The following is a 72,089-nucleotide window of genomic DNA, read 5'->3' on the forward strand; positions in this document are numbered from 1 at the left end:
TTTTCAGTATATCACACTATAGAGTGAGATTCGAGCAAAGAAACAATGGTGTACAAAACTTCAGGTCAGCATATCTTCAAACACACACAACCATTTGCCACGATTCCAGTTGTAATAACACTAGCATACCATGTTCTATCCTAAACCTAGCATGATTTGGTGAAAGGAAAGGGTCAATTACTTACTTGATTTTGAAGTCAAGTGAGATGCAGTGCTGGTTTTGATGTTGCAGCCCGATACAGATGTCCACAATGCCTTGCAATGATGGAAGCTTGAGGTCTTTTGGCTCAATGGTGCATGGAAAACCTCACAGCTCTAACTGCCATTTGAGATGCTTTGGAAAACAGGAAATGATGAAGGCTGGACAGATGATATTTGATGGTTCAAGAGAGCTCACCAAGGTGTTTTTGTGGGGAAACAATGAAGGGGATTCCAGGGTTTTGAGTGTTTTAGCAGGATTTTGCTATTTGGTGAAAAATCAAATGAAAGCAAAAGGAGGAATTTGGTCGTGTGGCCGCTGAGTCTGCTTGCTAGGGTTCTGCAAATGGGCAGAAAATTGGCTTTATATCACTTGTTTAACATCACTTAATCAAATGGTAAGTTGGTTTTGTGTGTAATGATGCATTTTGCAAATTGCTAAGTGTGAGCAAATGGAAGTGGAGGTGTGTTTGTCTGCACAAATTTGGGCCTGAGCATGCTGCAAATGGCCAGCACAAATGCTGTCTTTGGTCTGCTAAAGGAATGCTGTACTTGCTTTTGCTCTTTTCCAACCAATTGCTAAAATTGCCAAGATTGTACTATGGTTCAAAATGGTGGTAAAATGGTGATGTGATGATGGTTTTGGACTTTGAGCAAATTACAAATAATATATGAAACATTTCCCAATTGGCAAAAATGAGAAAAAAGTCCTAAATCAAAAAGTCAACTATGAGTCAAACCTTGATTTTTAAATGAAAAGGTCCAAAAATGCCATTTTGAATGGTAAGGTTTTAGGTCATGAAATTTATATTTTTGGAAAGGGGATGAAAAATGTGGTTTGTAGGAAAAAACCCCACCAAATTTGGCCTTATGGTTTGAGAGATATGGCTTGTTGAAGTTCAAAAATTGATGAAAATGATTTGATCATATCTTGACAACCACACATGGGATTTGGGAGTTCTTGGACTTTTTGAAAATGGGAGAACAAGATCTTCAACTTTCATGTTGGGCAAAAATTCATTTGGAGCTTGTATCATGATGTAAGTTTAAGATCAAGAAGTTTCCATTTTTGGCAGTTGAAATTACAGGTCCACTTTCTATTTCTGGAAAATTTTCTGATTGGCTTGATTTTCTTCCATGATGAGGTTTGCCATGACATATGAGGCCTATTAGGACATGAATAAGCTCCTTCAAACCATTTCCATCCATCAAATCCATAGAATCAACCACAGTTGACCAACTTTGACTTTCTAGGGTTTTGGACTTGACCGTGCACTTCTGATGAATTCCAAACCCTAATTCCTTGAGATTTTGACTTAAAATGATGTCTCAAGACAAATGAACTCTTGAATATTGACTATGGTGCCCAAATTCCACAAGAATGGCCACCATCCACTGCTTTGATTGACTGTTGACTGTCTAGGGTTTTGTGCCTGCCTGTGCATTGACTGCTGACCTCTGAGCCTTCCACCCTTGACTTGAACACTTCAAAAAGACCCCCAAGGTATGTGAGCTTGTAGGGCAAACCCTAGGACTTTTGCTCCTTGAGAAACAACTTTGCTTGATTGGTGGACTGATCTCCTGATCAGTTTGACCTAATTCCTGCTTGCTTGCACTTGAGGCAACTGAGGAACAATGCAAATGCTATGCAATGGATTATGCTATGCTATGACCTAATATGAAAATGATATGTACAATGATAGGTGCAAATTTGAGGTGCTACACATGGCCTATGAGACAAAACCGAAAAAATAAAAAATAAATATGGGTCTTATGCTTGGGCTTGCGCCCCTTTTAATGTCCACACATTTTTCACTAATTTACCCCCCTAACTTGGAATATTTTTTTTTTCTTATTTATAATTTTTCTAACACTAAAAATACACATTTAAATAGAAACTTTACTTGAATTTAATCCATTAGGTTGAGTTTATTAATTGAATTTAATTTTGTTAGAATTTAAATTCTAATTTAAATTAATTAGGATTAGCTTTTAATTGACTTTAATTGCTAATTTCTTTTTAATTTTATTTCATGTTTACTTAGAAATTAGAGGTGACATGATTATTTTCAATTCTTAATTTCTTGATCTATTTTTCATATTTCATGTGCTTATGGTGTGATTATTAGTATGATACCTTATTCTTTTTGATTAGTTGATCAATTTAATTTTGATTAATTAATTACATGTTGTGAATTAGACCTTTTAGGTAACTTCTTTAGAATAATTGCATGTTCCCTTAGGTATTCATCATTTGAGTGATCACAAATTCCTTGATCACTTAAATTAGATTAGATAGACTTGGTTCCATGCTTGATCCTTTAGGTCAATCATCCATTTTCTCACTTTTCAAAACCAATCAACAATTGCATGATAATATGGTACTTCATCTCATTCACACATCCATTTCTTTCACTTGTTTATTTAAGACTAAAATATCTTTGTAAATAAATTAAAAATGCTTTTAAAATATGATTTGAATTATGCGCCATGATCCTTAAGAAATGGAGAAGGAATAAGATGGAGTATTCTTACCCTTATTCTAAATATATTTGGATACGGGACGCCTGATCTAGTTGTTCAAAGTATTCACCTCCATTCATAAACTTTAGGGCAATTAAAATCAAGACAATTTTTCCTCAAATTTAAAATCAATCACAACCCATCAAATCCAATTCTCTACCATAGTGCATTCAAACATTTTCATAAAGGACATGTTATTTTCGTTCTACCGTAATACAAACAACACTTAAGCCTCTCAAGCGCGAGCATACAAGCTATGTTTAACTTCTAGAATGAAATCCAAGCGCATCCATTCTACCGCAAATAAACAAGTGCTTAAGTCTCTCACGCGCGAGCACATAAGCAACGTTTAACTGCTAGAACATGAACGTTAACATCATCCACTAAAATCAATCAACAAACGCTTATTTTCTACCACAAACTATAGAGCTTTGATTTTCTTATTGCACTATGAGGATACGTAGGCAGAAGGGTTCGAATCCTTGGCGAGCATACTAATTATTAACCTTTTTCCCCTTTTTGCAAGTAACCTTTATATATAGCACCCATTCGAGCAAAGAACAATCAAAATAGTTCTCGTTGAGTACAACGGATGTGAGGGGTGCTAATACCTTCCCCTTGCATAACTGACTTCCTTACCCATTTTCTCTTTCCTTGTCTTTTATCGTTATTTTCCCTTTCTTGTCGGGAATAAATAGAGTTTGGTGGCGACTATATTGTATCTTCGAGTGTGCAATGCGCTCAAGCATTTTTTGCAGCGCGACACCTGGTCGCTCAAGAAGATTTATCCTTTATGGCTACCTCTTATTGACTTCTCAAGAGCCTGACCAACCTGGTCACTTGAGGAATATAACTGACTGGTTTACAACAGTTTTGTGCTTACAGAGTTTGCTTCTTGATAAGTTGATAACACACAAGATGAAGATCAGATGAATACACTTAAAATATGTACAAAGAAAGTTCTAAGTGTTTCACTATTTGTTGTGTTTTGGTGTTGTAGCTTCAACATCTGCTAAGACTCACACAGAACCACATGCATGCATGCATCCACATGCACATATTTTCTCCTTTCTACATTCTTCTCTCCTTCTATTTCATATTCTTCTTCCTTGGAATATATAGAGAAGTTTATTAATAACTTCTAGCTAAAGACTTCTAATATAATCTGATGAAGATTGAGTAGCGTTCACAAGTTGTCTTCATAACTTGGAGAGAATTCAGAGTCCTTGGAGTATTGGGTTCTGAGACTTGCACAAACTTGTAGTCAGAGCTTATATCAGAGATTGTCTGGATGGTTCCTGTTCAGAAACGTTGAATTGATAATCTTAAAGCTTGAATTTATTGTACACATGTTTTTTATTACTTCCTTTTGATTAGAGTGTGTATTCTCTTTAGAATCTACTTTTAGCTTTCTTTAGACTTTATCTGCATTCAGATTGACTTCTTCAATGGTATATCTTTCTTCTGAGTCTGGCTTTTATAATTGATGTCGTTCAAGATTTTCTTTGATTTGAAGTTTGATTTCCATTAGAATTTTCTTTCATCTAAGTTGACTATCATAGTTGACTATCATAGTTGACTTCTTCAGAGTCTTCAATTATTAGAGTTGACTCCAGACTTAGCAGTAGAAGTTTCTTGATCAGAGTCTTCTTCACTCAACATTTTCTCTTTTTATTTAGATTATGTTCTAGCTTTTGAGTTTCTGCACATTGAACAAAAAACGTTAGTACATAAAATTATTCTTCTACACTTTGTTATCACCAAAACTTAAAAGTAGGTAAGTGTAGAACCAAACTTGTTCTTACAATCTCCCATTTTTTATGATGAAAAACAATAGTATTTTGATGAACAATTTTTACTTGGATATTCATGTTTACAAAATTCTAGAGTTAGGTTTGTAAGCTCCCCCTGAATTTTATACTTTCAAAATTATTTCTTTAACTCAAATCTACAGAGTGAGGTTTGCAAGCTCCCCCTGAGTTCAGGATTCAAAATAATTTTGGTTCAATAAAATTTCAAATAAAATAAAATAATCATATTTATAAAACTTCACACAAAGGTTTGTAAGCCCCCCCTTGGTTTTATACCTTCAAAATTATTTCTTCAACTTAAACCTACAGAGTAAGGTTTGTAAGCTTCCCCTGAGTTTAAGATTCAAAATAATTTTGGTTTCAATGAAGGTTCAAATCATATAAATATGCTAAAATGAAGAGTAAGGTTTGTAAGCTTCCTCTGAGTATTTTAGAATATCAAAATTCTTAAGCTTAAGTATCGAGTGAGGTTTGTAAGCTCCCTCTGAGTATAAGACTTATAATTTTGATTCCATGAAACTCTTTTTGTTAAAATATTTTCTCTTTAGAGTTTTTAGATTAAATTCTTCAAAAGAATTATTCTTGACCTCTTCAGAATGTTAGTATTAACACACTCTTAATATCACTTCTCTTTATCCCCTTACTAATGTATGAGATATTATCAACTGAATAAAAATAATATCAAAATCATTACTCTTCTCCCTCTTTCTCGTCATAAAAAATCATATAATGAAGGGTAGATAGAATAAAATATTCATTGATAGAGAAGAATTTTACAAAGCATTTACAAGAAACACCAAACAACAAGGAGAAACAACAAACAACAAAAGATACATGAACTATCATCCAAATGATTTTTCCTAAGGGCCACGCTTCCTTTTCTTATGAGTCCCCAAACCTTCAACACCTACCAACTTCTTTCCCTAGGAGATCTCAAGCGCTTCAGTTTGACCCGCCATATGTACTTCCTTGATTATCCATTTTCGAACAAACAGTTCAGAGAGAACTCTCCCAAAAGGAATGAAGGAAAACTCACCCTCACGATAGGTCAATATTTTCTCTTTGAGATAGTTAAATATACTAAAAGGTAGATTTTCTTTTACCCTTGAAATGAGGAAATATATAAGGTTTTTGTCATCCATAGACAAGAAGGTCGAGCTCTAACCCCTTGGTAAAAAGTTTGTGAGAATCAAGTGATACCACAAATTTGCCGCAGGAGTTAGGTCAGAAGGTTTGGAAGGGTTTTCAAAACATTTGGTGATGGAGAGAATGTCTTTGCGAAAGGTGAGGTTGGTTCTGTACCACTAAATATCGACACCATCTTCTTCACATTGAATGACATCAACAAAAAGTGAAGAAGTGATGGTAATAGGAGTGTTAATGACAAAAAAATGGATTTTCTCAACTTTTTCATCATTAAAATGAGTTGAAGCATTCACCCAAAACTTTTTGACAAGGATAGAAAATACTGAACCAAGAATCATTTCAAAGTAGTTTCTCCAATGTTGAGAACCAACAAGATTTTGAATGTTGGAACCCAAAGCTTTTAGCTCTTCAAAGTTAACAACTTGTTTTAGGATAGTAACTAGCTTGGTTTCGTCGCCTTTGAATGTTTTGAAGGAAGCCTTTTAAAAAGATAAGTGCTAAGAGAGGATGAGAGTGATAAGAGAAGAAGGAGTGAGATGATAAGAAAACCAAACAAGACTAGGTTTAAATAGAGGTGGAGGAGAGGAAGAGTGAGAGTTTTTGAAAAGACTAATTGATCAGAAAGAAATGAGAGGGAACATAATTGACACCAATAAAACTAAAAAGACTTGAATCAACATGAAATGTATGAGTATAGATGATCATTGTTATTCTAATTAATTAATGATGTACTAGGCACCAAAGCATTATTTTATTTTACCCAATGAAATAATAATTACCCAGAGTTATTTCAAGGCTTTTGACAACTTAAAAGATAGTGGGATAACTCATCACACATCTTAGCCACAAAAAACGTACTTTAGAATAACTAAATATTTTCAGAGATTAAAGACAAAAAAATCCCAAAAGGGTTCTGATTTTGAATCTTCTGACCATGACAACCTTCTCACTAAGAGAGTTAGTTGGTTCATAGGCAAATAACTTAGAATCAGATTTAATCATTTTGATGTTACACAACAATGATTATACAAGTATTGGTTGTCTGACTATAATCTCTTATACATCTTATTCACTGAATACTTCTTTAATTTGACATATCTACCTATATCTAATTGACCTAAATTCTTCAACAAACTTGAAACTCCACCAGATTCTGAGTTCATTACCCCATTATTCAACATGTATATATTCACTAAAGCTTCATACCAAATGCCCATCCTCTATATTTTGAATTTCTATTCCAATTCACCTAATCATTAGTGTTGAACAACCTTAGGTTTTTAATCCCCAAATCCTCGTCTTCAATTAAACTTTACACCTTTTCCCAGTTGACCCAACTGATCTCTCTCATTTTCTCATAACTCTCCCCATAAAAGTGTTTAAATATAGATTATACTTTAGAAATTATACTTTACGGAGCCTTGAAGAAAGAGAGAAAATAAATTAGGTTCTCATATATAACACCTTTTAAGATTACAACTTGGCTTCCAATAGACAAATGATTATTCTTCCCTCGATTCAATCTCGATATCATTGTATTTATAACTTAGTTCAAAGTATCTTTTCGATTCAAATTTTCCTCAATTGGAAAACCACGATAATTGAGGGGCAAAGAACCTAAACTATAATTTAGGATGTTTGTCGCCTCAACAATGTAGTTTTGGGAAAAGTTGATATGTTCAATCAAACTTTTATGAAAAATTACTTTCAAGTCGAACATCACTTTCAAAAGAAGAAAATTTTCATTTATAATCCACATGTTGGACCATTTCTTCCCACTTATGATCATGGTGTCGTTTGCGGATTGTAGACGAATAATGATATTCACCTTTCTCAAATTTGTTACCACAAATTTCCCCATAACCACAAATTTCTTCTTTAAAACGTTAAATCCTTCAACTACGATTAAGAAAAAGAAGGGAGAAAGCGGGTCTCATTGTCTTGATCCTTGATCTATCTTAAATTCCTTTGTAGGGCTTTCATTTACTAAAAGTGAAACTAAAGAAGATATTAAATATTATATATTCCACTTGCATCATTTCTCGTGTAAGCCCATTTTTTGCATCACATATAATAAAAAGTTATAATAAATTGAATTGTGCGCTTTCTCGAAATCCACTTTATAGAGATTCACTTTTTTCTTATTTCTCTTAGCCTCCTTAACAATTTCAATATCCACATGATCCCCATCTAAAATCTCTCTACATGAAATGAATGCATATTTATGTCTCCAAAATGATGGTTTCAATCTATTGGTCAACGTCTTTGATATTACTTTACAAATACATCCTATCAAAGATATCACTTTTATTCTAAGATCTTTAACAATTTTTTTTTTGGAATGAGAATGAGAAAAAAGAAATTTTCCCCTTATGTGAAATTTTGACATGACCCTCGTGAAATCGTCTTTGATGATCTCCACAAATTCGACTCTTTTTAAACTTGGACTTTTTGAGCTATCGCAATCCAGAATTGCTCTACGAACTTCATCTTCTAAAAAATCGTGAATCATAAACTCTATCCAAAGCATCCACTTTTTTGAACTCGATGTTGGCAGGAATAGGTCTCACACCTTTTTATTAAAAAAAATTATGAAAATACTCACCAATTTATTATTGTATCTCATTTGCTTCCTTCGTTATTATTCCATTTACTTTTAGCACAAAAATTCCGTTGTCATTCTTTCTCTTATTAATACAACCATAAAAATATTTAGAATTTGTGTTTCCTTATCTTAACCACTTTTTTTTTAATCTTTGACATTGAATGCTACAATTAAGGTTCATGAGTTTGTGTAGATCTATGGAAACTTCTATTTTACGATTAATCTACGATGATGATAGCCCTGCTGAATCACCTTTAATCTAAACATGTTAAGCTATTCTTTTGCTACTTTAATTTCCCTTCCAAGTTTTGAGTATGTGTTTTGTTCCACTCTTTTAATTTTGATCTTGATCATCTTTAATTTTTTCTTTAATATTAACTCTAAAAGACATTAATGCGTGTGTAATATATATGTTCTCCAGCATATAGGGCCAAGCACCTTTGTTACGACCAGCACGCATGCTATTTATAACCAAGTCCTTGTATGTATGTACCTTTGTTCTAAAGAAAATTTGTGTCTGAAAGCATGCTATGCTTTATGAATCGCTACTAGTACTAGGACCCGTTTGGTTTAATAGCTTCCATACAACTTGATATTGATCTAACATGACAACGGTTCTTCAATCAATGTCAGATCAGATAGGAATTTTGTACTCATTCATTCACACACAAATTCTTCTCCCAACTCACTTGAGATGAGGTGGAATTTAAAGCTTCTTGCTAATGATTTAATTAATTTAATATTTTCTTGCTGGTTCATCCAATAAATCAAGTGTACTAGTATAGAGGGACAAAATGGATTGTATTAAATGTTTCATCGAGCTACAATGTTTATTGCGTGATTGTTGTTGAACGCTACATGCAATCGCAATTAGTGAGCTACTAGTAACTAGTCTTGATCCTCCAATTTCAAGAGGAATGAAACTTTAATAATTCATGTTACATTAATCAATTAAATGATTATAGTTTGATAATAGTTAATCATTACAAATATTGTTAATCTAAATTATGATTAGTTAGTCTAGGTATAAACTAATAGCTCTCGACCCTAATTCTTTTTTCTTCAAACAACTGTATATAGAAATATATTATGTACCTTGGCGATAATTTCGTTTATTTCTCTAGAGAATGTTAATTGAAAAGTTTGATATTTTCAACTATTAAGTTATGAAATGCATAAATATAAAGAAATGAGAATAATGAGAAGGGTGAAAATGTTTGAATGACTTATTTGAATGATTTTGTATGATTTTATCACAAAGTTTTGATCTTATACACTCTAATATATATGATCCTTATGGAAAATCTATTTATGATTGTAAGTTTTATTTTTTAACGATTGTTGATGATTTCAGCCGTTTTCCTTGGATTTATTCGTTAACGAATAAATCTGATGCTCCTATGAAGATTCAACAGTTCTTTAATTTAGTCAAGACTCAATTTGATAAGGTGATCAAAGTTATGACAACTGACAATGCTAAAGAGCTAGACATGACTCAGTTTCTTCAAGATCAAGGCACCATTCACCAATATGTTTGTTCTTATAGACCTGAATAAAATTCAGTTGTTGAGAGGAAACATCATCATTTTTTAATGTAACAAGGTTCTTAATGTTTCATGTCAAGTTACCAATCAGGTTTTGGGGAGACTGCATAGCCATATCCACTTTCATTATAAATAAAACCCCTTCCATGGTTCTAAAAGGAAAGTCGCCTTTTAAACTTTTGTATGACAAACTCCCTGCTTATTCTAAGTTTAAAGTCTTTGGATGCCTTTGCTACATTTCCACTTACCACAACATAGAAACAAGTTCACATCTAGATCAACTCCTTGTGTTTTCTTGGGATATCTTGTTGGCTACAAGGGTTTCAACGTGTATGACTTATATTAAGACTTTTCATGTGTCTAGGGACATTGTCTTTCATAAGATACTTTCCCTTTCCATTCCATATCTGAAAATAATGATCATGTTGATCCCTTTCACAAATTGATCTTGCCAAATCCAGTTTATGACCATTATTAAAATTACTCTGAGCCAGACCTTACCATCATAGAAGATAATATTAAACATGTTATACTTGTGCCAATCTCACCTCACAATGTGCCGATTGTTCCTACCATTCCAACTCTTTGAAGATCAAAATAGGACACATAGAGCTCCAACTAGTCTGAAAGATTATGTGTGTCAGACTTCTTTTCTTCTCACTGACTCACTTTCATATGATAAGCTATCCAGTACATACAATAATTATGTCTTGAATGTATCATCAGTCTATGAACCACAATACTATCATCAGGTTGCATGTATCCCTAAATGGTCCAAGGATGTGTCGAAATAAATAGTAGCCCTTAAGGCCAATCACACTTAGACAATCCAACCTTTATCCCTTGGCAAGAAAATCATTAGATGTAGATGGATCTAAAAAACAAAATTTAATGTTAATGGATCTTTGGACAAATACAAGGCTCGATTGGTTGCTAAGGGATACACTCAGTAACTTGGCTTTGACTTTATAAACACATTCTCTCAAGTTGCCAAGCTCACTTTAGCTAGAGTCATTCTTAGCCTAACAATTTCTTATAACTGGAAACTGGCTCAGTTAGACATCAACAATGCTTTCTTAAATGGTGATCTCTTTGAAGAAATTTACATGTATTTGCCACATGGTTATCCAAGTGAAGGGGAGAACATGGTATGTAAACTGCACAAACCATTATATGGTCTAAGGCATGCTTCATGACAATGGTACCATAAATTTTCCACAACAATTTTGCAACATGGCTTTAACCAAACATCAGCTAATCACTCATTATTTACAAAAGGAACAATTAACTCTCTTGTGGCTCTCTTTGTATATGTTGATGACATAATACTTTCTAGTCCAAATTCCAAATTAATCCAAGAAACTCAGACACTACTCCAAAGCATGTTCAAGTTAAAGCTTCTAGGAGATCTTAAATATTTCCTTGGGTTAGAAATTGCAAAGTCAAGCAAAGAAATTTACTTATGCCAAAGAAAATGTACCCTAAAGCTTCTCATAGACACATGCCAAACCTATTTCTCTCCTTATGGATCATAGTGTCAGCTTCAATGATGAAGACAAACCATTATTTAATGATGTTTCTCAATATAGGAGAGCAATTGGTAGATTTTTGTATATAACCATTTACAGACCAAATATTTCTTTTGCAGTAAACAAGCTCAATCAATACATGGCCAAATCATGACAACCTCATTTGAATGGGATTCATCATAAGCTGCAATACTTGAAAGGCACACCAGGTCAAGGAATCATGTTTTCTTCTAATCCATCTATGAACATCTCTACTTATTCATATGAAGATTGGGGGAGCTACTTCACAACAAGAAAATCTACTATAATATTTTGCATCTTCATTGGTGAATCCTTAGTAGCTTGAAGATCTAAAAAGAAAGCAATTGTGTCAAGATTATCTGTTGAAGCAAAATATAGAGTTTTGGCTTCTACAACATCTGAGTTGTTATAGCTGAAACAAGTCCTAAAGATATTCAACATTGATGTTATATCCTACAAAGTCTTCTATGAAAGCACATCAGCAATCCAAATGGCAGTCAATCATTTGAGCCTTGAAAGAGTTAAGCGCATTTACATTGATTATCATTTTATTTGAGCACACGTGTCCATAAAGTTCATCAAATTGATCCACATTCCTGAAGGAGAATTGCGGTCCAAAACGCAGCGGAAATTAAAATTTTCTCCTTTAGAGATCCTTACGAATGGTCATGATCAGTGATAGAATATTTACCTCTTGTGACGATTGAAACCTTTGGTGCAGATCTCTTGTGACGATCAAAACCTTTGATGCAGATCCATGGAGCGATCACGAACGTTGAACGATGACAACGTCTCTATTCAGTCCACACGAACGGATTCCTTCAATCTCAGTGCTAGCTGGTAAGAATGAAGGCTTTGAGTGAGAGAGAGAGAGAGAAAACGAAAATAATGCAACCGTAATAAATGCTTTTGTACAAGGGTTCTATTTATAGAACCACTTGTGTGGGCTTCAAGCTAAAAAGCCCACTTAAGTGTATTTTGGCCCATATCTTGTAATATGCCCAAAATCACTTAAGCACATGGTACCTTAGCATATTTCGTATTCTACTTAATTACACCGTACCTTACGATGTTCCATAACTCACTTAAGGGCACCGTACCTTACGGTATTCCTTAGTTACTCTATCTCTCATCAATCCGTCCTTTGTGTGTGACCCTGTAGGTTTTCGCGGCGTTGGCAATTATATTAAATCACATATTTAACATAATAAACAGTGAGCGGTATCTAGCAACACATCACTGCTACCTAAGACACGAAAATGTCATGTGATCTGACAATTCCTTCTATGATAATACTTATGTATAATTACCCTTTTGCCCTTATGTCTATATTGAACACAAGGCATAGACCGTGTCATCCTTGTCCAGTTCAATATTGGGCCCATAGACATTTATCCTGTTATGCAGGATGGGCAAATTCCATCTAGGACACTCATGCCCCTCAGCATGCTTTGTGGAGTACCCATCAACTGTCTTTATGGTTATCCAGTTACGGACAACGTTGGATCAGCAATAAAGCACTTGACTCTACATCCAGGATCCATAGTGGTTTCAGGTCGAAGAGTGGAATACACTATTATCACCATGAGAATAACTTATGACACTTTGCATAACTTTCTATATAGTATTCTCATAGCGGGTCAATCCGGTATAAATATTACTCCTAATATTCATACCTATGTTTAAGACTTGATAACTCTTTATCCATGATCCATGAGATGTGATCATCAGTCTACAAACATAATAGTCTTAATGCTTTAATGTTATCCCACTTCACATTAAAGCTCGACTACGGATACTTTAAAAATAGTGTCCTTATGTTCAATGTGTTCTCATGATTAAGTCACACTTAATACATTAAACGGACTATCTATTCCAGGGACTTTATTAATCAATCATAATAAAGAAAATGCCTTTTATTATTAATAGATAATTCGATACAAGTACCAAAAAGTATTGGCCTCTAGGGCTTACACCAACAATCTCCCACTAGCACTAGAGCCAATCAGGCATACCTCGTATGCCCATTGATCTAGTATGGCCATCATGCTTCTGCTGCGCAAGAGGCTTTGTCAGTGGGTCAGCTATATTGTCAAGTGTAGGTACTTTACATATTTTCATATTTCTTCTATCTTTTATCTCTCGAATGAGGTGATAACGCCTAAGTATGTGTTTGGATCGTTGGTGAGATCTAGGCTCCTTAGCTTGTGCGATAGCACCATTGCTATCATAATAGAGACCAATGGGATCCACAACGCTAGGGATTATGCCAAGTTCACTAATGAACTTCCTGATCCAAACAGCTTCCTTTGCTGCACTTGAGGCAGCAATATACTCGGCCTCGGTTGTAGAATCAGCAACTGTATCTTGCTTTGAACTTTTCAAGCTCCCAGCGCCACCATTTAAGCAAAACACATAATCATTGGAATCATTCATATTAAAGTGTCTCAGCACCTTGTCTATGTACTCTGACTTAGGCCAAGCATTTTATGATCTATCTCTATAGATTCTGATTCCTAATATATAGGCTGCTTCACCTAGGTCCTTCATAGCAAAGCATTTCCCCAACCAAGACTTTACTTGTTGCAGGGTAGGGATATCGTTTCCAATGAGTAATATGTCATCTACATATAATACCAGGAACACGATCATGCTCCCACTAACCTTCTTGTAGACACAAGGCTCATCTTCGTTCTTGATGAATCCATATCATCAAAACGAAGATTCCATGAGTAGGTCACAGGCTCATCTTGATCCATGAGTAATACATCACCTTGAACTGTTATGAGATATCCATATCTCTCAGGTAGGTGACGTATCCTGCCTGACCTACGATGGTCTTGTTCTACTTGAGCAGATTGCTCTTACACAACTACTTGTGTTTCCTGCTCTAATTCCTCCATAGGTGTATCTATGCTTTGTGATTCTTGAATTTCTTCAAGCTCTACTTTCCTCCCACTGATTCTTTTGGAATTAAAATCCTTTTCTAGGAAAACTCCAGTTTGAGCGACAAACACTTTTCCCTCAAAAGGATTGTAGAAGTAATACCCTCTTGTTTCTTTAGGATACCCCACAAATAAGCATTTGTCATATTTGAGCTCAAGCTTAGTTGAAATTTGTCGTTTCACATAAACCTCGCAACCCCAAATCTTCATGTAAGACATATGTGGTCTCTTACCACTCCATATCTCATATGGTGTCTTATCAACCTTTTGGATGGAACACGGTTAAGTGTGTAAGTTGTTGTCAGTAGTGCATGTCCGCAAATGGAGTTTGGAAGATCGGCGTGACTCATCATGGATCGGACCATGTCTAACAGGGTACGATTTCTTCTCTCAGATACACCATTCCATTGGGGTGTTCCAGGAGGAGTAAGTTGGGATAGGATCCCACACTCTTTCAGATGGTCATCAACCTCTAGGCTTAAATACTCACCACCTCGATCTGATCGAAGAGTTTTAATATTCTTACCTAGTTGGTTTTAACTCGTTAGGTTTCACCCTTTTAGTATTAATGTTATTAATAGGCATTTCGAGATCAAGGACATATAGTCCATTGCTCATTTGTGCAGTAGCATAGAATATATCATTCAAATAAATTGAGCAACAATTGTTCTTTATTATAAATGAAAAACCAAACTTGTCCAAACAAGAAATGGAAATAATATTCCTGCTAATTGCAGGTACATAATAACAGTTCTCTAACTGAATTATTAAACCACTAGGTAAAGTTAATACATAAGTTCATACGGCTAAAGCAACAACCTTTGCTACATTGCCAACTCGTAGGTCAACTTCACCTTTTGCCAAATCTCTACTCCTTCTCAGTCCCTGCACATTTGTACAAATGTGAGAACCGCATCCAGTATCTAATACCCATGATGCAGAAGTAAATGAATTAATAACAAAAATACCTGAAGTTGAAGTCTCTACTCCATTCTTCTTATCTTCCAGGTACTTTGGGCAGTTTCTCTTCCAGTGTCCGGTCTTACCGCAATGGAAGCAGGTGCCTTCTTTTGCTATGCCTCCATTAGGCTTCAAAGCAGCATCGGTGGGTTTGGGTTTGGCAACTTCCTTGCCTTTCCCTTTATCACCCTGCTTAGTGGGCCTTTTGTTCTGTCTCTTTCCATTTCCGATCATCATAATGGACTTCCCTTTTGACTTCAGATTCTGCTCGGCAGTTCTCAACATGGTGAGCAGTTCAGGAAGAGATTTGTCCATATCAATCATATTGAAATTTAGGACAAATTGACTGAAACTATCTGGCAACGATTGCAAGATCAAATCAGTCGTAAGTTCCTTTTCGAGGGGAAAACCCAATCTCTCAAGGTTTTCCACATACCCAATCATCTTGAGTACATGGGGACCTACAGGGGCTCCCTCAGCTAACTTGCTTTGGAAAAGGGCTTTTGAAACTTCAAACCTCTCATGCCTTGCTTGCTCTTGATAGAGCAACTTCAGGTGTTCGATCATATCGAACGCTGACATGTTCTCATGTTGCTTTTGCAATTCTGAGTTCATGGTAGCTAGCATGAGACAAACAATTTCATTGGCATCATCGACATGCTTCTTATAAGCATCTCTTTCTGCCTTAGGCGCAGAACTAGGAGGTTCCTTTTCAGGAACTGGTTTCTCCAAGACATACAACTTTTTATCATGTTTGAGGACGATCCTCAGGTTTCGGTGCCAATCCAGAAAATTTGTCCCAGACAATTTTTCCTTATCAAGGATTGATCGCAAGATGTTGTTAGAGGTGTTTGCTGTCATGGTAATCTACACAAGGATTAATGAAATTATAAGTATCATTGACATATTCAATTAGGCCTTTAATTAAATATGCTCCCACTATTTTACTCAAAATAAATGACCCTCATCATTTGATTCGGAAAATCCCGTTGGAAGATTTTCTAGTGGGTCGAGATCCATATTTCACTTCGTTCTAAGTCCGCGTAGGCAGATTACACAAAACTAGGTTATTTAGGTAGGAACTCCTTCCAATTGTATCTCATACAACTCTCGAAAATTTCAGTTGGGTGAATAACTCCTTATTCCAATCCCTCATATGGATCATTCCCAACTCTTGCTTCTGAACATATATAAGAAAATTATAATTAAGTTTGACTCATCGTTTTAGCAGTTGGATATTACAATTATCCCATCGCATCTTAACTAATACAAAACATGCACCTCGCGTAGGCGAAACCTACATTATTCGATACCAGTCTTGATGAGTGCTAAAACTTGGAAAGCAAACATATATAATATTCTCATAATTTGTTTAGTTAAGTTTGACCCATTGTTTTAACAGTTGGATATTACAATTATCCCATCGCACCTTACCAATATAAAACATGCACCCCGCGTAGGCGAAACCTACATTATCCGATACTAGTCTTGATGAGTGCTAAAACTTGGAAAGCATAAACTTAATATTTAATTTGAGGGAATTGTTATCGTTATGATCTCACCGACTTATTTATCATATAAATCGTCTCTCACAAGCATCAACATACATTCACATGCATCAACATACATACACAATGAAACAGTTATGGCCCCTAGCGCAATTGTTCTCCCAAGCCAATGAGAGAACCTAAGCTAACCTAATAACGATCTAAGCTTCTCCAAGTAAGATCTTCAAGGTTGTCCTCCTTTAAAATTGAATTCTTCTCTAAGCTTCTCCAAGCAAGATCTTCAAGGTTGTCCTCCTTTGATCTTCAAGGTTGTCCTCCTTTTGATATTGGAATCTTCTCTTTCTTCATAACATTGTCTTCTTCTCTTTCTTCATAACATTACATTCTAGAAGAAACTCGTTTTACATACGAGGGTTTGAGATGAGAAAAGAAGTTACATTAAGAGATCAAAGGGAGAGGCACGACACGCAGGTCGTATTTAAAAACCAAAACAAAATGAAGGAAGACTAAGGCCATAACTGATCACAACAAGGCAATGATAACAAACACATTATTATTATTAATTTTTAATTCCTTTAATTAATTAAAACCAAATTAAATTTCGGCAACCGATCATACTACGCAGAGTTAGCCGGGGGTCCAAAAATTTTAATGAACAATTCATTTGAAATGGACATTGTTTTTGCATCAACACAACCCTTGCGTAGTCACAAAACAGAAACCCCAAAATTTTGACTCTGTGAGTGTGACGACCGTCACAGGCGTGTGACGACCGTCACAGGCCATGTGAGTGTGACGAGCGTCACAGGGCACGTTACGACCGTCACGGGGCCAAAACAGAAACGTCTAGAATTTTGGATCTGTGAGTGTGACGACCGTCACAAAGCACGTGACGACCGTCACAGGCTTGTTACGACCGTCATGGGCCTGTTACGAACGTCACGCGTCTTGTTACGACCGCTACGCATCCAAAATAGCAGAACTTTGAAACAGTCTACAGACCTCTTCCAAAAGCCCTAAATTCACAACTCCTTGACGACACAACCCTTGTGCCGTCACAAACCCTAATGCGCCAATTTCAGACCGTCAAACACACCTCGATTGTTGATTCAGTATGATTGATCAACATGTCATTACTTCACCATACTAATGTCGGATTCCGAAGCAAATGATCATTGATCGCTCAAAGGAAAACAATCATTTAGTGTTTGAATGAACGAAACAGAAACAGTATATCACATATACCGTACTTTGCATTAGGATTACTTATATCACATATAAGTTGATCGGTCTCAATTGCGTAACCTATGGACGATCGATGTATCGCTGCTTCACCATACTAATGTCGGATTCCGAAGCATAGTCAACATCAATCATCCAATTCGTACACTCATGATGCCAAATTTAATTACTCGTTTAATTAATTGATTCATTCTGTCTTTTAATCTTATTAATACTGAAAATAAACAGCTATCCGATTCATGGTTTCGTAAGTGGCTCTGATACCACTGAAGGAGAATTGCGGTCCAAAACGCAGCGGAAATTAAATTTTTTTCCTTTAGAGATCCTTACGAATGGTCATGATCAGTGATAGAATATTTACCTCTTGTGACGATTGAAACCTTTGGTGCAGATCTCTTGTGACGATCAAAACCTTTGATGCAGATCCACGAAGCGATCACGAACGTTGAACGATGACAACGTCTCTACTCAGTCCACACGAACGGATTCCTTCAATCTCAGTGCTAACTGGTACGAATGAAGGCTTTGAGTGAGAGAGAGAGAGAGAGAAAACGAAAATAATGCAACCGCAATAAATGCTTCTGCACAAGGGTTCTATTTATAGAACCACTTGTGTGGGCTTCAAGCTAAAAAGCTCACTTAAGTGTATTTTGGCCCATATCTTATAATATGCCCAAAATCACTTAAGCACATGGTACCTTACCATATTTCGTATTCTACTTAAGTACACCGTACCTTACGGTATTCCTTAGTTACTCTATCTCTCATCAATCCGTCCTTTGTGTGTGACCCTGTAGGTTTTCGCGGCGTTGGCAATTATATTAAATCACATATTTAACATAATAAACAGTGAGCGGTATCTAGCAACACATCACTGCTACCCAAGACACGAAAATTTCATGTGATCTGACAATTCCTTCTATGATAATACTTATGTATAATTACCCTTTTGCTCTTATGTCTATATTGAACACAAGGCATAGACCGTGTCATCCTTGTCCAGTTCAATATTGGGCCCATAGACATTTATCCTGTTATGCAGGATGGGCAAATTCCATCTAGGACACTCATGTCCCTCAGCATGCTTTGTGGAGTACCCATCAACTGTCTTTATGGTTATCCAGTTATGGACAACGTTGGATCAGCAATAAAGCACTCGACTCTACATCCAGGATCCATAGTGGTTTCAGGTCGAAGAGTGGAATACACTATTATCACCATGAGAATAACTTATGACATTTTGCATAACTTTCTATATAGTATTCTCATAGCGGGTCAATCCGGTATAAATATTACTCCTAATATTCATACCTATGTTTAAGACTTGATAACTCTTTATCCATGATCCATGAGATGTGATCATCAGTCTACAAACATAATAGTCTTAATGCTTTAATGTTATCCCACTTCACATTAAAGCTCGACTACGGATACTTTAAAAATAGTGTCCTTATGTTCAATGTGTTCTCATGATTAAGTCACACTTAATACATTAAACGGACTATCTATTCCAGGGACTTTATTAATCAATCATAATAAAGAAAATTCCTTTTATTATTAATAGATAATTCGATACAAGTACCAAAAAGTATTGGCCTCTAGGGCTTACACCAACAATTCCATCCAGGTATCAACTAGCAGACCCTCTTGCTAAAGCTCTTCTAAAAGACTCTTTTCACTACCTAACACCCATGTTGGGAATTTACAATATATACCTCCAAACTTGAGGGGGTATTATGAACTTGATGTAGAAGTTAGTTATTAGTAATTATTTGTTGTTATAACTAACTAACTGAAAGTTAGTTATTGCGTGTAACTACTTTTCAAACTTTTTCTTTTCATATATAAGTGTAAGATCTCACTTGTATGTAATCAATACAATTGAATGAAATACTTTATTTACTTTCACACCGTGTATTCCACAACTATATGGTTAGTTTCATTTATGGAAGTTGAGACCTAGTAATAAAAGGGACCACAATAAGCAAAGTGATATTGGTCACTAAAGTCATAAAGAATTAGTTGAAGAAAGTAAAAATAACATGGTTGGCCTTAAGAAGTTAGAAATTAATAGGCCAAAGTTCTTAAACAAGAAATTTCACTCCTCTAATAGTTGATTGTTTGATGGAGCTCATACATGTAGACACATCTCTCATTGATCTTTAAATAAGGTAAGTATTATCAATTTTTATAAATTAGAAAGTTGAATGAAAGTGGAAAAGGCCCCTCATATATGGTTGACAAGGCAGAATAATATGCACACAAGCGTCTGATATTGTCAATAAAATAGAAGACACCAACATCTTAGTGAGTATCATCGACAATCTCCACAAACTCTAGACCCTTGATACCAATTAGTTGTTGTCATTTTATGTCTAGATTGGAAAGAATACTAGCATATGCATCAACCATTGTAACACCAAAAATAAGATTACCATCTTCCTACCCCATAATCAGAGAATCTACAATGAATTAACCTGCTTCTAAGATAGTTGTTAGAGATGAAGGATTCTCGATCATAGTTTGAGGAAGGCTACCTAGACCTAGCAAAAGATCCTAAAAGAAAAATGTTCTTAATGAGTGCTGAAAAACAAGAAAAACAAGAAAAAAATAATGAATTTAATTTTGATTGTTTTTCTAACTCGTTCATTAGAGCCTTAACTCGTGTAGTACTTGAAGCATACTTGGGAATAGAGTACTAAATATATAACTAGAGTAAATAATGAGATACATGTTGTAATTATTCCAAAAATAGGTGAGTAAGAACTACTTGCAAGATAAATGAATGAGGAAAAGGACTAAAAAAGATATGTCAATGATGAATTTGGAGCTTTCGACGTGTCTTCTATATATGGAACCAATGATTTATATGTTAGAGAACGATGAAAGACCAACCTGCAAGAAACAAAAAATTTATGAGCGTACAGTATAATCATAAGAAACACAATGAAAATTACGCAATCATTAGATTAGGCAAGGGCAACAGATGTTCTTGATGAACAAAGTTGGGCCATGATTCTTTGTATGATCATTGAGACAGAGAAAATACCAAGTTCAAAATACACTAATTAATTAAGTCATGCGCAAAGTGAAGTGTTAGAAATTTAATACAAAATGTTGTGACAATGACCGCACCAGGAATGTTGAGGAACAAAACAATGTTGAGAGAGAGAGATGGTTAAATCAGGTTTTCTATTGACTTTCTCAATTAGGGTTAAAAGACTACAAGTGAATAATAACTTAACCTCATTCTCTAATAAATTAGAGTACATCCTATATATAGATTCCTAGTATGTGTATGTCATGTATGATAATAACACTCATACATGACATACGTAAATATTACATTGCAAAGTACATAACTAACTTAAATCACTGCATGTTAGATCATACTTCAACTACAACATGCACATCTTCGACTACTGTATGCTAGATCAGACTTCGACTATAGTATGTCACAACCTAGTAAAACCAAGAGGCTACCCTTGTCGAGATTAGGTTTCGATCCAAAATATCAAAAACACACTTATATATGTGTTGGCCTTAAAATTGAGTTTTTGGAAATGATTCTTCGTTAGAGGAATGAATGATAAAAAGCATACTGAAAAAAAGAAGTTGAAGTTGACTAGACTATAAATTGTTGGCATGAGTTTTAAAGACCAATGGTTTTATGGTTAAATATATATGACACCCCTTGCAATGCTAGCGAGTTTTGGTTTACCTCCTGTATTCTTTTTGGATGTCCCCCTTGTAATGTCTAGATTATGCGTGTTTGGCCCCTGGTTGACTATTTCTACTCATAATCTTTTTTAAATCCTACATGGTTTTCCACGTGGTTTTTTATTTATATTTATTTTTTAAAAACTCTTTTTATTACGAGGGAGAAATCAAAAGTCGCTCACATTACAAAAAATCCAATTTTTGTTGTTTTGGATAGTAAACATTGAAACTTACAATTTTCACTACATACGAGATTCAAACTCATTACTTAAGTTTAGGTGGGCAAGATTCTTAACAATTAGGTTAATGTTCCTTATATTTATAATATTTACATGTCAAATATATATTACATACTAGCTTATTTTTTGACATAGTTTTACTTAATGTATTTTTTGACGTCTCAAACATTATCTGAATTATAGATAGTTCTCTACTGCATAAGCTAAAGAATCTTGCTAGTCAATTTAGGATTACAAAAATGCATGCTTGATACAAGTCACCACATCTAGAGCACGTCCTTTTAAATGAGTAAATATGAATGAGCTTTACAATACAAACCATAACTTAAAAGCCAACAAACAAGTTCCAACTCAGAAATTCTATGTTAAACTTGAAATGGGTAAATATTGACAATGGTGGCATAATTTACCGAATGAATACTACCATTTTCATGTAAGATATTCTTATTTGTTCTCTCCATAAGCAGTATCCTTGCTAACAACTGCAATTATATATTCTATTATTATACAAATCGGGACCTGTCATTGGGAAAAGAAGCCACAAGAAACCCACAAGTCCCATTATGGGTGTTATACTTACAATCCCTAAAACAACACAAACATAATTAAATTGCAGTTGTTGGCCCATAAAATTACATATATGTACCGCTTTATGATTCCGTAAAATTACATATATGTACCGCTTATCGAAGAATACAACACAAGTTGTCCCATAAAATTATGAAATACATGAGCAACTATTGGAGCAGCAAGATGTCTTGCAGAGTGAAAGTAGAAAACAAATACTCCCTCCGTCCCATATTATAAGCAAATTTCACGTTTTTAGATTCATTAAATAATTAATGTATCTGATCTATATAATAAACCAGATACATTAATTATTTAATGAATCTAGAAAGGTGAAATTTGCTTATAATATGGGACGGAGGGAGTATAAGGGACAAAGTAAGGATGCAATTATGTATCGAATTTCGTGTTTCATAAGTACATTTTGTCATAATGTAATAGTAGTATGACCATATATGTATCATAGACATAACCATCAATCAAGCATCACATACACGTTCAAATAAAAAGAAAAGAAGCATATGACCTAAAGATAACAGTGTAGCTAAGTTGGAGTCCTGTAAACATGATTCATTTGACTGAGATTATTATCCAACACTACTAAGTTTTTGTTCATGAAATTATCCACAAGCAACCTTTCCAGGAAGACTTCAATAAAACAAAACAGGGCAACTTGATAAACATGTTCATGTAAACATTAAGAGTACCTATAAACATAATTCCGTAAAAGAATACTATACTATACTATACTAAGAATATTATTTGACATAGTAATTTAGATGTTATATACTATACTATAGATTCAGTAAAGCAACAAAAAAATAAGCTAGTTTGTAATAATATATTTAACATGTAAATATTATAAACAAAAGGAACATTGGCCCAATGGTTAAGAATCTTGCCTAATAAGCTTGAGTATTGAGTTTGAATCTCATTGGTAACAAAAATTAGTATTTTTTTAATATTTTACTATCCAAAGCAACAAAATTATATTTTACCCCTGTAATGTGAGCGAATTTTAATTTAATATGAGTGTCTTTTGATTTACCCCCTTTTAACAAAAAAAATTATTTAATTTTAAAAAAAAATGTCACGTGGAATTTAAAAAAAAAACTTAAAAAACCATGTGGAAAGCCATGTAGGATTTAAAAAATATTATGGGTTGAAATAGTCAATCATGGGTCAAACACACAGAATCTAGACATTACAAGGGGAGAATAAAAAAAAAATATTACAGGGGGTAAACCGAAATTCGCTAACATTGCAGGGGGGTATCGTATTTAACCCCTGATTTTATGATTAAACTTAAAACTTGCATCACAAATATTATTTATAATAAAAGGTTATTCATAATTATGTTTTATTTCAAACTAATGAAGTCCCTGGAATAGTTAATCGGTTTAATGGAACGTTAAGTGTGACTTAATTGTGAGCCACCATTAGATATAAGGATTTCATTCTAAATTTATATGTAGTCAAGACTTATTGTCAAAAATGTGAAATTATTATGTGAGTAGATTGTTGACCATATCTCACAAGTTATGAATAAGAGATGTTGAGTCGTCACATAAGTATTAATGTTAAGAGTAATATTTATACTAGATTGATTCACCATGAGAACACTAGTTGGTGTGATGTTGGACGAAAAATGGTTATTGTAGTAATCATGCCAAAAAAAACTACAATGTGTCAAGTTAAATTATCGTATCCATAAGGATTGTATTAATATTGTCCAAGACAAGGTGATGACACTTGTGAATTCAGCACAGTGAGTGAGAAACAATAACAAGGGGTGCGCATAGCTCGATTTATTGGTTTGTGTATGTGATTGTAAATAGAAAATTCTAACTAAAAGTTTATGAAGATAATTATAAAAGTGGTTAAGTTCTCCTTTTGAATCATCTAGCCTTAGATGTGAGAATTCACATGACTATTCCTATAACGACTTTATCTCAATTATGCCCTTTTACAAAGAATCGTTAGTTGCAGGAAATGACCCAACACAATAATGAATCATGTAAGACATATGCCTAACACTGGAGAGAGCTAGCGGCTAGAGTCCAACCCCCTCTCCTAGACAAAGAATTGATTGATATGTTCATAGGGACACTGAAGGTTAAATATATGGAAAAGATGGTAGGGGCTAGCTTTCCAACATTTTCTGACGTCTTCACCGTCGAAGAAATAATAGAGAGACACGTGAATAAGGGAAAGCTACCATGTGCTGCAAATACGTCAAATGGAGGAAAGAATGTGTATTCCAACTTCCAATAGAAGAAGGAGGGTGAGGCCAATGCCATTATGGGGAGATGGGGAAGTAGAGCTCAACAACATATTCCTGTATATTATCATCAAGTTTTTGTTATCGCGTATACGCCATATCAATAGTCAATTCAACAACAACAGTTTTTCCAGCAACAGGCTTACCAACAACAACAAAAACCACAAAATATCAACAAAATGCCCCTCCAAAAGGCAGTTCAAGCAAAAGAGGCCACAAAGACAGTATGATCCACTTCCTATACCGTATAGTCAAATATTTCCATACTTTCTCAAAGGGGGACTGTTAACCTTGAGAGAACTGAAACCGGCTCATACCCCATATTCACCGGGCTATAATGATAATGCTCAATGTGATTTCCATATGGGTGTGCCAAGGCTCACCATAGAGAAGTGGTATGCCTTCAAGATTGGGCACAATCCAGATTAGGCACACAAGCAAAAAGAAGGCAAATGTGGTGGCTATGGTGGATATCCCTTATCTAGCACAGGAGATGAAAATTATAATCACTCCCTTAGTGATTCAAAATCCCACACCTTTCCATTATGAAAGTGAAAAGGCATTTCCCTGGAGATACGAGCTAAAGGTCTATAAGCAAGGGAATGAAAATCAACCCCTAGTGATTAGTGATCCAAATGTCACTTCCATCGTTAAACCAGGAGGGATGACCCAGAGTGGTCGAGTATTTGCACAAAGAACTATTGAACCTTTAGCCAAGGCTAAAGGGGAAGAAGTTAGAAATTACACTTCAACCCCTGCTCAAAATATTGAATCACAAGGAGGATCATCATGCCTTAAAGTTGTTGCATCCCAGAAAAACGTCGAGGAGTTTCTGAGGATCATAAAGAAAAGTGACTACAGGGTAGTCGATTAGTTGAAACAGACTCCCTCAAAAATTTCAATGGTATCCCTATTACTTAGCTCATAAGTGCATAGGGATTCCCTAATGAAGGTCTTGAACACATCACATAATACCAAAGATATTACATTGGACCAGTTTGATGATGTGGTGGCAAATATCACTACTGGTAATTTCTTAGGGTTCAATGATGACGAGCTGCCTTCCGAGGGAAGGGCTCATAAAAAGGCTTTGCATATCTCGTTGAGGTGTGTAAACATGTTATTATCTAAAGTATTAATGGATATGGGATCCTTGTTGAATGCCATCTCAAAGACTACTCTGTTGAAATTATCCTTGGAAGGAGTTACCATGAAGCCTAACGCTCTGATAGTAAAAGCTTTTGATGGTTCAAGGCGAGCAGTAATTGGGGGAGTGGATCTGCCAATCAGGATTGGTCCAACCACTTTCTCCATTACTTTCCAAGTGATGTACATTCACCCCGCATAATGTTGTTGTCATACCCCAAAATTCACCCTACTCCGATACAACTTTCATCTGATCCATGGCCCTACTGCACATGCATGCTTTCATTATCTCCTCATCATAATTATATTAACTTTCATAACCAAATACATATTGCATGGGATCAAGGCATGATTTAAAAAAAAAAAAAAAAAAAGAAGAAGAAGAAAAGGGGGGAAACCGGATTTGCCTTGCACACTAAAAAAAAAAGAGCATTTTTTTGCACCAAGGGTATTTGGTTTCCCCCATTTTCCCACTAACTTTCCCTATAAATAGATGCACCATTCCCCTTCATTTTTCATGCTTTCTAGCCCCCAAAAATGATGAAGAAATATCATTCAACCCCTCTTCTCCAAACCTAAATCAAAACCCAAAAAAACCTTTCCCTCCCAAAAGTCACCACCACCAACTTTTTTTTCATTTCACATTTTTTTTCCTCAAAATTTCTCACTCTCCAACACTCATAACCCAACCCATTTACTAAGCCTTCACCATAAATATTTTCATCTCAAACCCCTCACTTCACATTCAAGCTCAACACCATTTCTACCTAGCTTTTTTCACATTTTTGTGGGTAATGATTTTAACTTAAACTCTTTAATTTTTTGTTTCTTTTTTTTGATTAAAAATGTTGCTTGTTCTTGGTTGGTCTTTTGAGATGGTTTAGATTCAAGTTTGCAAAAAAAAATGATTGACTTTGGTTTACTCACCTTTTTTAAAGATTTTTTTTACTCTTACTATCTTGTTCACCTTTTTGTGGTTGCTTTGTGTGTGTTATATTTTTTTTTTCTTTTATTATGAACTTATTGTCGTATTTGTTTGGTTGATGAGGTCTATTAGATCATGACTATGATTGTTTAGAGTTGATTAAATCTTCAATGTTTCAAATCTATCTATGGTTGATCAATAGATCATTCATGATACTTTGAGGTATTGATAAATTGCCTCTATTTTAACCATATTTGGGTCATTTGATGCATAGATGAAACCATGTCTTTACATTAACTTGTTAATCCATTTGCTTATTGTTACTAACTACTAATTACTAACTCCTAATATTTATATTATTGCAATTTATTTTATTGTTCATTTTATTTCATTTACTTTATGTTTATGTTCACTAACTACTAACTTCTAACATTTATATTATTGCACTTTATTTTTTTATATATTTTTTTTCTTTTGTTCACTTTACTTCAAGTATTTTATGTTTATGTTTATTATTATCTAACTATATCATTTACATTAGGCTAACTTATTTACTACCTCATTATCTTGTTAAATAAAAGAGGAATAAAAATAAAAGAAAGAGAACAAATCACTTTTTTATTTATTTTTTAATACCAATAGATGGACTTAAGGTTGCATAACTTTCTTTGTTACAAATCTATTGTTAGTTGATTTTTTAATCATCTTCAATACTTTGCATCAATGATAAGCTATCCCTTAATGTGTCATATTTTAACTCTTTTTGGCCTAAGAAAATAGTCTTAAAAAATATTCATTTTTGTACATGTTACTAACCACTAATTATACTTCATTAATTTTTTCATCATTAACCTTTGTTATTGTGATTTTGGTGTTATTGACTTATATTTGTTTTATATCATTTATATTCACTAACCATTACTATTGTAATATTATTTCTTTTTCTTGTAATTTACTTTTATGTCATTACCTTGTAATTTACATTAAAGTACTCGTCATCACCATCATTGTACAAATTCATCATGCATGTTTACTTACTTGTTATTTATTTTATTATCATCAAATATTAAAAACAACAAAAACATGATAAAATGATAAGACAAAAATATTCATTCCACTCTTAATCAACTTGGACTTAGAGGATTTTATTTTAGGACCCTTGCTTGGAGGCCTTTCCCTTATCTTTGTGATACTTTGTAAATGTTGGATTTTATTTGTAACTTACATTCATGTTGTAAGAATGGCATCATGGCACCACCTTAGGGGGACATGTTTATAAGACCATTATCCTTTGTTTAGCTTAGGTCACTTTTGCACACAAAAGGCTTTCTCTTGGGCTACCTTACAATGAGACTTTTTAATTTCTTGTTGGTTACTTTGCATTCATGTTGCATAAGCCAAATTTCATAATCAAAATAAAATAAACCCTTGATTCAACGTCAAGTGGCATTTTCTTAGCCAAATTCAAAAAAACTTAATAATTACGATTATTATTGTGCGCCATGAGCCTTAAGTGGTGGAGAATGAGTGAGAATGGAACATTCCTACCCTTACTCTGATTATTTTGGACGCAAGACGCTTGACTTGTTGTCTAGAATAATCACCTCCGCCCATAGACTTTAGTACAATATAATCACAAACATTCTTTCATAAAACCCTTATTCAAGGTAAAGACAATATAACTCATCAAACTCTTTTTTGTGCCTTAGGGCATCACCCCAAAAAAACCTTTTTTCAAAGGTAAAATCAACCAACACACAAATATTTTCTACTCCGAACTACGGAGCTCTGATTCCTCATCTCCGAATGAGTGATATGTAGGCACAAGGGCCACAATCCTTGGCGAGCACTATAATAACAAAAACACCCCCCTTCTTTTCACACATTCTTTTGAAAATAAAACAATAATAGATAAATCCCATATATGTAAAACAACCCAAATGGTTCCCATGGAGTACCATGGGCGTAAGGGGTGCTAACACCTTCCCCTTACGCAACCGACTTCCGAACCCAAATCTCGGTTGCGAGACCGATTCCTTATTCTCTTTTAAGCGTTTCCCGTGCGCGTCTCTTTTCTGAGGGTTTTATCGACCATTTCCCCTCTCCTCTCCGATAGAGGTGAACTAAATAAAATTCGGTGGCGACTCTTCTGACTTTGCCCCTCTTTGGCATTCTCTTTAGTCCCGGTTTCGTTATCGTGAAATCCCGATAGCGACAGCTGGCGACTCTGCTGGGGAACCCTAAATTCCCTAAGCAAGTCTAGCCTAGTTTGGGTTGTTTCTCTTTTACGTACGTGGAGATTTTATCTATTATCCTTTTTTTGTATATATTGCTTTTGTTGCTAACCTATACATATATTCTTTGTTTGCCTGTTGGTCCGAAACTTTGGTTCTGTGACGAAGAATTTTTTGGAAGCAATAATGATTGCAAAGAAAAAAACCTTGTGTGAAAGACTCCCCACCCGAGTCTGAGAGTTTGCTTGAGATAGGAGAGGTTGAGTAGTATTGATCCGCGAGGTTCCTTCCTCATTAGGGTCGTACGAGAACCTTACTTAGTGGTAGATTCTCTTAAGGGGATTGATGACCGTCGTGCTTTCGACGTAAGCATCTTTTCTTTTACTAGAGTCAATGACCCTAAGACCCCTTTTAGAACCTTTAAAACTATGGCTAGCCTAGACCGATGGTCGCGTAGTATAGGCCACCGAGGTGCCTTCCTCGTAAGGGTCGATACGAAGATCTCACTTAGAGTAGATGACTTTGATGGAGCAGTCGCCTGGCAAGTAAATTGACATAAGCGGCTGACAGTCAAGGAAGTCCATGACTCTAGGGGCAGTGTCTTACACCCAATTTTCGAAAAGCCTTAGATCACACAAAGCGAGAACCTTGGTTTACTAAGCAGTCATTATTAACTCCATGCTTCGTCACGATGGTCCAAAACCACGAACCCATGCCTAAAACCCTGTGGAAATAATAAACCAATCATTCATTCATACATTCATTCATCATCAAAATAATAAGCAAAGCTCTTAAAATTTTCGTTTGTTCAAACGCAGAATTACAAGACTATTTTCCGACACAATCATGGATACTTCAACAAAGAAAAACACTTCTTCTTTCCGCTTCAAGAGTCCCGACATCAGGTCATTAAAGATCCTCTGTTCAAAGGTCGTAACTCTCAAAGACAACAAGTTTAGAGCCAATTTTGGGAACATCATAGATCTTCTAACCGAGAAGGTTGACTATTGTGCTATCACTACAATGTCCCAATACTATGACGTTCCTTTAAGATGCTTCACTTTCCCCGACTTCCAAATCTCTCCAACCTTGGAAGACCTCGAGAGACTCCTCAATCGACCACTCAAGGAATACAACCCTTTCCCGAAATTGGAAGAAGGATTCTGTTTGGCTGAGCTCTCACTCATCTTGGGTATCAACACCAACAAGTTAGTGGACAATTGGGGTGTTAAAGGATCCCTCAAAGGTTTAACTCAAAAGTTCCTAGAAGCCCATGCTTGGGAAATGATTAAAGAAGGAAGACCCGACTTTTGTAGTGCAACCTTGGCACTTTTGATTCATGGAATTGTCCTCTTCCCAAATCCGGACAAGTTTGTGGATCAATTAGCAGTTGAAGTCTTTTTAACAAAGAATCCGGTGCCTTTTCTACTTGCCGATTTCTACCATACCTTCCATACAAGGCATGAGAAGAGGGGAGGTACTTACCTTTGTTGCCCTCCTATGCTACATCTTTGGATGAGGGCCCGCATGCCTCAAAGTGGACCTTTCGCCGAAAATAAACTGACATGGCCACAAAGGTTCGCATCTCTCTCTGCCAACTCAATTCTATGGTACAAGAGGGAATGGAATATAAAGGATGTCATCGCAAGATGTGGAGAGTTCTCTAACGTACCCTTGATAGGAACACAAGGTTGCATCAACTACAACCCTGCTATACTCAAGAGACAACTAGGGTACGCCATGACAAGTCCCCCCGAGGAAAGAGATTTCATTCCATTTGTCATCAATACCGTGGATCCGCTTGATTCAAACGTGAAAAGAGTGAGAAAAGCTTGGACAAGCATAGTCCGTATTGACTATGAATGGGGCAAGAAAAATATCTTAGCCAAGGAACCCTACTATGTGTGGGTAAAAGAGAGGGCTAGGGTGGTTAAGATGCCGTTTCTGTTTGATCCTTATTCATTCCCGTTGATGCCCGAGCCCGAACCTATCTTACAAGAGGACATGGACAAACTTACCAGCCAAATCAAAGAGCTCGAGTTGGAAAACACTCAACTACGAGTCGAACTCAATCGCGCCAAGGAACGTAACCCCGTCTTGGAGGATAAGGGTAAGCAAGTCTGTGAAAAATTTGAAGATAGCAAGAAAAGGCTCCGATTAGCCGAGGGACAAAGAGTTTGGGTTGGTGGAGCTTTACAAGGAGCTAATTCTGAGCTAGATTTCCGCAATAAGGAGTTGGATCGAGCATCCCGAATCATCAAGGACCTTGAAAATACTGTCGAGAGGTCGAATGCCATGAAGAAAGAAGCCAGGGAAGATTATGAGGCCCAGATTCTCGAACTAAGGACCACTCTAAAAGAGTATAAGGATTTGCTAGCCAAGGAGCAACTAGAGAAAGAAAAGATTCATCGAAGCTTCATGCGTGAGCAGTTCAACCTTGGACGAGCTTGCGAGCAAATCAAGAACTTGAAGAGGGGAATCTATGACCAAGCCTATGTACAATTGCAAAACAACTGCAAACATTAGGAGGAGCGTTGCTATGAATTCGAAGCTGCCATTGTTCAAAGGGACGAAATCATCCATAATCTCCAAGTCCTTTACGAAGAACGGAGGGACAAGTACACCAACATGACAATATTAACCAACTATGCCCTTCAAGACTTTCCTGACAAGTTGAAGGAGGCAGATCTAATCATGTGCCCAAATAATACCCCCAAAGAGGTCTACCACTTCGTCAAGTTCTGCAAAAGAACAATGGCCTAACTCATCACCGACATTGAGGCTCTCCGCAAGTGTCAAGGGGTGTCTTTTAGGGTGGATATCTAGTTGGTTTATTTGCTTCCATTACTTGTATTTTGCAACTTCTATGTATTGTTGTCTATTTTCCCTTCAAAGGATGAATGAAAGTTGCGATTTTTCTCTATTGTGTTTTCCTATTTCATGATTGTGAACGAGAATCTCAAGTAGTTTTTTGCAATGAATAAACATGAATAACTAAAAAGAGCTTTGCTTTAACAAGAAAAAATTCATGAATCATATGCATCTTTCGAAACACAAAAACATAAAAAACTCATCCATCCACCCTTTTTTCCTTCCAGAACCACTCTCCAAAGCTGACTTTTCGGTACGATACACGAGGATGTCGACAAGCTGTCATGGAGCAACTTCAAGAGAACCAAGTTGTCCTTCAGGAAGAAGTATCCCAAATGCGGTCCCAATTACGGAAATTGATGGAGACTATTCAAGTAGTCGCAAGAGGCCAGAAGGTTATGGCAAAAATGCAAGAAGAAATGAATCAACGTGCCAGTACTACCAATCCTCCTACCCCTCAAACGGTCGAGAATCCGACTCCAGTTCCTCAAGTTGATCCTCCAATTAACATTAATACACCCGGCGGTGTTCCAAACGATAATCCTCGTCCTCATGCTCTTGAGACAGACAACCAACTTGATGCATTCTTCAGCCCAAGGGACGCTTCTCAGGATGACGCCTTCGGTTCCGCAACCAACAAGGTGGAGAGGAAGGTAAAGGCTGTCGAGGAAAAGCTCAAGGCAATGGAGAGCACTGACATTTTGGGCCTCTATGCGGCATAAATGTGCTTAGTACCTGGGGTCATCATTCCGGCCAAGTTCAAAGTTCCGGACTTTGAAAAATATAAGGGAAATAGCGACCCTAGGACACACATTAGGGCATACTGCCGAAAGATGGCTGCCTATTCCAGCGATGATCAACTTCTAATGCATTTTTTCCAGGATTCCCTCGGTGGGGCATCTTTGGATTGGTACATGCAACTCGAGGGCAACCATATTCACACTTGGAGGGAAATGGCCGAGGCATTCCTCAAGCACTATCAGTACAACACTGATATGGCACCTAATCGCACACAGTTGCAAAATTTGACTCAGAGGTTTGAGGAGTCCTTCAAAGAGTATGCCCAGCGGTGGAGGGAATTAGCTGCTAGGGTACAACCCCCATTGCTAGAAAGAGAACTGATAGACATGTTTATGGGAAACCTGCAAGGTCCATACCTTGATAGAATGGTAGGGAGCACCTCTTCAGGCTTTTCCGACCTGGTCTTAGCCGGTGAAAGGATAGAAAATATGATTAAAATAGGAAAGATCCAGAACTCTGCCAGTACTTCTAGTGCATCGAAGAAACCTTTTGTTCCCTATGGTAAAAAACGAGAAGGCGAGACCAATGCTGCCTCCATCATTCGAACAAGAAATCACACTTATCCACAAGTAGCTGCCATAGCTCCCGTCCAACCAAGTCAACAACAACCATTTGCAATTCCTGTTCAAACTCAACAACAATAACGGTATCAACAACAACCGCAACATCAGCAACCACAATATCAACAACAACAAAGGATGTGAAGGCCCGAGAGAAGATTTGACCCAGTTCCCCTGCCTTATAGCCACATTCTGCCATATTTATTGAGGGGATCACTTGTGCAACTAAGGGAGTTAGGACCCCCACCAGCGGTTCTTCTTCCCGGTTATGATGCAAATGTCCGTTGTGAATTTCATTCTGGCGCTCCCGGGCATTCGATCGAGAATTGTAAAGCATTAAAGTACAAGGTTCAAGATCTTATTGACTCTAAGGCAATCACGTTCGCCCCCTAAAGGCAGAATGTGAATAATAACCCGATGCCCCCTCACAACAATGCATCGGTGAATATGATGGAAGCTGACAACGGAAGGAGATTGATGTCCTGTGTGGACGAGTTAAAAACACCACTCATCGAGATCAAGAATGCTTTGATGAAGAATAATACCTTTCCCATCTGTGGTAATGAATGTGAACATTGTCTGATTAACCCGCAACAATGTAGAACATTGAAGTCTGTCATACAACAATTAATGAACTAAGGGATCTTGGTGGTAGACTGCCCATCCACAAAGGAAGATGTGTCTACCCTCGAGATACCATACGACGAAGTCTCTCCTCTGCAAATTCCATATGAATTCTCTCAGTTATCTTTGTCGACAAATCCTATTACTCCAATCATAATAACAGTTCCCACACCATTCCCATATGTTGACACCAAGGCAGTCCCTTGGATGTATGACACCTCAGTCTACATTCATGGTCAGAAGATTCAAGAAGAACCAATAAAGTCTAGTGACCCAATGATCAATATCATCGGCACTAGTGGAGTCACAAGAAGTGGAAGGATATTTGCACCGACACCCACTCCAATTGGAACTATCAATCCTTCAACTTCAGACAAAGGCAAACAAATTGATGGCGCTCAGCAAAGACAAGACCCCACACCTTCAAGTGAAGTAGACGAGTTCTTACGCATCATCAAGAAGAGCGATTATCGAGTAGTTGATCAGCTTAACCAAACACGCTCTAAGATCTCAATGTTGTCTCTATTGATGTGCTCGGAGGCCCATAGGGAGGCTTTGGTAAAGTTTCTGAGGACAGCTCACGTACCACAAGAGATATCTGTTTGTCAATTTGAAGGAGTAGTTAACAATATCTCTACTAGCTTAAGCTTAGGTTTCAGTGATGAAGAGCTTCCCGCCGAGGGGAGGAATCATAACAAGGCTCTCCATATTTCCATTGAGTGTGTGGACACAGTCCTATCAAGAGTTTTGGTAGACACTGGGTCTTTCCTCAATGTGATGCCTAAGAGCTCCTTTGCTAGACTAACTATTGAAGGACTCGTAATGAAGCCGAGTGAGCTTATAGTAAGAGCATTTGATGGGACTACAAGGACTGTAATCGGTGAGGTGAATTTGCCTATGAAGATTAGTCCCCATATTTTCCTTATCACTTTCTTCGTAATGGATATCTATCCAGCCTACAGTTGTCTGCTTGGGAGGCCTTGGATCCATTCAGCTGGTGCAGTCACTTCAACGCTCCACCAAAAATTGAAATTCTTAGCTGATGATAAGCTAGTTGTTGTCGAGGGTGAGGAGGACATTATGGCAAGTCACCTCGCATCTTTCCGATACGTTGAGGGAGAAGGGGAGATAAGGGAAGTCCCATTCCAATCATTTGAAGTTATCAATGTTGAAATGGTTTGCCCAGCAAGGGATGAATCAAAAGATGCTGAACCTCCCATGGCATATCTTAAAGACGCCCTGACAATCATAAAGGATGGACACCCCCAAGGACGGGGAAGATTGCTTGAACTTCCTGCCAACAAGGATCGCACCGGTTTGGGATACAACTCCCAAAATTTGAAGAAGCCCGCACCGATAGCTACAAGGGGATCAGTGATCCCGCTGTCCGATAACTTCTCAAGTGCTGGTTACCTGGATGACAACCGTATTTGTGCCGTGGAAGAAGAAGAAGAAGAAGAAGAAGAAGATGATGGCTTAATCTTCACAAAGACTGATGGAAATGGTGCCACCAAATGGACCGAGTTTGAAATACCTAAAGTGGCCTTGATTGAAATGTAATTCTCAATGTTGTTTTCCTTCCTTTTATCAAAAGAACCCATGTCAAGCGCAAGGCATGGGGGAATCATTTGTAGGGCCTCATCAAATTTCCTTATTAATCATTAATGAAAAAGGGTTCATATTCGCAATCAATTTTGAGATCCTTGTCTTTCATTTATTCATTTCACTTTTTTTAAATGACATTTTTCTTTTAAAAAAAATATAATAATAAAAAATTTCTTTTCAAATCATCCTTTCTTTCATACCAATAAAAGAGTGAACCTTAAATCATGCAGATCATCCTCGACAACCACCAATGACAATTCTGCTACAGTCTCATACGACTTTGACAACCCGATTAATCAAGCTGATGAAGAGTGTGAGGAAGAGGCCGAACTCCCAGAAGAATTGGCAAGGCTGCTCAAGCAAGAGGAAAAAGTCATCCAGCCGCACGAAGAATCAGAGGAAGTGATTAACCTTGGAACAGATGAGGAAGCGAAAGAAGTCCGAGTCGGCTCCGCTCGACAAGACGAGGAGAAGACAAAATTGATTGAGCTCTTGAAGGAATACAAAGATGTGTTTGCATGGTCATACCAAGATATGCCCGGTCTCGATACTGACATTGTGGTCCATCATCTACCCCTTAAAGAAGAATGCACTCCAGTAAAGCAAAAACTACGAAAGACCCGTCCCGACATGGCTATGAAAATCAAGGAGGAGGTACAAAAGCAGCTCAACGTCGGCTTCCTAGAGGTCTCCAATCATCCTCAATGGATAGCTAACATTGTGCCTGTACCTAAGAAGGATGGCAAAGTAAGATGTGCATAGATTACAGAAATATGAATAGAGCAAGTCCCAAAGATGACTTTCCACTGCCACACATTGACGTGCTAGTAGATAATACCGCTCAGTTCTCTGTTTTCTCTTTTAGGGATGGTTTCTCCGGTTATAACCAGATCCGAATGGCTCAAGAAGATATGGAGAAAACCACTTTCATAACACCATGGGGCACCTTCTGCTACAAGGTGATGCCTTTTGGATTGAAGAACGTCGGTGCCATATACCAACGAGCCATGATCACTCTCTTTCACGATATGATCCATAAAGAGATTGAGGTCTATGTCGACGACATGATAGCTAAGTCTCAAACCGAAGAAGAACACCTTATTAATCTAGAAAAGTTGTTTGAGAGGCTGAGGAAGTTCAAATTGAGGCTTAATCCCAACAAGTGCACATTTGGGGTAAGATCCGGCAAATTGTTAGGTTTTATCGTCAGTCAACGTGGCATCGAAGTAGATCCCGAGAAAGTAAAGGCCATACAAGTTATGCCTGCACCCAAAACCGAGAAGGAAGTCCGAGGATTCCTAGGTAGATTGAACTACATTTCTAGGTTCATATCTCACCTCACTACCACTTGTGATCCAATCTTCAAACTTCTTCGAAAGGATCAAGCCATCATTTGGAACGATGACTGCCAAGACGCATTTGAGAAAATAAAGGAATATTTGCAAGAGCCTCCTGTGTTGATGCCTCTTGTACCTGGTAGACTATTAATCATGTATCTCACCGTTCTTGAAGGATCAATGGTTGTGTCCTCGGCCAACATGACGAGACTGGTAGAAAAGAGCATGCAATATACTATTTGAGCAAGAAGTTCACTGATTGCGAGAGTAGGTATTCGATGCTTGAAAAGACTTGTTGCGCACTAGCATGGGCTGCCAAACGTTTAAGACAATACATGCTCACTCATACGACATTGTTGATCTCTAAGATGGATCCTGTCAAATACATCTTCGAGAAGCCGACTCTAACTGGTAGAGTAGCCCGATGGAAAATGGCTCTGACCGAGTACGATATCCAACATGTCACTCAAAAGGCCAACAAAGGGAGTGTATTGTCTGATTATCTTGCACAACAACCCTTGGAGGACTATCAGTCTATACGTTTTGAATTCCCCAGCGAGGATATCATGTTGATTAGGGATTGCAACATCCCCGGTCCCGAGGAAGGACCCGAGCCTGGATCCTGATGGACCATGGTTTTTGATGGAGCTTCTAACGCTCATGGCAATGGCATTCGGGCAGTAATCACTTCTCAACCTAATTTCCACCTCCCCTTCACCGCCCGATTATGTTTTGAATGTACAAACAATATGGCCGAATACGAGGCTTGTATCTTTGGTATTGAAGCTGCTATCGATCTTAGAATCAAAATCCTGGAAGTTTATGGGGACTCAGCCTTGGTAATCAGCCAAGTCAAAGGAGATTGGGATACTAGAGACTATAAGCTCATTCCTTACAAAGAGCATGTCTTGAAACTAGTCCCCTATTTCGATGAAATTACATTCCACCACATCCCTCGAGAAGAGAATCAGCTAGCTGACGCTTTGGCGACTTTGGCATCCATGTTTAAAGTTAAATGGAAGAACGAAGCGCCATCCTTTCACCTGAACTACTTGGACGAACCTGCTTACTGTCTGGCAGCAGAAGATGAAGTTGACGGTCATCCTTGGTTCCATGACATCATGAAATTCTTAGAGAACCAAGAGTATCCTGTGGACGCGTCTATCCCGACAAGAAGTATCTTCGAAAACTGTCATCCAAATTTTTCTTAAGTGGAGGGGTATTATACAAGAGAAATTATGATTATATTTTGCTTAGATTTATGAACAAGCAAGAAACAAACTAGATTATAATGGAAATTCATGAAGGATCCTTTGGGACACATGCCAGTGGGAGTACTATGGTGAAGAAAATCTTAAGGGCCGGATATTACTGGATGACTATGGAGATTGACTGTCATCGCCACGTCCAAACCTGCCACAAGTGCCAGATCTATGCTGATAAGATCCATGTGTTGCCAACGCCTCTCAACGTCCTAACATCACCTTGGCCTTTCGCCATATGAGGTATTGACGTGATCGGACGCATATAGCCAACTGCCTCGAACGGACACCGCTTCATCCTTGTAGCCATTGACTATTTCACAAAGTGGGTAGAAGCAGCCTCGTACGCCAACGTTACCAGACAAGTGGTGGCCCGATTCCTCAGGAAAGAAATCATCTTCCGTTATGGGGTCCCCAACAAGATCATTACTGATAATGGATCTAACCTCAATAATAAAATGATGAAAGAGCTATGCCAAAATTTCAAGATCGACCACCACAACTCATCGCCTTATAGGCCTAAGATGAATGGCGCTATTGAGGCAGCTAACAAAAATATCAAAAAGATCGTGCAAAAGATGGTGGAAACCTACAAAGATTGGCACGAAATGCTCCCATTCGCATTACACGGCTATCGTACTTCCGTACGCACTTCCACTGGGGCAACTCCCTTCTCCCTTGTGTACGGCATGGATGCGGTCTTACCAGTCGAAGTAGAGATTCCTTCCTTAAGGATTTTGACAGATGTTAAGCTTGATGAGTCTGAGTGGGTACAAGCTCGATTTGATCAACTAAACCTCATTGATGAGAAGCGTTTAGCAGCCATCTGCCATGGCCAACTTTATCCAAAGCGCATTAAGAGGGCACATTACAAAAATGTTTTCCCCCGCAGCCTAAAAGCTGGAGACGTCGTATTGAAGAAGATTCTTCCAATCGATACTGACCCAAGGGGAAAATGGACGGCAAACTATGAAGGTCCGTATGTTGTAAGAAAGGTCTTCTCCGGAGGAGCCTTGATCCTCGCAACTATGGATGGTGAAGATCTTCCATCCCCGGTGAATGCGGATGCAGTCAAAAAATACTATGCTTAAAAAAATAAAATATATAGCCCGATATGTCGAAAACCCGAAAGGGCAACTTATGCAAAAATGGGTATCTCGGTAGACTGAAAACCCGAAAGGGCGGTCTAGGCAAAAATTAGGGATTTAATAAGAGCAAGAGGCTGCATCCCGTAAGGAATCCTTCTTCATTCCTTGGCAGGTCAATTATGTGGGTCCCAAGCAAGCCAATCCTATCACCCTCCTTCAAAAAAGCAAGATCAAAGGACGACCAAAGGCATGAAGACTATAGCAGAGTTAGAATCTGGTGGAAACTCGAGATGTTTCATTGCCATTACAATTATCATTTTCTTTTCGCAATCACCTCTTTTAGGAATTTCTTTCCTTTGTACAAAATTCCCTACTTGTGGAATCACTTGTCAATAAAAATCAAGTTCCCTCACATATGTTCCATATTTTTACTTTTCCTGCTTTGTCTGCGAAATATGATCTTTCTCTAAATAAGATTACATGGGAAATTTTCGATTAAAAGACCATTTTTTTCAAAAAAAAAAAACTATAAGGAAGACAATATCGAATTATATTCTTTCTAGAATTTTGCTAAAGGTAGTCAAAACACATTTCCAACTCAAGAGTGCCACATAGTTCTTTGGACTAAGCCGATCATTTCTCCCCCCAATGGGAATTCCAAAACATTACATTCAGCGACTACTTGGACGTCGAACTTCAATTTCTCAAGTATCGAAAAGTCAGTACGATTCACCCAATCACCCTTTTTAAGCCCAATCACCATTGGCATTCCCTAAACACACTCCTCCGCAAAGCCCAAACATGCTTGGCATAACTTGCAGACCATGCATTTCATATATTCCCCATGAAAGCCCAAACATGCATTAGTATACATAACATCACATCATGAGTATCTCCTTAACTTACTCAAATTAACTCGTCAGAGTTCGGAATTTCCCAACCGTTGTTAGGAATTTTCCCCAATAAACTTTTTTTCATCAACCCTCTGATGACGATGTTTTACAACAGTTTCTTTCCGTCAATCCTTTGACGAAGACAAATTACCCTTTCGTCAATCCTTTGACGATGACAAACTCTTTTCCGTCAACCCTTTGACGAAGACAAATTACTCTTTTTCATCAACCCTCTGATGACGACGTTTTACAACAGTTTCTTTCCGTCAACCCTTTTGTCGCAACCTGAAAAATACAGTGTGCGAAAAAAACAACCGGCGAAAGAAAATGACAGAAGAGTCGCCACCGTGCGTTATTTATCCCAAAGGAGGGAAAGGAAACGCTCGAAGTAAACCTGAAAAGAGGAAAGGAAAAGGCAAGGCCTCGCAACAAAATCTTGGGTTCGGGAGTCGGTTATGCGAAGGGAAGGTATTAGCACCCCTACGCATCCGTAGTACTCTATGGGATCCACTTTTGTAGTTCTTGTCTAAATGGTGTGAGTTTATCTCGTGCTGTTTACTAAAAGGAAGGTTAAAATAAAATGACTCGCGCGACATCCACTGCATACATATCTCATATGAATATGAGAATCAGAGTCTTCGTAGCTTGGCTGACCTATGGGTTGGGGGGTGTGTGCTCGCTAAGACATCGTGTCTTATGCCTACGTATCTCATCTGGAATGAGAATCAGAGCAAGCCGTAGTTCGGTTAACTACGGGGTTATGGATTGGGTTTTGGACGAACGACGTTACTACGCAATCTACCGGATGCTCGACCTTTGGAGACTTACTCACCTGTAGTAGAAGGAGTAAACATGTGTTTAGGAGAAGAAAAATCAATGAAGGGTTAGGGTTTGGGATGCTCATGCAAAAAGGCAGTCCTTGACGAAGGAACCGCGCTACCTGCGGGGATACGAACACGTACAAAACAAACATGTATAAAGTAAATGCGCCAACAAGGTAATCAGAATAAATCTCCCAAATGGTATCCCACAAGCAAAGTGGAATATCCAGCGAGCTATCCCTGCAAAAGTCATGTGAGCCTTCACAAAAACTCAACAAAAGGGTTAGTGAAACAAGATAAGGATTAGGAGAAAACATGCTATGACCAACGTAAGTCAGATTAGAGCAAAACAGTATGGTTTTAGAAACCTCAAACCCTGTGGCATACACTTCAGAAATTAAACGATTAAGCATTCAAGGCATTATTTATACATTCATACATAATTATCACACATTTAGAACATTCAAATTGAAGGCGTAAAATAATGGGAATTGGGCAAACCTGATTGGAGAGCTTGATTGAAATTGAGTTGCACCCGTGAGGTTTACAAAAAAATCTTTAGGGTTTATGTGAGGCAGAGGTGATTCTGTGCAGTTGAGTTCCCTTCAGGGTTTGGAGGCTGCTCTGAACTCTGTTAGCTCTTCTCTCACTATCTTTTTCCCCAAGGTTCTTCTTTCACTATCTTTTTCCCAGACAGGGTAATAGGAATAGAATGAATCTTTGTTTCACTTAAACTCTGAATTTATAACCTGATTTTTGTGGACCTGTGGGCTCAAACGAGAGAGGTCCAAGTCGAAGATTTTTCTTTGATTTATTTATTTATTAATTTATTTTCTTCAAAACACGTGGGCTTCGCCTAGCGAGCATGACAACTCATGAACAAACCTTTGCTCCTTCAAGATTAACGTTTTGAATGACGAATAGACCCCTGTTGGAAGTAACTCAAGTCTTTCCTTTGTGTTGACTGGTCATCTAAATAGAGCCCACAAAGTGTCCTGGATGATGTTCAAGCTTCTTGGATCCGATTCCGATTGCCATGATGAAATGCAAATGCTAAATGACCTAAAAATGTATGCATGAGGTGTAAAGCGTATGCTTCTAGGAAAAATGAAGGGTAAATTTTGGGGTATTATAGCTACCCCTATTCAATCAACTGGAGACCTGGAAAGAAGATAGCAGCGGCTTTCGTGCTTTCGAGGTATCAAGGGATTGAATACAATAAAAGCCCGAAAATTTGCACTGAAGTGAAGTGAAGTAACAATGCCTGTCAGAATTGGCAAAGAGGTGGTCTTGAAAGAAGAATCCGTCTGGTACGGTGAGAGTCAGTCTGAATACCGAAAAAGAATGTTAACCTGGATACCAAAATAAATGGTAACACAGAAATAACCATGGCCTGAATGTCGCTCATCAGTCTGAATACCAAAAAAGAATGTTAACCTGGATACCAAAATAAATGGTAACACAGAAATAACCATGGCCTGAATGCCGCTCATTAGTCTGAATACTAGAAATGACTTCGATCTGAACATCGGGAGATATGAGATTATTAATATCGGTCTGAACACCGAGAGGCTGGCCTGAATGCCACAAGTTGCGTCGAGCTGAACGTCGGAAACTTCTTCGATCTGAACATCGGAAAATTGGCCTGAATGCCATAAGTTGCATTGACCTGACTGTCGGAAACTTCTTCGATCTGAACATCGGAAAATTGGCCTGAATGCCACAAGTTGCATCGACTTGAACGTCGGAAACTTCTTTGATCTGAACATCGGAAAACTGGCCTGAATGCCACTTCGGTCTGAATACCAGAAACTTCATGCCTGTCAGCATCGGCAGAAATAGGGAATGATAATAGAGGCGGCGCATGGGCCAATGACACTTGATGGGGATAACAAAGGTAGGTCATGAACAATCTTCAGTCTGAGTACTGGAAACAACTTCTGGCTTATCACTTGGGATACCGAGAATGTTTTATGCTTACATGCATATGTTTGAATTTTTCAATGGCGTAATGCTCCATGAAAATGGAAATGCTACGCGATTTGGGAGGATGCAATGCAATATGATTCTACATGCAGGGATGCGAAATGCTGGGTAGAATACCAAGCTGAGGCAAGGGGATCTGCTGGGGAAATGATCACCAACTTCTAGACCCTGGCAAGGCTGCTGGAGATGCACAACGTAAAGAATTCTGTGGGGAAATGACCCGCCACACGGTGTTCTAGCAATGACGAAATACCGAGATTCTGACTGGGGAGAGAACGACACTGAAAACCTGCTGTTGGGGAAAGCGATAATGGTTCTGGAAACCATGATCTGCGAGAGAGACGACTTAGCAGGGGAAGCAAACACCGATACGGTACCGAGATTCTGCTTCAAGGAAAGAGACCATGGGTCTGGTGTCGAGATCATCGATTTGGCATCGAACTCTAAGGAGCAGCCACTTCTGCTGGGAAGATACAGTCTGGCACTATCAACTCCGCTGGGGGTATATAGTCTGACACTGTCAACTCTACTGGGGAGAGTATAATCTGAAACCACCGCTTGGGGGGAGGTACAGTGGTGAGAGCCTGCTGGGGATTGAAGAATCCAACGCTCTGATCAGCTCTGCAGGGATAAGATACCGAATTCGTCTGTTGGGGGAAAACATTCACGATCATCTGCAGGGGATTTTAAGGAAATGCCCTGAGGGTACCTGTTCTGAATAGACGATCCAAAGCACTTAAAATTTACAGCAATTTTAAATGTTTATTAAGCATGTACCTGTAAAGCTCTTATGTGTCATGATGCAATGTTTATCAAAAATTCGGACGTCATTCTTGCAAACAAAACAGTAAAATGAAAATGAAAATAGAGATATACTAAATAACATGATTTTATTGATCGAATGGCCTCTTAATAGGCATTTACATCAGGAAGCAATCCCTGGAAAGAGGTAATCGCACAAAAGATAAAAACAGACATTAATCTAATGGCAATGTGAAATGGATTTCTATTGGGTTCCAATTCCGCTATGACTTGCTCGTCTTCAAGATCCTCCAGATGATCAGCTTTCTGAAAGAGTGATTGGATTGTTTCCTATCCTTCAAAAGTTTCCAATTATTGACACGAGATGAGATTTAGAACTACTCAGAACGCAGTCATTCGCTTAATCTCTAACTTTTGCCTGGATCACCCTTTTCGGGTTTTCAATCCACCAGGATACCCATTTTTGCCTAAGTTTCCTTTTCAGGTTTTCAACTTACGGGGTGTACAATCTTTTCACTTTTAATCCCTAATTTTTGCCCGAACCTTTTTCATTTTCTTGGTTCGCCGGGATGCCCATTTTTTCCTGGACTATTCTTTTTACTGTCCAGCGAGTCTATTTTATGCGAAGTATTTTTTAACTGCGTCTGAGTTCACAGGGGAAGTGAAGTTTTCACCATCCATCGTTGCAAGCATTAAGGCTCCACCATCAAAAACCTTGGTGACAATATACGGTCCATCATAGTTAGGAGTCCACTTTCCCCTGTGATCTGTCTGAGGAGGAAGGATCATTTTCAACACTAAATCTCCGACTTGGAAACATCGAGGACGCACTTTCTGATCAAAGGCTCTCTTCATCCGACTTTGATACAACTGCCCATGACACATGGCTGCCATTCGCTTCTCTTCGATAAGACTCAACTCATTGAACCTTGTCCGAATCCATTCAGCTTCGTCTAACTTGACATCCAACAGGACTCTTAGAGAAGGAATCTCCACTTCAACAGGTAGGACTGCTTCCATACCATACACAAGGGAGTAAGGGGTTGCCCCGGTCGATGTACATACTGAAGTACGGTAGCCATGCAAGGCGAAGGGTAGTATCTCATGCCAATCTCTGTACGTAACAACCATCTTCTGCACAATCTTCTTTATGTTCTTATTTGCCGCTTCAACAGCGCCGTTCATCTTAGGGAGGTAAAGGGAAGAATTGTGATGCTGAATGTTGAAGTTCTGGCACAACTCCTTCATCATTTTGTTGTTGAGATTAGAACCATTATCAGTAATGATTCTTTCGGGAATCCCATAGCGACAAATGATTTCTTTCTTGATGAATCGGGCAACCACATGTATGGTGACCTTCGCAAATGAAGCTGCTTCGACCCACTTGGTGAAATAGTCGATGGCAACAAGGATGAAGCGATGCCCATTGGAGGCAGTCGGCTCAATCTTTCCAATCATATCAATGCCCCACACAGCGAAAGGCCACGGCGAAGACATCACATTCAAAGGATTCGGCGGCACATGCACCTTATCAGCATAAATCTGGCATTTATGGCACTTCCGAGCATATTTGAAACAATCAGATTCCATGGTCATCCAGTAATAACCTGCTCTCAACAATTTCTTAGCCATTGCATGTCCGCTGGCATGAGTACCGAAGGAGCCTTCATGAACTTCCTGCATTAACATGTCTGCTTCGTGTCTGTCCACGCATCTGAGCAAAACCATGTCGAAGTTCCTCTTATACAAAACATCGTCTTTGTTCAAGAAGAAACTGCCTGCCAGTCTTCTCAAAGTCTTTTTATCATTGTTGGATGCCCCTGCAGGGTACTATTGATTCTTCAGAAAGCACTTGATGTCGTGATACCAGGGCTTGTCATCAACTACCAGTTCGGCAGCAAACACATGTGCGGGCCTATCGAGGCGCATCACGTCGATCTTGGGAGCATGGTTCCAACGGATCACCGTGATCATGGAGGATAGAGTAGCAAGAGCATCTGCCATCTGGTTCTCATCACGAGGTATATGGTACAGCTCTACTGTTGTGAAGAAAGTCAAGAGTCTTCTCGTGTAATCTCTGTAGGGGACCAGAGTAGGCTGGAGAGTGTTCCAATCACCATTCACTTGATTGATTACCAGAGCTGAATCTCCGAAGATGTCCAAAGTATTGGTTCTCAAATAAATGGTTTCTCAATACCCAAGATACAGGCTTCATACTCAGCTTCATTATTGGTGCACTCGAAAGTCAGACGAGCGGTGAAAGGCATGTGGGCACCTTTCGGAGTTGTAATGACAACACCAATTCCACTTCCTCTGGCGTTGACAGCCCCATCAAACATTAAAGTCCACTTTTCGTCTGGATTAGGTCCCTCTTCAACAACTGGCTCTTCACAGTCTTTCATCTTGAGGAACATGATGTCTTCATCTGGAAAATCAAACTTCATCGGCTCATAATCTTCAACCGTCTGTTGAGCAAGATAGTCTGACAGAATACTCCCCTTGATGGCTTTCTAGGAAGTATACTGGATGTCGTACTCTGCCAGTACCATTTGCCAACGAGCAACTCTTCTGGTGAGAGTTGGCTTCTCAAATATATACTTGACTGGATCCATTTTGGAGATCAGTAAGGTTGTGTGAGACATCATGTATTGTCTCAATCGCTTAGCAGCCCATGCAAGTGCACAACATGTTTTTTTAAGCATTGAGTATGTCAACTCGTAATCTGTGAATTTCTTATTCAGGTAGTAGATGGCATGCTCTTTCCTACCTGTCTCGTCGTGTTGACCGAGAATACAACCCATGGAATTGTCTAGTATTGTCAAATACATAATCAACGGTCTCCCTGGGACCGGAGGCACAAGGACAGGAGGATTCTGCAAATACTCTTTTATCTTCTCGAACGCCCTTTGACAATCATCATTCCACCTGATAGCCTGATCTTTTCTCAACAATTTGAATATCGGCTCACATGTGGCTGTTAGGTGGGAGATGAACCTTGCAATGTAGTTCAACCTCCCTAAGAAACCACGGAGTTATTTCTCTGTTCTTGGCTCAGGAATTTCCTATATCGCTTTTACTTTGTCAGGATCCACCTCGATCCCTTTTTCACTAACAATAAACCCAGCAGTTTCCCAGATCTCACCCCGAAAGTACACTTGTTCGGATTAAGCCTCAGCTTGAATTTCCTCAAACGCTCAAACAGTTTCTACAAATTCAACAAATGTTCTTCTTCTGTCTGGGATTTGGCAATCATATCGTCAACATAAACCTCGATTTCATGATGAATCATATCATGGAAAAGAGTCACCATAGCTCGTTGATATGTTGCTCCAGCGTTTTTCAGACCAAACAGCATCACCTTGTAGCAGAAGGTGCCCCATGGGGTTATGAATGTTGTCTTCTCCATGCCTTCTGGTGCCATCTTAATTTGATTATAGCCAAAAAAGCCATCCATGAAGGAGAATATCGAGAACTGAGCCGTGTTATCCACCAAAACGTCAATGTGAGGTAAGGGGAAATCATCTTTAGGACTAGCCCTGTTCAGATCCCGGTAGTCAACACACATCCGTACCTTTCCATCCTTCTTAGGTACTGGAACGATATTTGCAACCCATGGCGGATAATTTGTGACTGCTAGAAACCCTGCATCCAACTTTTTTTGCACTTCTTCCTTTATCTTGATAGCCATCTCTGGTCTTGTTCTTCTGAGCTTCTGCTTGACCGGAGGACAACCTTCTTTGAGCGACAAGCGATGTACCACGATGTCTGTGTCAAGCCCTGGCATGTCCTGATAAGACCAAGCGAAGATGTCAACATACTCTTGCAGCAATTCAATCAACCCCTTCTTCACATTGTCTTCCAAAGCAGCCCCTATCTTGATTTCTCTCTTGGCGTCCTCGGTGCCGAGATTAATCACTTCAACAGACTCTTGATGCGGTTGAATGACCCTTTCCTCTTGTTTTAATAACCTGGTAAGTTCTTCAGGGAGTTCACAGTCTTCATCACCCTCTTCTTCATCTTGAAAGATTGGATTTTCAAAGTCGAAGCGAGCCATAGCAGAATCGTTATCAATAGGATTCGGTGATGTGCATCTGCATGAGTGATGGTATGTGCTTATGAGTGTGAGAAAAAAGTGGAAACAAAACAAAACATTGCCATGTTTTTTTGAAAAACTGCAAAAATAGAAAGACAGGGAACGAAATATTTGAATGCAAAAAGACGTCCTTTATTTATGATAAAAAATGCAAGTGTCACATAGATGAGCCCTACAATGAGTCATTACGCCCTGGCGGAACGTAAGACTTGGATATGCATGAATAAACAAAGAAAATTACTCCTCCAGACAAGTGGCTTGGACAATCTCCTCAGAAGACCAATTGTTGAGAACTTCACCCGGGATCCTCGGACGCACCCAATTATCGATGTCGCAATCACTATCCCCATCTTCATTGTTGACCGCAGAGACTAATTTGACTTCTCCTTCAACCATGTTAATGTTGGCTCCACCATGCTGGGGCATGGGATTGTTGACGACATTAGGAGCTGGTGCAAAGTTAACGACCTTTAAATCAATGAGGTCCTGAACTACGTGCTTAAAAGCTTTGCAGTTCTCAATATTGTGGCCAGGTGCCCTAGAGTGGAAGCTACACCTAGCGTTGGCGTCATAACCCACCGGAAGCCTACCAACGGGAGGAGCCAGAGTGCGCAACTGCACAAGTTGTAGTTGTTGAAGACTAGAAAGCAACTGAGCATACGACATTGGAAGAGTGTCGAAACGCCGGTCCATCGTCCTTGGCCTCGGTTGATAGGCGGGTCTGTTACCCTGTTGTTGTGGTTGGTACTGAGCTGGTTGACGCTGTGGTTGTTGTTGTTGTAGTGGTGCTGCAGCTGGAATGGTCACAGCCGCAACATACGGTTGCTGATGATAGTTCTGAAAGTTATTCCTCCGGTTATCCTTGTTCTGATAAGAAGATATGGCACTTGCATCCCTTTCTCTCCTCTTTTGTCCCTGAATGAACGACTTTTTCACCCCTGATGAGGATCCATCTCCACTCTGGGTCTTGTATGTCCTCAGGTAATTCTCCACCCTCTCTCCGGTAGAGACTACACCAGTAAAATTGGAGGCATTGCAACCCACCAGGCGCTCCAAATAAGGTCCTGGCAGAGTGTTCATGAACATGTTAGCCATTTCCTTCTCCAACATAGGAGGTTGAACACGGGAAGCTGTTTCTCTCCAGCGTTGAGCGTATTCTCTGAGGCACTCATTGCTTTTAAGAGACAGATTTTGAAGTTGAGTTCTGTCTGGAGCCATGTCTGCATTATACTGATACTGCTTCACGAAAGCCTCAGCCAAATCCCTCCAGCAACGGATGTGGGCTCTATCCAGCCTCATATATCATTCCAGGGATGCCCCAGCTAGGTTGTCCTGGAAAAAGTACATAAGTAACTTTTCGTCATCGGAGTATGCAACCATTTTACGGAAATAGGCTTGCACATGGGTCTTCGGGCAAGAGTTGCCATTGTATTTGTCAAATATCGGGACCTTGAATTTCGGTGGCACCCTCACGCCTGGGACCAATCCCAAGTCAGCAACGTCTACTCCCAGGGGATTCTGTCCTTCCACTGCCTTCAACCTCTCTTCCAATCTTCTAAACATGGGGTCCATACCATGATCCATACCAAAGTCTTCCTGAAGCAGAGGAAATTGATCGTCCTGATCATCATGGACGGGTGGTTGACCGGAGGTGACATGTAGGATCGGGGTAGGCCCCGGTCCATTGGGTCCGTCAGCTGGAGGATCAGTCAACGTCTCTGGTTGAGTAGTGGCGGGATTCCTCTGCATCATCTGCCTGAGCTCTTGCTGTCCCTGAGCCACCCCTTGAACCACATCCATGAATTGGTTCATGCGGATCTTCATCTCGGCGAACTCTGCCTGTAGGCTTTCCATTACTCTCTGTTGGTTTCTGCGGGTACCGTACCGGTGAATGCCTGGGTCAGCTATCCTGATTATGGAACACCAAATAAACTGAGAATACTGTGGAGGTACCTGTTATGCACGACATGCTAATGTGTATGCAAATGCAATGACATATTTATCAGTTCCACAAGTATTCTACCCCTTTGATTCCAGTCTCACATTTGATAAACAGTGTAAGAAAAATAACCCCGACTAGAATCAAGAAGAAGATATGAGCCCCTGGGAATAGATAAACATGTGTTAAATGATATGAATGAAAAATGATGTGAATGCAATGCAATGGCATGGGAATCCGGATCGCTATATCTGCTTGAACATCTGTCAGGTTGCACTGTCTGGAGAGAAATTAAGAGCACACCAAACAAAGGTCATGGGATGGATCATGTTATCCTTAATATCAACCACCCATTTTGGTGGATTGTTGTTTACACCTTATCAACACCCAAGTTTCATTGATATTAAGGATACCTGATCAGATCAACCATGAATCCAGGGTTTGTTGCAAGTCACGAGCATGGAGTTTAGGTTAAGAACCACCCAAAAGGAGTTTACTAAGGTTTAAACCTGCCAAACATGTTCTACAAAAGGTTCCCATAGTCATAATCCCATCTTTCGGATATTATCGGAGGAACGACTACTCGTATTCCAAAAATATTCTCAAGAGAGACTCTTATGAGTGTAGTATCGCGTAACAATCATAACAAATCTTACACTTGAACGACTTTCGCACTACGTCCTACGAATAGGCCAAGATGGGTTTGGTAAATGTTATGGACCAATTAGTACTACTTTTTATATCATTTTATTGGTCCCTTTTACCAAACTTTGATGCAATTACACACTTTTGCTCTTATTAATTTGTATAAATGCAATTAGATTTAATTTATTTTGTGTTGAATAGTTATTTCACAGATTTTTAAGTTTTGTAGAACTTTTAGATGAAAAAGCTTTTGGAATGCAACACCACATCTTGTATGAAGCTTGCAAAACAAGGAAGCTGGATAAGCATTAGTTCGCGCCGCGAACTGCCTTCGCGCCGCAAAGGCTGCGAATCCAGCAAGCTGTTTGCCATTTTGGTGTCTGCCTTGGAATAGCTTTTCTGCTTTGGATGAGAATGACCAATTAAGGAAATGTCAACCCTTTTTGTAAAGAAAAATACATTATTCTAGGGCATTCATTCATTACTATTCACACATTGACATTGATACATTGAGATTTTTGTAAGAGAAAAAGAGAGTTCTTCTTCTATTCCATTCTGCTTTGTAACAATGATGATGAGGAGCTAAACTCCCTTTTGTCAAGATTGGAGGTAGTAGCTATTCTCATATGTTTATGTATCCCATTTGATTTATCTATATATGATGAAGATTGTTGATGTATTGAATACTATTTTTGCCCTAAGTTGAAAACCAGATTTGAGTAGTTGTCGAGAGAGATTATTTGAGTCTTGACATAAAACAGATTTTCAAGTAGTGAATAAGTTGTAGAGATAGATTTATTCATTACTCTTCTTTGGTATCAAACATTAAAGATTGCTATATTGATAGTTAGGTGGAGAGATCGTCTAAGGATCAATATAGTGAATATCACAATCGTTTAGACATAAATGACTTTGAGAGGATACTTGAACATCATCATAATCTTAAATCTATGTAGTTATCATAAGGAATCATAAGCATTTGAAATAGTGAACTCCAATCTTGCCAAGCTTTTACATTTGATTAAAACCATTTTACCGTTTTTAGTGATATTTACTCACAAGATAATTTTCCAAACAAAAATAACTTGTTACTTTCTAAACTTATAACATTTGGATTATAGAACGGCAGTAATATCAACCAATCTCTGTGGATACGATATAAAAATATTTGCCGAAGATATACTTTTCAACAAATTGGCGCCGTTGCCGGGGATTGGTGTTCGATATTACAAGCATTGCAATAATTCATTGTTTTAAGTTTTGTTACTTGTATTACTATCCCTCTTTTGTTTCACTTGGTGTGTTAGTTTTGTAGATTCTAGTGCATGCGAGGAAAAGCTACCAAGGAGCAATTTCAATTCGATCCCGAAATTGAAAGAACACTTCGGAAGCTCAATAGCAAAACACGAAGAAGAAGGAAACTAGCCGAAGAGAGGAACCGGAGAGAAGAAGCATCTACTTCCACACTTGTTCCGATCGAAGAAGTGGTTGTAGAAGATTGCGACGGAAACATGGCGGATGACAGTCGTACCGAAATGTCCGCTAATAGTCCAAGAAGAAATGCTCAATTTGCCCGTGGAGGAAGAAATACGGAGATGAAGACCGGAATCCTCCAACTTCTCTATGCAAATCCATTCACCGGAATGGATCATGAAGATCCGTATACCCATCTCATCAAATTCTATGAGATTGCGGGTTCTACAGGAATTGATGAAACGGGTGAAGAGGCACTATTCAAGAGGATGTTCCCACACTCCTTAGTGGGAAAGGCAAAAGAGTGGTACCTTGATCAAGCATCGAGAGTGATGATGGATTGGAATTTGTTAGAAGAAAAGTTCTTAGAAAGATATTTCCCTCAATCCCGATTCATGGAAGCCAAAACGGCTATTGCGGTATTCACTCAAGGAGGCAACGAGTCTCTAAATGAAGCTTGGGAAAGATTCAAGTCAATGTTGAGAAAATGCAAGGGTCATGGTTTTGATGAGCTCACTCAAATCCATATTTTTCTAAATGGACTCCAATCAACTCAGAAGACACTTCTGGATGCTACCGCGGGTGGCTCGCTCATGTCAAAGAATGCAGAAGAAGCCAAAGTCATTATTGAACGGATGACGCTCAATGATCACCAAAGTCAACATGATCGTAACCCTTCACAACGTAAACCGGGAGTTCTTGAGTTAAATACCAATGATGCCATTCTTGCTCAAAACAAGCTACTCTCTCAACAAGTGGAGTTGCTCACTCAACAAATGGCCAAGCTTCCACAGCAAATGAAAGAGATTCAAGGGTCTCAAGTTTGGCATCAAGTAGCGTGTTGCGAATTATGTCAAGGGGATCACCCTACTGGTTTTTGTCCTCCACTCCAAGAAGAAGTGAGTTATGTGAACAATCAAAATCAGGGTTATCAAAGACAACAGCCTAACAATCAAGGCTACCAACCAAGAAACAATCAAGGCTATCAACCATCAAGGTTCAACAATCAAAATTTTCAGCAGCAAAGTCCTTACCAACATCCAAATTCTCAAGGACAGCAGTCGCAAGGACGAAATTCCAAGCTAGAGGACACTCTTCAACAATTCATGCAAGCTTCCATGGCAAATCAGAAGAGTAACGAAGCAACAATTAAAAATCTGGAAAATCAAGTAGGCCAACTTGCGAAGCAACTGTCAGAATAAAACGCAGGATCTTCCTTCTCCGCTAACACTCAACCCAATCCAAAGGAGCATTGTAAAGCAGTTGTCACGAGGAGTGGTAAAGAGGTGACAAGTGGAAAGAATGAAGAAATTATGGTAGAGAATGATATTTATGGGATGCTGGAAGAAGAGGACATGGTTGTTAGCAGTGAGAAGGCTACTGGAATCCTTCAGTTCGCGCCGCGAACCACCTTCGCGCCGTGAAAAGAGCAGGTTTTTCCAAAGGAGCAGCAGATTGATTTGGAGGTGAAAAAGGATGTTGAACCAAGGAAGAAAAAGAAATCAGAGAAAGGTGTGAGCGTCATTCCAACTCAACATCTACCCTATCCACATGCTCCATCAAGGAAGGACAATGCTAGGCATTATGCACGGTTCATGGACATCTTCAAGCAACTCCAAATCAACATTCCATTTGCTGATGCATTAGAACAAATGCCACGGTATGCTAAGTTCATGAAGGACATTCTTACAAAGAAAAGGAGACACGTGGAAGACGAAACCATATTGCTTGATGCACGGTGTAGTGCCATCATCCAAAAGACTCTCCCAAGGAAGGAGTCTGATCCGGGCTGAGTTGTTTTACCGGTAACCATTGGAAGCACATACATTGGAAATGGTTTGATTGACTTGGGTTCTAGTATAAATTTAATCCCCCTCTCCATTGTTAAAAGATTGGGGAATGTTAAGATTAAATCGACGAGGATGACTCTACAACTAGCCGACAAGTCTACCACCTCACCATACGGAATCGCTCAAGACATGCTTGTGAAAGTGGACAAATTTTTGTTTCCGGTGGACTTCGTGATAGTAGAGATGGATGAGGACCGTGATGTGCCTCTAATTCTTGGAAGACCTTTTATGAAAACAGCTCGGGTGATGATTGACATAGATGATCGGCTAATGAAGGTGAGAGTGCAAGACGAAGAGGTGGCCTTTAATCTTTTTGAAGCTATGAAGCATCCAAACGACAAGCATGATTCTTTCCAAATCGATGCAATTGAAGAGGAGGTAGTGGAGGTCACGAACCAAATTCATATTTCTAATCCTCTAGAAAGATCCCTTATCGGAGCATACAATGTGTTGGCCGACAATGAGGAACGAGAGATCGAAGCAATGTTGCATGAGTTAGAATCTTGTGGTGAGCTGACTTATCAAGAAGAAATAACGGAAGACTTGGATGCGATGAAGAAAACGGAAGAGCAAAAACTAGAGTTGAAAATGCTTCCGTCACACTTGAAGCATGTGTTTCTTGGAGACGAGTGTACTAAACCGGTGATTATAAGCAACACAATGTCCACACTAGAGGAAGACACGTTGATTCAAGTATTGAAAAAGAACAAAGGTGCAATAGGATGGGTGTTATCCGACTTGAAGGGTATTAGTCCGGCCTATTGTATGCATACGATCATGATGGAGGAAAATTTCAAACCAGTTGCGCAACCTCAAAGGCGTCTAAATCCATCGATGAAAGAGGTAGTTCGGAAAGAAGTTGTCAAACTCTTGGAAGCCGGAATGATTTATCCTATATCCGATAATGCATGGGTGAGTCCGGTACAAGTAGTTCCCAAGAAAGGTGGCATGACGGTTAAAAAAACGATAAAAATGAGTTGATTCCAACGAGAACGGTGACCGGGTGGAGGATGTGTATCGACTATAGAAGGTTGAACCAAGCTACAAGGAAAGCTCATTTCCCACTACCTTTCATGGACCAAATGTTGGAGAGGTTAGCCGGCAAAAATTTCTACTGTTTCCTGGACGGATATTCAGGGTACAACCAAATTTCGGTAAATCCGGCAGATCATGAGAAGACAGCTTTTACGTGTCCTTTTGGCATCTTTGCTTACCGAAGAATGCCTTTTGGGTTATGTAATGCACCGACCACATTTCAACGGTGTATGCAAGCTATATTCTCGGACTTAATAGAAGAATGCATTGAGGTATTCATGGATGATTTCTCTGTTTATGGATCATCTTTTGAATTGTGCTTAAAACACCTTGATGTAGTTTTGGGGAGATGCGTGGAGACCAACCTAGTGCTCAACTGGGAAAAATGCAATTTTATGGTCACCGAGGGTATAGTACTTGGTCACAAGATTTCTTCTGAAGGGCTAGAGGTGGACAAGGCCAAGGTGGAGGTTATCGAGAAACTACCACCTCCAACTAACATAAAAGGGATAAGGAGCTTTCTAGGACATGCCGGTTTCTACCGGAGATTCATACAAGATTTTTCAAAGATAGCAAAGCCATTGAGCAGTTTCTCAACAAAGGTACGCCTTTTCTTTTTGATGAATCACGTCTTAAAGCTTTCCTAGATTTGAAAGAAAAGTTGGTCACCGCACCCATAATCGTAGCACCAAACTGGAACCTTGATTTCGAACTCATGTGTGACACTAGCGATTATGCAGTTGGTGCGGTGTTAGGACAAAGAAGCGATAAAAATTTTCATGCCATACACTATGCTAGTAAAGTGTTGAATGAAGCACAAGTTAATTATGCAACAACTGAAAAAGAATTACTAGCCATAGTATATGCATTGGAAAAATTTAGAGCTTATTTGATTGGTTCAAAAGTTGTAATCTACACTGACCACTCGACGATAAAATATCTGCTTACCAAGCCGGATTCCAAACAAAGGCTTATTCGTTGGATCCTTTTATTACAAGAGTTTGATCTGGAAATTCGGGATAAAAAAGGTTCCGAAAACTTGGTGGCGGATCATTTGTCTCGGTTGGTCAATGTAGACATTACAAACAAAGAAGAGGAGGTGAGAGAAGAATTTCCAGATGAAAAACTTTATGCGATTCAAGTGAGGCCTTGGTTTGCTGATTTTGCTAACTACAAAGCAACCAGTTTAACACCGGAAGACCTCACTTGCAATCAAAGAAGGAAATTCTTGGCAGATGCAAAATATTATGTTTGGGATGATCCTTATCTGTTTAAAGTAGGAGCAGACAATATTTTGAGAAGGTGTGTAACAATTGAGGAGTCAAGAGACATTCTTTGGCACTGTCACAACTCTCCGTATGGAGGTCACTATAGTGGTTTGAGAACAGCCACTAAAGTACTCCAATCGGGTTTTTATTGGCCATCTTTATTCAAAGATGCGCATGAACATGCGAAGAGTTGTGATACATGCCAACGAAGTGGAGGAATAGGAAAACGGGATGAAATGCCTCTAACCAACATGCTAGAAGTGGAAGTTTTTGATTGTTGGGGTATTGATTTCGTTGGCCCATTCCCCTCTTCTTTCTCAAATGAGTACATACTAGTAGCCGTTGACTATGTCTCGAAGTGGGTAGAAGCAATTGCCTCACCTAAGGCCGATGCCAAAACAGTGATTAATTTTTTAAAGAAAAACATATTTTCACGTTTTGGTGTGCCTAGGGTGTTGATAAGTGATGGAGGCTCACACTTTTGCAATACACCTCTAGAAAAAGTTCTGCAACATTATGGTGTAAAGCACAAGGTGACCACTCCCTACCACCCACAAGCGAATGGTCAAACGGAGGTTTCAAACCGAGAAGTCAAATGGATTCTTGAGAAAACAGTCTCGAATTCAAGAAAAGATTGGTCCTTAAAACTGGATGAAGCTTTGTGAGCGTATCGCACTGCCTACAACGCACCTATTGGGCTAACTCCGTTTCAAATGGTGTATGGGAAGACTTGTCATCTTCCAGTGGAAATGGAGCATAGAGCATTATGGGCTCTTAAGTTCTTGAATTTCGACTCCACTCTAGCTGGAGAAAGAAGAAAAGGTCAACTCCATGAATTGGAGGAATTAAGGAATGATGCGTACCGTTCGAATAAGCTGTACAAGGAAAAGGTAAAGGCATACCATGATGGAAAGGTCCGTCATAAGGAGTTTCATGTTGGACAGATGGTATTGCTTTTCAACTCGAGGTTGAAGTTATTTCCTGGTAAGTTGAAGTCGAAGTGGTCAGGACCATTTGTTGTCAAGGAAGTACGGAATTATGGAGCCATTGTGATCGAGGATCCAAAGTCACAAGATAGCTGGACTGTAAATGGTCAAAGACTAAAAATCTATCATAGTGGTGACGTAAATCGTGATGTCTGTGTGATTTCTCTATCTGGACCGGGTTAATCGAGGTACCGTCGAGCTCTTAACGACGTTAAACAAAGCGCTTGTTGGGAGGCAACCCAACTTCGTAAGTTTGCATTTTATTTTTCTCTGCTGTGTGGATTTTCAGCTTTGTTCAAATTTTAGAATTTGGGGTTCTGTTTTTCACAGTTCGTCCCGTGACCCCAGTTTGCGCCGCGAATTGAATGAAGAGTCTCAGGTCGCGCCGCGAACACTGTCCGCCCCGCGAACAGTGCGTGACAGAATCACTTAAGTTCTGTTAGGTTTTTTTTTTTTTTTTTCATTTCAACACTTTTTCAAAACACCAACTTTGCCGCGCGTTCATCTCCACTCTCAAAAACCCTACCAAACTGCAAATCTTCATTTCCCAAATTCCCAATCTTCAATTGCTAGCAAAGAATTAGTGTTTCAAAAGGTATGTACTTCTCAATTCCTCTTTTCCAATCCCTTTTGGGTTTTACATTTAGGGTTGGGTAGAAATTGATTTTTTTTTGTAGATTGCCTCTTGAAATCACTATGCATGTTTGATTTAGATGAGGATTAGGCTAGATTTGAAAACCTTGACTGTTGGGAGTAGATTGCTTCCCCATTTTTAGAACCCTAGGAAGCTCTTGGAAGATTTCCTGGTTCGCAGAGTTCGCGCCGCGAACTGGAAATTCCAGAGCCATGTTTTTTATGTTGATTGATTGCTAACCCTTTCCATATTTGTTTTGTGGTTGCTCTGATGTTGAATGCAGATGTCGAAAAGAACCAAAACCACGACACCCCCTCAATCCCGTTCATTAAGAAGGTTCTTAAGCGATGAACACGAGGCACGATTCGAGAGCTTAATCAAGAGAACCATCTTGCTAGAGAGGTTCATCCGCTTAGCTCCAACTGGGACTTATCATAGTGTGGTTGCAACTTTTGAACGACGAAGGTGGATGAAACTATGTGAACCAGAAGCGACAATCAACTATGATATAATTCGGGAGTTTTATGCAAATGCCATGCATTAAGAGGAGGGGACAACTTTCATCTACCAATCAAGGGTAAGAGGCAGGATTGTTTCCTTTGGAAGGGATGCCATTAATTCATATCTGGGTAACCCCCTAACTCTTGGAGAGGGTGAGTGATGTGAGTACCGTACCATGGAATCAGCTAATAGGTGGAATCTGGAAGCGGTAAATGCTACCTTGTGCATTAGTGGAAAATCCTTTGACCTCAATGAGCAAGGCCATCCAAAATTATGGAAAAGAGAAAATTTTAATTTGGAAGCTAGGGCTTTTCTTGTGCTGCTGTTGAGTAATATTCGGCCAAGGAGCCACACCACCACGATTCCTCTGGATGTAAGGTGTTTGCTTTATTGCATTATGGTCAGGAAGTCTGTGGATGTCGCATCCATCATCGCGGGAGAAATGAGAAAGATGGTTTTAAGTGGAACCAATTTCGGTGGTAAAGCAGGAGTACTCGCATACCCAGGTCTGATCATGGGACTTTGCCGTCAGGCGAATGTTACCATTCCAGAGGAAGTACACTTCTCTATCACCAGTGTGATCAATGACGCATATCTGAATAGGTTTTTACAAAACCAAAATGTGAGGACCGAAGCACCTCGAACTTCGTCTTCCCGACCCCGAACCAGACCCCGACCCCAATCTCACGCTACTCCCATTTTTGATCAGATGGCGTTTGCTAATTACTGTTGCGAGAGCTTTGAGGCCTCTAGGAGGTCTCAATCATTTATCTTCGATGCTATGCAGCAACAGTTCCAGAACACATTCCTAGGACCTGAGGCCCGTTCATTTCCTTCTCAGGCGGAATATGTAGCATATGCTAATTGGCCTGAGGGCAGGCCAGATTTTACGGGGGGAGCAAGAGGTGGTGCAGATCCTAATGATGAGATGGAGGATGTCCTTGGTGATGTAGGTGGTGGCCAAGAGGAAGAGGATTAAGGAGTTAGTGAATTTGAGAAGTGTTGTTATTTCATTTTGAGTTCTTTGTATTAGTTTTGTCTTTGAAAACTTTTGATGTACTTTTGGGGTGGCTCTAGTTCACCAAAACTTTGTTTTTTATTAGTTGTTTGAAAATTGCATGAATGTTATTTGAGATTTAAGTGTATTTTAATAAAATTTTGGTTTACCAACATTTTTGTTTAATTGTTCTTATTCTTAAGTCAAGCTTTAAGCAACCGAGAAATGATCGCAAAGAAAGAAGCATAGGACACTTCGAATGGTGATGATAAGAATTAGTGTCAGCATTTTAAGGTATACTTTATCGCTTTCTAGACTTAACATGAGTAGGTTGATGGTGTGTGCAAATTCCATGTCATAAATTCATTGAAGTATATTTCACTTTTGAATCAAAATAAGACTTAACCAATTGTGAGGAAGCTTTCCATTGTACACCAAAAAGCGGGAAACCAAGCATTATTTTAACTCATTCTTATCATGCTAAATCATGCATCAATCTATTTTTGTGTGAAAATTTTGAAAATGATAGAGGCATTGTTTGTGAGAAAAACCACTTGACCAAAAAGTTTGAATCAACTAACCTTGTGAGGAATAATCCTTAGTTAAACCCCTTTGAGCTTATTTTAGGATTCATTTCATTGATCATTGAAAAATCAATTGAAAATCGTGGAATAAATGAATCCTAATTTCTTTCGTACCAATTGAAACCCCAAATCGAGTTGTTTGCAAATTTTGCCTTTTGCTTATTTCTAAGTAGGGAGCATTTTTGAATAAATTGGGTTTTGGAATCTAAAGTTGGGGAGAGTAAAAGTGAAAAGTTGATTAGAAACTTGGAAAAGTGAGTTTTTATGAAAGGGTAAAAATATGAAAAGAAACAAGAAAAAGAAATCACCCTTGAAACCATAGAGCAAAGAAAAAAGAAAAAAGCAAAGAAAATGCTCATGGTTGTGTGGATTTGAAAAGAAAAAAAAAGAAAAAGAAAAAGATAGGGATCAAAGAAAGGGAAATCGTATAGAGTTGAATGTTTGGGATTGCTCCCTTAGGATAGGCAACTTTGTTGAATTCTCTTAATCATATTCTTTCTTGTAACCTAAGCCACATTACAACCTTTGAAAGACCTCTTGATTCTCATTTTTCACATCATTTGGTATTTGTTGTGATAACCGCATGATTTGAGTTGTTGTTGATTTAATTGCTTGGATGAGTGAAAGTAACCCTTCATGTTATTCATTATTATTATTATGATGTGTGTGTAAGTTTGATTCAATTTTGACATATATGGCTTTGAATTCATTGGAATGATTTTTGCACTCAACCATTGTCCTTATTCATGTTTTGTCTAGAATTCAGATAGGTGGATTGAGAAAATTGTCAAACACTTTTGAACCATTTGAATGTCCTTGGTAAATCCTTGTTCTAATCTTTTGTGTCATTGCCTTGGTTGTGAGGGTGGAAACTTTTGTTTAGGGACAAACAAAATGCTAAGTTGGGGAGAGTTGTTAGGGACCAATTAGTACTACTTTTTATATCATTTTATTGGTCCCTTTTACCAAACTTTGATGTAATTACACACTTTTGCTCTTATTAATTTGTATAAATGCAATTATATTTAATTTATTTTGTGTTGAATAGTTATTTCACAGATTTTTAAGTTTTGTAGAACTTTTAGATGAAAAAGCTTTTGGAATGCAACACCACATCTTGGATGAAGCTTGCAAAACAAGGAAGCTGGATAAGCATTAGTTCGCGCCGCGAACTGCCTTCGCGCCGCAAAGGCTGCGAATCCAGCAAGCTGATTGAGAGCTAAAAGTGCTGTCTTGCAGAAAAAGTTGTTTTCCATTTTGGTGTCTGCCTTGGAATATCTTTTCTACTTTGGATGAGAATGACCAATTAAGGAAATGTCAACCCTTTTTGTAAAGAAAAATACATTATTCTAGGGCATTCATTCATTACTATTCACACATTGACATTGATACATTGAGATTTTTGTAAGAGAAAAAGAGAGTTCTTCTTCTATTCCATTCTGCTTTGTAACAATGATGATGAGGAGCTAAACTCCCTTTTGTCAAGATTGGAGATAGTAGCTATTCCCATATGTTTATGTATCCCATTTGATTTATCTATATATGATGAAGATTGTTAATGTATTGAATACTGTTTTTGCCCTAAGTTGAAAACCAGATTTGAGTAGTTGTCGAGAGAGATTATTTGAGTCTTGACATAAAACAGATTTTCAAGTAGTGAATAAGTTGTAGAGATAGATTTATTCATTACTCTTCTTTGGTATCAAACATTAAAGATTGCTATATTGATAGTTAGGTGGAGAGATCGTCTAAGGATCAATATAATGAATATCACAATATCGTTTAGACATAAATGACTTTGAGAGGATACTTGAACATCATCAATAATCTTAAATCTATGTAGTTATCATAAGGAATCATAAGCATTTGAAATAGTGAACTCCAATCTTGCCAAGCTTTTACATTTGATTAAAACCATTTTACTATTTTTAGTGATATTTACTCACAAGATCATTTTCCAAACAAAACAACTTGTTACTTTCTAAACTTATAACATTTGGATTATAGAACGGTGGTAATATCAACCAATCTTTGTGGATACGATATAAAAATATTTGCCGAAGATATACTTTTCAACAGTAAACTAAGGTCCTCAGCTTCTAAGGTCTATATTGGAAAAAGTAATGTCTAACCACAACTTACTTGTGTGACATTATTGATCTCAACATGACCTCCACCAAGTGAATGGGCTTGCAAGTCAACTTGCTAAGGAATAACTCCACACAAGTCGACAAGACTATGCCATTCTCCTATCCTAAGTGCACTCGATTTCGGGTATAGAACTCATCTCAAAAAGATCACCAAGCAGCCATAGCCAGCCAACAGATACAACAATGATATGTACACAATGTAATAAGGTAAAGCAGGTAAATAAATAACTGTACAAAAGCATGAACACCCAATAAACAAACAAACTACAAAAGCTATGAGGGACTCGCTTAGGGAAACCGGGTCCCCAGCAGAGTCGCCAGCTGTCGCAACCTGAAAAATACAGTGTGCAAAAAAAACAACCGGCGAAAGAAAATGATAGAAGAGTCGCCACCGTGCGTTATTTATCCCAAAGGAGGGAAAGGAAACCCTCGAAGTAAACCTGAAAAGAGGAAAGGAAAAGGCAAGGTCTCGCAACCAAATCTTGGGTTCGGGAGTCGGTTATGCGAAGGGAAGGTATTAGCACCCCTACGCATCCGTAGTACTATACGAGATCCACTTTTGTAGTTCTTGTCTAAAGGGTGTGAGTTTATCTCGTGTTGTTTACTAAAAGGAAGGTTAAAAGAAAATGACTCGCGCGGATGTCGCATCCACTGCATACGTATCTCATCTGAATATGAGAATCAGAGTCTTCGTAGCTCGGCTGACCTATGGGTTGGGGGGTGTGTGCTCGCTAAGACATCGCGTCTTATGCCTACGTATCTCATCTAGAATGAGAATCAGAGCAAGTCGTAGTTCGGCTAACTACGGGGTTATGGATTGGGTTTTGGACGAACGACGTTACTACGCAATCTACCGGATGCTCGACCTTTGGAGACTTACTCACCTGTAGTAGAAGGAGTAAACGTGTGTTTAGGAGAAGAAAAATCAATGAAGGGTTAGGGTTTGGGATGCTCATGCAAAAAGGAAGTCCTTGACGAAGGAACCGCGCTACCTGCGGGGATACGAACACATACAAAACAAACATGTATAAAGTAAATGTGCCAACAAGGTAATCAGAATAAATCTCCCAAATGGTATCCCACAAGCAAAGTGGAATATCCAGCGAGCTATCCCTGCAAAAGTCATGTGAGCCTTCACAAAAACTCAACAAAAGGGTTAGTGAAACAAGATAAGGATTAGGAGAAAGCATGCTATGACCAACGTAAGTGAGATTAGAGCAAAACAATATGGTTTTAGAAACCTCAAACCCTGTGGCATACACTTCAGAAATTAAACGATTAAGCATTCAAGACATTATTTATACATTCATACATAATTATCACACATTTAGAACATTCAAATTGAAGGCGTAAAATAATGGGAATTTGGCAAACCTGATTGGAGAGCTTGATTGAAATTGAGTTGCACCCGTGAGGTTTACAAAACAATCTTTAGGGTTTATGTGAGGCAGAGGTGATTCTGTGCAGTTGAGTTCCCTTCAGGGTTTGGAGGCTGCTCTGAACTCTGTTAGCTCTTCTCTCACTATCTTTTTCCCCAGGGTTCTTCTCTCACTATCTTTTTCCCAGACAGGGTAATAGGAATAGAATGAATCTTTGTTTCACTGAAACTCTGAAATTATAACATGATTTTTGTGGACCTGTGGGCTCAAACGAGAGAGGTCCAAGTCCAAGATTTTTCTTTTATTTATTTACTTATTTATTTATTTATTTTTCAAAACACGTGGGCTTCGCCTAGCGAGCATGACAGCTCATGAACAAACCTTTGCTCCTTCAAGATTAACGTTTTGACTGACGAATAGACCCCTGTTGGAAGTAACTCAAGTCTTTCCCTTGTGTTGACTGGTCATCTAAATAGAGCCCACAAAGTGTCCTGGATGATGTTCAAGCTTCTTGGATCCGATTCCGATTGCCATGATGAAACGCAAATGCTAAATGACCTAAAAATGTATGCATGAGCTGTAAAGCGTACGCTTCCAGGAAAAATGAAGGGTAAATTTTGGGGTATTACACCTTTGATGAAGACAAATTACCCTTTCGTCAACCCTTTGACGATGACAAACTCTTTTCCGTCAACCCTTTGACGAAGACAAATTACTCTTTTCCGTCAACCCTTTGACGAAGACAAATTACCTTTCCGTCAACCCTTTGACGAAGACAAATTACTCTTTTCCGTCAACCCTTTGACGAAGACAAATTACCTTTCCGTCAACCCTTTGACGAAGACAAATTACCTTTCCGTCAACCCTTTGACGAAGACAAATTACCTTTCCGTCAACCCTTTCACAAAGACAAATTACCTTTCCGTCAACCCTTTGACGAAGAGGAATTACCTTTCCTTCAACCCTTTGACGATGACAAAAAAAATTCCATCAACCCTCTGATGACGACATTTTACAACAGTTTCTTTCCGTCAACCCTTTGACGAAGACTAATTACTCTTTTCCGTCAACACTTTGACGAAGACAAATTACCTTTCCGTCAACCCTTTGACGAAGACAAATTACCTTTCCGTCAACCCTTTGACGAAGACAAATTACCTTTCCGTCAACCCTTTGACGAAGACAAATTACCTTTCCGTCAACCCTTTGATGAAGAGGAATTACCTTTCCGTCAACCCTTTGACAATGACAAAAAATTTCCATCAGCCCTCTGATGACGACATTTTACAACAGTTTCTTTCCGTCAACCCTTTGACGAAGACAAATTACCTTTCCGTCAATCCTTTGACGAAGACAAATTACCTTTCCGTCAACCCTTTGACGAAGACAAATTACCTTTCCGTCAACCCTTTGACGAAGAGGAATTACCTTTCCGTCAACCCTTTGACGATGACAAAAAATTTCCCTCAGCCCTTTGATGACGACATTTTACAACAGTTTCTTTCCGTCAACCCTTTGACGAAGACAAATTACCTTTTCGTCAACCCTTTGACGAAGACAAATTACCTTCCTGTCAACCCTTTGACAATGACAAACTCTTTTCCATCAACCTTTTGACGAAGACAAATTACCTTTCTATCAACCCTTTGATGATGACACCCTTTTCCATCAACCATTTGATGATGATCCCTCATTGGAAACAAAAATCCCTATAAAGATCTGATCGGTCACCATTTCCATTGAATTCCCACCATTAATCCGACGTATTTTTCATCACTTTGGTAAGATTTGTGTTTGTTTATAGTTGTTTCAGAGTCATTTATCATGTTTTGTTAGTTTGGTATCACATTTTAGTTTATTACATGTTTATGTCAAAAAAGTCTCTTTTACGCTTCATTTTGGGTAGTGTTATTGTTACAGGATGTTGTACAGGTTTAAAAACACTAATAGTGGAGTTGGTGATACTTAGAAAGGCAAATATATGAAAATACAACAGTTCAACACGGGCATCCGTGTGCCAACACTGCCCGTGTTGTTGGTCAGGCAAAGCAAGTTTGGAGAGAAATAAAATAGAGAGTTAACACGGGCACCCGTGTGTAGGAACATGGCCCGTGTTGATGCCCCTGTAACTTAATCTGAAAAAATCATGTTGGAAAGCACACACGGCTGTAGCACCTCAAAATTTGCCCTCCCCATTCATGCATTCATTTCACTTTTTAGGTCATTCATCATTCCATATTGCATTGCATCATGGCAGTAAGAATTGGCATCAAGAGAATTCATCAATACAAAAGAGCAAGTCTTTCCTTGAGATGAAGGCCACATGATTATTCTAAAGAGCTTATATGAGCCAAGGTTCATTTTGAGGCAGTTTTACCAAGTGGTAGAGGCCCAAATTCATCAGTACATTTCCAGGTCATCTAAGGCCCATAAAAGTCAACTGTGCAGTCAACTGAGGGCTATGAGGTGGGGAAATGGTTTGAGACACTTCATTCATGCTCAAAAGAGGCTTATTCATCATTTCAAACATCTACCTTGAAGATTTTGAAGTCAAATCAAAAGTTTCCAAAAATGGAAAGTGACCTGTAATTTCAAGTTTCCAAAAATGGCAAGTTTTTAAACCACATTCAACTTGACTTTCCAACATCAAAGAAGCTTCAAATGGATTTTTGGTGAACAAGAAAGTTGATTATCTTTCTCTCCTCTTTTCAAAAAGTCCAAGATCATGATCATCTGATAAAGGGTTGAGAAGTTATGGCCAAAGGATCACAAAGTGTACATGGAAGTTCAACATAGCATAACTTTTGATCCAAAACTCCAAATTGAGTCACTCTTTTTGCAAAATGCTTGTCATGACCAATACTTTTCAAATCAACCATTGCATTGCATGGAAGAATCACATATGATCATTAGCTTACACATGTGCATTTTGGAGGGAAAATTGACAATTCAAATTTGGTGAATTATGCAAGCAATTTGATCATTCCATGATGCTTATGGAATAATTTGAAGTGAAATTGAAGCTTGCATGTGCAGTGTTCACGTTCACATGTCCATGCATAAGCTCATTTTCCATTTTTCGCACTATGCCTAACATTTCATTAATCTTAATTAATCAAGGCAAATTGGGATTAGCATGGTGATTAACATATGATATAAAAGCCTAATCCTAACTGTTTTGCAGATAACACACATTCTAGATCTCAAATTCAAGTTTCCCTCTCAATTTTCTCTCTCATCAAAACAGAAAATTCTTCACATAAACACCAATTTTATTGGTAGATTCATGATCCTGGTGTAGTTTGGAGCAAGAATCAACCATCACTTTGTCCAATTCATGCCAGATTCGTGCATCTCCAAAGCTTGAACATGAAGATGGATCTTGAAAATTGAGCTTCATTCAGGTAGTTTCAATTTCTATTTCGTGCATAAAGCTTCAAGACACAATTAGAGGAGAAGATATGGAGGATTTGAGCACTTGAAGACACTGTTTCATCACACTACATAACAGGTAGGTGAAAATTCGATCATCATATTTTGCCTTTCCATGTACATGATCTTGTAGAGCTTGATTCACTGATGATTCTGATATGATTAGATCATGATTTGGTTAGAAATTGAGTGAGTTATGTTGAATTCAAGTTGTGATGTTCAAAATGTTTCCACTCGATTTGCTTGATTCATGGATTATTAAGCTTAGATATTGTGATATTCATATTCCTCATGGAAAGAGCTTTCCAACGGTACCAATTATGATGATTTCTGGAATTTGGATCATGAACCTCCGCCGTGAGCCAGCCGGAGAAGACGACCGGAATCACTATTCCGGCCATATGGTTCATGCTTTACGGTTTCTGTTGAGCGCACCTTTGACCAGCGTAACCTGAGTTCGAATCCATTGCCATGCGTTTTTGATTTTTCATTTGGTTCCTCCCTTTGATTGAAACGCAGCGTTTCAATTAGCGCCTGAAACCATGAGCGCGTTGGTTCAATCCTCACGCAAGGCATTTGTAAAAATTCATTTGATTTCTTTGATCCATTGGAATGCAGCGTTTCATGTTGAGCGTGCCTTGAACCTTCGTTGCTTGGGTTCGATCCTTTCTATTGCATATTCCACATTTCATTCACATTTCATGTTTTCAACATTATTTTCCTATTATTGCATTATTATTTCATTATTTTCTTCAACTTGCAAAAATCATAAAAAATAGATAAGTAATCCAATTTGGTCCAAACTTTTTTTCACTTCCTTGTTTCAATGTCTATTATTTGTTGATGTTAATTTCCTGATTTGCATGATTCTGGATTTTTAAATTTGCTTGGTTGTTGGCTCATGATGCCAATTTGCTATGTTGTGCTAATTGTTTTGTAAAATGATCATGGTTTATCCAATTGACTTGAAACTTGACATGCTTAATCCTCACATGTGACTTGATCTTTTGGATTTTGTTTGGAATTTTTACCATTTTCCATCACTGTTTGGAACACATGAACATATGGTGTGACAATTTGTGTCACACATTTGGATGTTGCCTTTGTTCATTTTCATACATATGCCATTTGATATCTTTTGGACCTAATTTTTTGCATGAGGCTTGTGTTTAACATGTTGATCTCACATAAAAAATTTCATGATCAATGGATGCTTTTCTGTTTTAATGTGGATTTTCTCATTTGGATTGTCCATTGTGTGCACTTTGTTTGCTCTTTGCCTTACCTTGATCACTTGATGGCTTTGCCTTATGATTTGAACATGATCCTTTTGAGGACTTTTTCTTATTTGATTGATTGTGCTTTGTGCCAAATATTGACTTCTGTTTTGGACATTTGATTTGCCTTTGACCCTAGTCTTTGCACTAGTGGTTTGTACTTACCAGTTTGTGTCTGTGTTTCAGGTATTGAGCATGTAACACTAATGTTTGGTTTGATCTCACTTCATGAGATGAAAATTACTTTGCCCACTAACCTTTGTTATGTTGTAGGTCATTGAGTGTGATGGAATCACTTGAATTCTTGCACTTGTGACTTGCCTTGTGTAGATATTGGAAAGTACCACTGTTGATTGTCTATTTGGTTTTCTGAACATGATATTGACTGTTTGGCTTTTGTACAGGTACATTAGTCGCTTTTAGCTCTTGCTTGAGCTTTGCTTTGGAGTGTGGTTGCTACACCACCTAGGTATCCACTCTTGTACTCCATGTAGTCTGGAAGCCCTGTTGTTTCTTTTGGCAGGCATTTGGCTGAAGTCCTCCTTAAGAGGCAATGATTGTGATTGTTTACATTTGTGCCAAAGAGCTCTAAATGAGGCATGTTACTTGTTAAGTCCTCCTAAGTGAAGAGGCAATTGACAGATAGAAGGGATTAGCAATCAATCCCCTGTTATTCAGTATGTCGTTCATTATGCTCGCACTACGTGCTGATGCTCTTGAACTTAACCCAAGATCTTGTATAGAGTCTGTCAAGTGGAGTAGGGTCCCTCATTCTGGATCCCCACACCTTCTTTGATTTAAGCTCACCCAGGCCAGGGTTAAGGGCATGAGGTCTCATCCTCACTACACCTTTCATCAGCTTCACCCTGACGGTCAATGTCAGTGGTTAAGAGCTTCATCATACCCCTACAGTGTTGGCTTGTTTGTCGAGGTTGATATGACCCCTCTTGACTAAAGCCCAACCATTTGTCTGAGCCTCTTGGTTGCATATAGAGTGTGATACTTGTTCACCTGTGATTGATGTTACTTGCTGTTTGAGCTAGCTTGCTTCCTGTGCGAGTTAGGTTCTGATTAGAGAACTCGACTTAGGGATCGTTTGCATGACAACTTTTAGGCTCGAGTCGTAGTCTCCATATTAGTTTGTTATCTCCCTAGTCTCTGGTTAGGAGAGAGTTTCTCCCCTGTTAAGGGGAACTATGTCGCCCTGATTCTCATACCAGATGAGATACGTAGGCAGGAGATTGAGCGAGATCTCTCCAGGCAACCTTTTTGTTTTGTTTGGTGTGTGTTCACCACCCTTGCACTCTTTTCCTTTGTCCACCCTTTTGCTCGTGTGTTGTTTGAAGTTGGATGTAAGTCCTTTGATTGGCATTCCATTTCCAGTTGAGTATTTCTTTTGACGTCTCAGCGTCTCTGTTTAGCATTTCGTTTCGGCGTGCGTTAGCCGAGCTACGAGTGCTTTGATTCTTTCTCTGGTTAGAGAAGATACGTATGCATAGGACGTGATGTTCTAGCGAGCATGTTTCCCATTTCCCCGAACTACGTTGACTCTGATGTTTGTTTCTGACATACTACGTAGGCCTAGGATGCGACATCCTGCCGAGTCCATGTCCTCCGTCTAGTTCACCTGTGTTTTATTCCAGTTTGGTGCAGTTTTTGAGCAGTTTATTAGCAACCTTATTCTATTCTTTTGAGCGTGGATCCCGTCGAGTACGACGGACGTGAGGGGGTGTTAATACCTTCCCCTTGTGTAACCGACTCCCGTACCTTGTAATCTCTGGTCGTAAGACCATTCCTTTCCTTTCCAGGTTTACTTCGAGCGTTTCCTTTCCCTCCTTTGGGATAAATAACGCACGGTGACGGCTCTGTGTCTTTTCCCGCCGGTTGTCTTTCGCGATGCGACAGCTGGCGACTCTGCTGGGGACCTCTTCCCTAAGAGAGTCAATCCTAGCATTCTTTAGGATAGTTTTGGTTGCTTTTACTGTTTTATTTATGGCATTTATGATTATTATGCTGTGATTGTATATATTTGCATATATGTTTGCATGCACCATATTATCATTGTGCTGGCTGTGTATCTGTTTCTCTGTTGGGTGGGAGTCACAAGAGGTAAAAGGCCCAATACACAGGCTATGAGTGAACTTTAGGACACCTAGGAATAGAGCAATTCATGGGAAGCGGGTGGTATGGCGCCACTTAGCGGAACATGGTATCACGAGCAGTTCAGATTCTGATGGGGTATTATCGTTGCATACACCTGGTGTGCATATGATGATATTCTTGAAAGGATCGTTTATCCTGCGTTTCTCTTGACCTTACCCTGGCCTAGATGACACCCGTGAGTGGGGCGGGAATGAATCATTTGCAGGTACTGATGGTGACTTTGGTTCAGTTGGATTTATTTCTAGGACGCCGGAGGTCTGTCCGTGGTATTTATCAACGGGTTCCGTTTATTTCGGATCTCCGGGTTGGATTTGAGGATACTGGTTCAGAGGATCTTGTTCTTATCCGTCCAGTGTATTTTGTGTGACGATGGGGATATATCCTCCGGTTCCGTTTATTTCTAAACCTCATGAGTTGGATTTATGGTGACTTGGTCCTTCAGATGGTTGTGATCAGTTCAGAGATCGGGCTCCAGTACAGTTGATGTTCAGATAACTTGGAGGATGGCACAGTGACTTGCATTCATGCATCTGCATCATTCCCGTTTTGCATTCATCCGCATCTAACTCATGTCTATCCATACTCATGGTACATTCTCGATTGAGATTCCGGTTGAGAGACATCTTGATGTCAGAATGTTATTGTCGAATTATTATCCGTCTCGATGAAGCCAGGATCGAAGGACAGAATGTTCCTCATACAGATAGACATTGCATTCATGCATAAGTCATAATAACATGTCTTATGTTTTGCAGGTGTCAGTATCTAACATGTTTGATTGACTCAGGAATCACTGCTCGCGCACGCAGAATCATTCCTCTGCACATAGCTTGTTCGCACAGATACCCTACCAGACGCAACAAACCCAGACTGATGGATCCGTCCAACGCTGATATTCGCGACCTGAAAGAGAAGATGAGTGAGTTGTTCAACATCATGCAAGGCTCGCCTTGGGGCAGAAAGCAATCGCCGAGAAGTTGGAGAGGATTGAAAGCTGGCTGAGAATGGGGGAAATACAGGAAAATGCTCCGTCGTCTGGATTGAAGAAGCCCTTTGGTAATGGTCAGCGCAAGAAGGAGGGTGAATCGAGTGATGTGTATGCCCGAAGGGAACATGGTAGACATCGTTGCCACCCGTATGCTGCTGCAATAACAATACCTGCTGGTGATCAATCTGTACAACAGCAACAACAGCCACCTCAACAAAGAGCATAGAGAGATGGGTGCCAACTAAGAAGAGGGACGACGGATCGTCAGTTTGATAGGCCACCCGTGACCTATACCTTACTGTTTAGGAGGTTGAAGGATCTTGGGTTAGTTCAGCCGAGGACGTTGGCTCCGGTAGGATTAGATCAGAGGCCTGCAAGTCACGATGAGAACGTCAAGTGCGAGTTCCATTCTGATGCACCTGGGCACAACATTGAGGGTTGTAGAGCTTTTAAGCATGTCGTTCAAGATTTGGTGGATTCTAAAGCCATCAATTTTGCACCGGCACCGAATGTTAATGCTAACCCCATGCCGATGCATGGTCCTGTGGGGGTGAACTTGATGTCAAAGGACAAGAGAAAAATGGAGGCGACGGATGTGGATCAGTTAAGAACTCCAATATCTGTGGTCCAGAGACATCTGATGAAGAGTGGAGCTTTCCCAGGTTGTGATAATTGTTGTGCGGCTGTCGCTATGAATGGTTGTGTAATGATGAGGGAAATGATTCAAAGAATGATGGTGGTGGAAACGGACGGTGAAATATTTAAAACACCATGTTAGGCGTTTGAAACCGTCAAGGTGGAGAATGCCATTTTTGCTAAAGAAGAGAAAAAGCCGTCCATTTCTTCTTACAAACAGGCCCTAGAGGTGGTGAGAAATGGAGAGGCCCCAGGCTGGGGAAGAATGATAGACATTGCGGTGAAAGCAGATAGGTTCGGGGTTG

At 38.8% G+C, this 72,089-nt stretch overlaps 2 protein-coding genes across 2 annotated transcripts; both read left to right on the top strand.

The window, feature by feature from the left end:
• The first annotated feature begins 29,990 nt into the window (after nucleotides 1–29,990).
• LOC127081966 (uncharacterized) lies at nucleotides 29,991–31,670 on the top strand. Its single transcript, XM_051022194.1, has one exon. The coding sequence runs from the start codon at nucleotides 29,991–29,993 to the stop codon at nucleotides 31,668–31,670; it is 1,680 nt and encodes a 559-aa protein (XP_050878151.1).
• A 1,067-nt stretch (nucleotides 31,671–32,737) lies between these two features.
• LOC127081967 (uncharacterized) lies at nucleotides 32,738–33,460 on the top strand. The gene has a single exon (XM_051022195.1). The coding sequence runs from the start codon at nucleotides 32,738–32,740 to the stop codon at nucleotides 33,458–33,460; it is 723 nt and encodes a 240-aa protein (XP_050878152.1).
• The last annotated feature ends 38,629 nt before the right edge of the window (nucleotides 33,461–72,089 follow it).

The sequence above is a fragment of the Lathyrus oleraceus genome, chromosome 5 (genome assembly GCF_024323335.1).
Source record: "Lathyrus oleraceus cultivar Zhongwan6 chromosome 5, CAAS_Psat_ZW6_1.0, whole genome shotgun sequence".
In the NCBI taxonomy this organism is placed as follows: Eukaryota; Viridiplantae; Streptophyta; class Magnoliopsida; order Fabales; family Fabaceae; genus Lathyrus; species Lathyrus oleraceus.

What these genes read in the sequence shown, in the direction of transcription:
- LOC127081966 (XM_051022194.1), top strand. Translation starts at nt 29,991, where the DNA reads ATGGATACTTCAACAAAGAAAAACACTTCTTCTTTCCGCTTCAAGAGT.
- LOC127081967 (XM_051022195.1), top strand. Translation starts at nt 32,738, where the DNA reads ATGTGCTTAGTACCTGGGGTCATCATTCCGGCCAAGTTCAAAGTTCCG.